The sequence below is a fragment of the Colias eurytheme genome, chromosome 23 (genome assembly GCF_061535395.1).
Source record: "Colias eurytheme isolate Ceu_HAF_F1 chromosome 23, ilColEury1 Martin Lab GWU primary, whole genome shotgun sequence".
Taxonomy (NCBI): Eukaryota; Metazoa; Arthropoda; class Insecta; order Lepidoptera; family Pieridae; genus Colias; species Colias eurytheme.
Window position 1 is genome coordinate 3366812 of NC_143002.1, and position 57300 is coordinate 3424111.

Below are 57300 nucleotides of genomic sequence, written 5' to 3' on the forward strand. Positions count from 1 at the left end.
GCCCCTCAATTGAATAAAACATTAATTATTTCTGTTTGAAAAATATACTTGGATAGGAACTTAATGGTGTTGTTTAAGAAATGTAATTAATTATTATCTATGTAAATGTTGCGAACTCAAAAAATTATATCATAAAATCATTACGATGCGAAAGAAAGACAAACCAACAAACACATTTTCGCATTTCATTATAAGTAAATATAGTAGGGATTCCTAAACAAAATAGTAGGTAGTAAAATAAAACAAAAAAATCGAACTCATACTTTAATTTAATTACATACATACCATATTTACATAAATAACTACAATAAAGGACTTCGGTTCCATACAGGTTGTATGAAGGTTTTAAGCTTTTAACTTTGCCGCTATTTAAATGCGTAATTTTACTATTTTTACACAAATCATATTATGAGAAATGTCGAAACACTTCCCGTAATTGAAACTAAGCCCATATCTACAAATTAAAAATCTACTAAAAATAAAATCTTCAATAAATTATTTTATTAACTTGGTGTTATGCTGTCTTGACAATAAGGTTGAATTTCGTTTGCTTAAATTTTATCAAAACAAAAAAAAGAATTATCAAAAAAAATGACAGCAATAATAATTATTGTTCTTCTTAAATCTTTAGTATCGATAGACCGCTAAGTTTTCAATACAATTTCAACATTTTAGTTAAATAAAACCTAAATGTTGCCAGTTACATAAGAAAATCTCCGTATCGAATTTACACATTTACACCTGGCAGCACTATATTATTATTGCCAATCAAAGGTAAATACAAAATAGTAATATACCAATTTAAAACATTGTCAATCGAAAAAACTATACTCAACTTGCACATGGCAAAATCACAAAAAAACTCCATTATTAAACGGCAACATTTATTTATAACAATATTCGTTACACATGGCAACCCTACAGATACAATAGACCGGATACAGAAGCGTGTGCCATCACAGCTTCCGCCGCTTGTCTGATCTCGAGATGAACTCGAGCTGAATCTAACCAACTCTTTGCAACTGCTCTGGGAGCGCCTTGTAAAAGGTTAATGTAGCGTAAAGCTGATGGTAAATCGCCATGGTCGATGTGGTATCTAAAAAAAACATTAGATAACATTTAGAAAAATATGTAAAACTTAGTATCGAACATACAAAAAAGGAGGAAGGAATGCAACAGTATTCAATGAAAGGGAAAAACAATATTACTAGCGGTCCGCCCCGGCTTCGCCCGTGGTACCTACATGTTTAATCCGTCAGTCCTCGGATCACAGACACAATAAAAAATCTATTGTGTCTCGGCCCGATCGGGCCGCTCGGTGGTCAACGGGTTAAACTATCCTATCTCTCAAGTTGGATCGAACTGCACATGGTGTGCGAATTTTATTATAATCGGTTCAGTGGTTTAGGAGTCCATTGAGGACAAACATTTAACGAGAATCACGAGATTTATATATATTAAAGATGATTATTATGACGTATAAAAATAAACAGTATGAAAAAAAAACACGATGGTTCGGGCGTATCCAAAAAAAGTAACATTATATAACTCAAAAGTTGTGATCGATATTTTTTCTGTTATTTAAATTTTGTATCTATTTTATGTCAAACAGCATAAAAAAAGACGTGTGTCACTCGGGGACTGCCGCGGTAAAGCTATTGCATGCTATGCACCTCCGAGCCCGTCGGAGTGGGGAGCGTGAAGTTTTTTCGTTACGGAATTTCTGGATTCGGTCCCCGCGCTCAAGGCCCGCGATAGAAGTTATGCAATAGCTTTAAATTCAAATTATTATTATTTCTTACAAAAAACAATAAAATTCTCACCTCGCCCTTTGAATGATGTCGAATGTGTCCAATTTCGAGAAGTCCATGGGAAGATTGTCCAACTCATCTTTGGGTATTTCGGCAAACTGTCAAATAACAAATTATATTACTTTTATTAGAAAAAAAAGACGGACTGCACTCCGGGAGTGTGAAAACTTGATTATTAACGTTGAGCATTTTTGATATTTTGGAATGGTATCCGTCTTACGCTTTTCGATCAGGTCACGTGTCCTGACGCGAGTTTAAGATTTTATACCCATTACAGAAAAAGTACTCAACGCCGCTAAAGAAGTTTTCACTTCAAAAATGGCAAAATTATTTTCTCGATAATGATAGATATTTTTTTACATCAAGAATGTTTTAAATTAATTGCAAGATTGCTTTAATTGATTTAATACGTGACAATATTGCTGATACATACAAATATGTAGTTGTTTCTATATATGATCTTGTTTTCTTGTTAAAATGTATGTGTGTGCGTGCGTGTATGTTTAAGTGTACGTACGTAATTAATATAACTATTTTGTAAGGGAACCTAAGTAATATGTACAGTTTAATTATATTATAACTAGCGGTCCGCCAGGCTTCGCCCGTGGTACCTTCATGTTTAAACTATCCTATCTCTCAAGTTGGATCGAACTGCACATGGTGCGCGAATTTTATTATAATCGGTTAAGTGGTTAAGGAGGCCATTGAGGACAAACATTGTGACACGAGATTTATATCTATTATATATTAAGATATACCTTCTGGAAGAGCAATTTCGACTGCAGCCATGAAAGGAAGTAGACCGGCAAACTCGCTCCTTCGCGACCCACTAAGGCCACTTGACAGGCTGTCTTTTCTAACTGTAGACAAAATTATTTATTAAATCTATATCTTCTATATATATAAAACTCAAAGGTGACTGATATAGTGATCTATCAACGCACAGCCCAAACCACTGGACGTATCGGGCTGAAATTTGGCATGCAGGTAGATGTTAGGACGTAGGCATCCGCTAAGAAAGGATTTCCCGAAATTCTTGCGGGAACGGGGAAAAACGGGGATGCACGTACAAAGTCGTGGGCGGAAGCTAGTTAGTTATAAATTAATTTACTATATAATATTAATAACATTTTAATACATACAGAATGGAATATCTTCCATTCTTGAATTTATTATTTAAGTTTAATGGAATAATAATGGAATCTTTGTTTCATTTGTCTTTATCCCGAATATAAATAACAATAACAAGATTAAACATTAAAATTAATATTAATTATAAATAAATACATACTGTATCGAATCTGTCCCTCAATGCCTTCTCTGTAACAATTCCCTTCTCCCGAACCTCCTTGGGGATTCCTTTTAGTATCGTTTGCACTAATTTATCGTCTTTACCTGGAAATATGTTATTTGATTAGATTTTTTTTATTATTAAACTAAGCACAAAATATATTTGATTGTGTAGATAAATTGCAAAATTATTTAAACGGTATTTTAGCTATAGTCAGGAGTTTTTATTAGGTTAAACCGCTTAAATGCGAATCAAATAAGACAGTCGTCACGTTTTAACGTCATTTATGGCAAATTGAAAAAATAGGTGAGATAAATTCATATAATAAATAATGGAAATATTTTTGTTGCTTTCCATCTAGCTTTCACAGAACAAGGTTTATAGCATTGAGATATACAGGTATATTAAGAAGAGCTGGAACGTCAACACATTTACACATTGCACATGTTAGGCCGGGAGATACTGACACAAAATTTCGGGCCATTTGTAACAGGATGGCGGTCTAGAGGGGTCTTAGTACGCAATGACAAAAAGAAAAATGATGGTCAGAACGCTGGTACCGGCGGACTAGTCGCGTGGGCGTTAGTCACACTCGTCGGATAAATAGCGAAAGTCCAACGATTTGTAACACAAAAATTTTAGAATTTACCGATAGCCCTTAAAAAAGATGTAGGCGGTAGTGTCATGCCATACAGTTACGATGTGACTTACAGTCCGCCATACCGACGTGAATGCGTTGATTTAAAAAAAAACAATTCAACCATTTGTACCGAGCTCACTTTTGCACAGGTAACCATCGTCGTGCAGCCATTTACTAAAATTGCCATGCCATACTTTTCGGACGATTCCAAATGGTCGCCATGCCGCGGAAAAGTCAAACGATTTGTAAATCGTTTGACTTTCGCTATTTATCCGACGAGTTCGACTAACGCCCACGCGACTAGTCCGCCGGTACCAGCGTTCTGAGTTCTGACCATCATTTTTCTTTGAGTCATTGCGTAATAAGACCTCTGTAGAACCGCCATTCTGTTACAAATGACCCGAAATTTTGTGTCAGTATCTCCCGGCCTATGTATGTATCATATTTTGCAATTGTTTATAAATACAGGGTGATGTAATTGGTGTAGTACGAATATCTAAAAATCTATGAAGAATTTTGTGATACAGTAAATGGAAGAATTATAGACTATTTTACAGTATTTAATAAAATCATTTAATTTTTTGTTCATTTTTATTAGAAATGTCAATTTTTCTCACCAAGGTGGAAATTTGGATGATAAGGATCTTGTTAGAAAAATATAAATTTTGACTAAAATCGGCATTTTTTTTTTTCAAAAATCAAATAACTAATTAATAATCAGAGTTATCACATTATTAAAAAAAATAAGCCAAACTATACACAATTTTTACCTACTTGATGCAATCCTCAAAGATCTCAACCCAATAGAGTTACTATGGGGCATAATTAAAGGGAAAGTAGCATCACAAAATGTGAACTTTAACTTGAAAACTGTGTAAGAATTATTTAGAAAGGAAGCAAATGCTATTAGTCTGGATATGTTTAGTGACGTTTGGAGAAAGACGCGAGAGCACGAGGAAAAAATATATATTCAATTAGAACCAAAAGTAGATAATTACACTGACTCATTTATAATAACATTAAGAAATTCCGACAACGAAACATCGAGTTCTTCGAGCGATGAAAGTTACAGTGAAGTAGAAGATTACGATTATGAAGATTCTTCTTCTTCTCTATAGATACTGCTATCTGAATTGGTGGTAAATGTTAAAACTGTTAAACTGTTATGACGATTCAAAAGTGCTTCTAGAAGAAGTCTAATTGTATAAATGTTTGAGTTTGAGTTTAAAACCAATAGTGTGAAAATTATACAATAAACATGTAACACATATTTGTTAGCGCGTATTGGTAGGTATTACGTACTTACTACAAATATAATATTTCTTAGATATCTTTACTCGACCAAAGTCAGGAATTTAATTATTATTTGATAATTGAATGATTATTAATACTTTTATCCAATTGATTATTATTAGAATAAATAATTAACTTCATAAATTGATTTACTTTTAAATTATAATTTTACAGGTAAATTATGAGAGCTTTCATAAGTAATTATATTTGCTTATACATATTTACAACGCACCCATTTTACAATTCAAGTCTGAAATGAAACTAGAGTCGCATTTATTTTTGAACATACTGTAAGTGAAATTGCATAAGTGTGAGTACTGTGAACATGCCAGCTTTCCCTAATTGACCGATACATATGGAGACGACACCGCCTACATCACTATGTTCCGCTCACCATAAGCCATATGGCTTAACTGCACGCTCATTTTTTATTTCTTTTAAAGTGAAACGCATCAAATATGCCTTCGTGTGTGTTACGATATTGCACAAATAATACGGAAAAGTGACTAACATAACTTTTCATCGGTAAGTACCTAACTAGATAATAATTTTTAAAACTTAGTTAGAGCAAAAAAATGGCCATACGTAGTAATATTATCTCAATGGTTTATAGTAAAAACATAAGAACATTAGATTTCCGCCCGCGGCTTCGCCCGCGTTTTCAAAGGAAAACCCGCATTGTTCCTGTTCCCGTGGGATTTCCGGGATAAAACCTATCCTATGTGTTAATTCAAGTTACCCTCTATATGTGTGCTAAATTTCATTGTAATCGGTTCAGTAGTTTTTACGTGAAAGAGTAACAAACATTCATACATCCATACTTACAAACTTTCGCCTTTATAATAGCGGTCCGCCCCGGCTTCGCCCGTGGTACATAATATTTACGTTTTCTCTACATAAGAACCATCCTCGTACTTCAAGGAATATAATAAAAAAAGAATTATCGAAATCGGTTCAGCCGTTCTCGAGTTATGCGCTTACCAACACATTTTGCGATTCATTTTTATATATAAGAAGATTAAGATAATAAATAAACTCACCAGCCCGCTCAAGCGCGGCAATTTCGTGCGACAGCACAGCATTCGGTTGCGGGCGGCGCGTGGCCGCGTGCAGCGCCTCCGCGGCCGCCCACAGCGACTGCGAGCGACGCGCCTCCGACTCCGCTTTGGCGCGCTCTAGTTCGATATTTGAATTTTAACTTTTTCTTGCTTTTGGTTTCTTTTTTTTTGTAAGGAGGTTGCAAGGATGAGGTTGTAATGTATTTTTTTTTTTATAAAAAAAGATGGTTCGTTCTACCGCCCACTCCGACACCGCTAACCGCTTATTTATAGTGTTAAAAGATACCAAATAAACTAAGAATAAATGCATATCGAATATTATGATATTTTTGGAAACTTATCATTGCTTTAACAAGATATTACTGACGCAATAACGTTTAAATACACATTAGAAATGTACACATTATTTCCAATAAACTTTAATTAATTATCAATCATCTGTAAAATTTAAGTATCTTTATACTTAAAAAAAGTTAACTCAATAATAATCTATCTTACGTTTAAGCGTCTGTTCAATGGCCATCAATTTCCCGGCCATAGCTGCCAATTCCTTCTTGAAAAGTACTCGCTCTTTCTCGACTTGTTCAGAAACTGAGCGACTGAATTTACCCATCACCTGTTGAAAATTATTTATTTTAACTATTAATTTTCACAGAAGATACTATAATAAATATGTATAAAATTAGGTAAAAATGCATATTTATAATTTACTAATAACGAATATTTATCTATGATATGTATAAAATACATTCTTACATTTACCAAATTTACTTTGTTGTTGTTGTTTTAACACGAATCACTACATAGTATAAAACAAAGTCGCTTTTTCCGTCCCTATGTCCCTTTGTATGCTTAAATCTTTAAAACTACGCAACGGATTTTGATGCGGTTTTTTGTAATAGATAGAGTGATTCAAGAGGAAGGTTTTAGTATATAATTTATTAGGTTTTAGACAAAGTGGGTGAAGCCGCGGGCGGAATGCTAGTTAAATAATAAACAAAAAAATATATATACCTCCTTCTCTTTCCTGTTCAATTGATCCTGCAAAACTTCTTGTTGGATTTCAAACTGTTTCTTTAGTTGTTCTTTCAATTTCCTGTTTGCCTCGGCTTGGATAGCTAAACTCTGTTTAGAAATAATGATGATATGATAAAGAATAAATAGATAAAAAAGGTTTGTTTTTCATTGAAATATATCCAAAAATGAAAAATTCAATGTATGATTTATTTGATTTTATAATCATATAAAGCAACAACATTTTCATGAGCTAAAAATTATTTTCTACCTATTCTCTTGAAGAGATCTGAAAGTTTCATTTCTTACTATTTTATATACTATATAATATAACAAAGGCACTGTATTTGAAAAATGAATATTTCTCTAAAAATATAACTTGTGCAACACACAGTGATCAGTAAAAAAAATAGCCACATACCTGTTTCTGGAACTGTTTTTCCTTCTCTAATCGTTCCCGTTTAATCATGTCTTCCACTTTCGCTTCTATAATAGCCTTTTCATCGTGACCTGAAAAAATTTAAATGTAAGACAATTTGTAAATTGTAATAGAAAAATGTAAAAACATGTAGTTCCCTTTTTTCTTTATTTTATAGATATTTTTTCATTTTTGTGCTATTGTGTAATTTTTAAAGTAAGATCAAGAAATACGTGTTAAACATAATATAACTCAGGCTTTAGAAATGAGTTTTATAATTGGATCTTTGAATTAATTAATAATTAATTAATAAATTTATTAAAAATTGAAATAAAGAAATTTGAATTTGAATTTTGAATTTGAAAGTAAGTATAAAAAATTGATATTGCACATACAGCTAAAAACAAATTCTGATTTGAATATCTAATTTAAAATCATTAAAATAAATATAAAAGGTAACTCACATTCAATAGCTCTGTTAATTTTAAGATCTCTCAAAGTTTGTAACTCGGCTATTTCGTTTTGTAGATATTGCACCTGAAATAGAAACACAATATAGTAAATGAAAAGAGGTTAGTATTCAAAAAAAGTATGTTAATCAATAACTATAACTATAAGGCTGTACATCCTACTACTATTATAAAGTTGTTACTCTTTCACGCGAATACTACTGAACCGATTACAATGAAATTAAGCATACATATAGAGGGTAGCTTGGATTAACACATAGGATAGGTTTTATCCCGGAAATCCCACGGGAACGGGTTTTTCTTTGAAAACGCGGGCGAAGCCGCGGGCGGAAAGCTAGTGTATGTATGAAACCCACTCCTTCATAATCAATTTTGACCCACTTCAAATGGATTAATTCAATCTTTGTCCTATCAAGGATCGGTGACAATAAAGTAATTTTATTTTTTAGTCTTTTAAACTACATTTATTTCACACTAGAGGACCGCCCCGGCTTCGCCCGTGGTACATATTTCGCAATAAAAGGTAGCCTATGTCCTTTCTCGGGTATCAAAATATCTCCATACCAAATTTCATGCAAATTGGTTCAGTAGTTTAGGCCTGATTGAGTAACAGACAGACAGACAGAGTTACTTTCGCATTTATTAACCGACTTCAAAAAAAAGGAGGAGGTTATCAATTCGGCCGGTATGTTTTTTTTTTTTTTTTTTTTTATGTATGTACACCGATTACTCCGTGGTTTCTGAACCGATTTACGTGATTCTTTTTTTGTTCGATGCGGGATGGTGTCGAATTGGTCCCATAAAAATTTTATTCGGATAGGCCCAGTAGTTTTTATTTTATGAGCATTTTTGTCTGTATTTGTAAATGTAGCAAGTGAAAGTTTGAAGTCGGTTGTTTTTAACGCAGTTATTGACTTGTAATATTAGTATGGATTTTACATAACTATTATAACGATACCTGTTTCAAAGTGTACATTAGAAGCAAGTCGGTATCACCCTTGACCTCCAACTTGCGGGCAGTGATGTCGATTCCCGGGAAGAGCATTTGCAATTCTTCCTTGTAAGCTTGGCGGGCTGCTTCTACCTGAAATATAACAGATTTAAATTATTTCATTCTACAAACTATCAATATATGTATTTATTTTTGTAGTGTCGTAATTTGTATATTATAATAAATGAAAAATAAAAATATTTAAACTACTTTGATTAATCGTTTTATCCTGTCCTTGTATCCTTTTATCAAATACTTTCTAAGAAATTTTTAAATAGATAAATTCCGATATCTAGGGTATAGATGGCGTGGGGGGCAAGATACATAATACCGAAAAAAGCCCAGGCGTCTCCGCGGATTGGCAAAGAGCGCGGGTTCGAATCCCGTGTTGTGATCGAATTTTTTTATTCTTTGTTACTTTATTTTTAATGTTTTATTGTTTTTTGCAAATAATAACACCATCGAGGAACTATATTTTATCACAACAAATAACAACATAAATCGCTTTGTTACGCTGTGAAAGAGTGCAAAACAAACAGACTTTCACATCAATAATATTGGTAACGATAATACATTCAATTTTTTTTTGTGGTATTTAAGTTACCTTATTCCAATACTTATCACCGAGCACAGCTTTTTCTACACACTCTTTATATTCAGCTTCCGCATTACCGAGGTCAGATCTAAACTGTTTGATATATCGCTGTGTTGCCGCTATGCTCTCGGGTGGAGCTTGTACACCAGCCTTTATCATGCGGTCTAGGGTTTCTGGAAAAGGTTAATTATTTTATTTTAGATATTTTTAGTTAATTTGGAAATGGTAAACTTTATTTATCGTGTCTTCAAAATCATTGATGTATGTGTAAGTAACTAAAGTAAGAAGTGTCTTCAAAAAAATGTTTGAGCAAAACTATTCATTGAACACCTTATTTCGTGGCAGTAATATTACAAGTCTATTATATACACTTAGAAAACTCTGCCCAATAAGTGCATAGGCATAGTTTTGCATCGGACAAATTTTGAAAATGATTAACAATTCAAACTCAAAGAAGTGTTTGAACGTTTGTTGTGAAGAAGTTGAAGTGAAGGTATGTATTTTTAAATTGAAATTCAAATCGTCCACCACTACTTATAAACAACTAGCGATCCGCCCCGGCTTCGCCCGTGGTACCTACATGTTTAAACTATCCTATCTCTCAAGTTGGATCGAACTGCACTTGGTGTGCGAATTTTATTATAATCGGTTAAGTGGTTTAGGAGTCCATTGAGGACAAACATTGTGACACGAGATTTATATATATTAAGATAAACATAACAAAACATTTATTTTCGAAATATCCGGAATACTGTTAAAATCAAATAGTTTCAACAATAAATTCAAATAATAATCATACCAATAGCGCATCTAGCCTTAGCAGAAGCCTCTTTAGCCTTCTCAATGGTAGCGTCCCTTTCATTTTGAGCACCCTGTAGTGCTGTGAAATGCTTCTTATCTAAATCATCTATGGGTGCTTCTACCACCTGAAAATGGTTTTAAATATTGTTTTAGCAAATGATTAATATTCAAGAAATTCAACATTATTATGTTAATTGAAATAATAATTTAATATGATTGTAATTCAAAAACAATCGAGGAATAAACATTGAAAGACATAGAGAAGGAATGCAATATCAGAAAATATGGATAACATAATGAATTTACATATTCTATAATAATAAGTGTTCACAAAAAGTAAACATTCTTATGATTAACAAACAGAGTTTCTTAACTTGCTATTTATTACATACAAAGGGATTTCTTTAAACAATTGATACATAGATAAATAGAGCTCCTAATAGTTTGGTCTTTTAATTGTTTTGCCAATAATTTTTAATTAACAACTGTGAATTTATAAAAAAAAAACAAAATTTATATCCTTACCTTATACAAAGCTTTATTATAATCAGCGCAGCACTGTGTAGCCTTCTTATAGTTATCGATGGCTATTTTGGTGTTTTCATGCATTTCGTGTTCAATCTCAACCATGTCCTTTGTGATCACGATCGGCGGAGGTTCGTGTGGTTCGCACTTGTCTGTTTGTACGAGAGTCGCTGCAATTGAATTGTTATAAGGTTAGTTTATTTTAAAATAGGATAGGAATACATTTTCTATAGATCGTTTGTTTTATTTTAATCATACAGTGGAATCCATTTATAATGACTGAAGGGAAATATCAAACACGTCTAAGCGGACGTCATACAAAGCATTTTGTAGAAAATAAACAATCTCCTGTTTTTGTTAATATGTATTTATTTCAATACAGAGAAAAATAATAGAGATAACTACACATTGAGACAGATAACAAAAAAAAGTGAACACCATACATGGTTGGATATCACATAATTCTCCCAAACACTGTCGTAAGTGTTAGAAATCATTTTAGTCACTATAACCGGACAATTTATTAAAAAAAAATTGGCCATAATAAACGACATGTCACTATAAACAAAGTCATTTTATCCGAATTTTTGTAGAGAATTTTATATGAAAACCAAAACTTGCTGTGTAATATGTCATAATAAGCGGTTGGTCAATATATGCGGAGTCATAATAAAAGGATTCTACTGTACTATGTTGTTGCACTTGCAGCCAACTAGCACCATTCAAAATAGATGTTCACATAAATGTTGAGAAAGAATCCATTAATGTATACTTACAAATCTTTACAATCTGCTAGTTACTTAATTTTTTCAAACTTTTAGTCGATATAGACAAGCAATATAGAAACATTATTTCACAAACAATAGCATACAAGAAAATTAATGATTAGATAACCTAACCATTGATTTGTTGTAAACTTTTTTATTATAGACATGATGTTCAGAAACTTTCTTTGGATGTATTAAATACATATTTTCCTTACATATAAGAAGAATATTTGATAACAAATTACCTGGTGTCTCAACCTCGGGAGTCTCCAATTTTTTCTCTTCCACATACAATGGTTCAAATTTCGTTGGCGGTACTGTTATATAACAATGAATGATATTAGCAATGATAGTTAGTTTTAATGATTTGGTTTTAATATTTAATTAACCTTTTATATGGAATAAGGAAAGATATGAAATACAGCTATATTTAGAACATGAAAGGTAGATTTTAAGGCATTAAAAGTTTATTATCTTGGCCAAACATAAAGCTGAAATATTTTATGTTAATCTACAAAATGAATATACGACAAAGTATTTCATATAATATGGCTTCACTGTTAATGTTCTAAGGTATAATCCATTGGGTCAATGTTTTAGAAAATATATTTCCAATACATTGTGCTTACGTTCATATGACTTCTTTGAAAAAGCCTTCTTTGCATCAGCTTCGAGGTCTTGTTGAGATCGCTGTTTGAAATCCATAGGCGATACTCCTTCCTGCAATTGTTTTAACAATAAATCAATATTATACCCTCTTTAAGTTCATAAAAAAGAACAAACATAAAATAAATGTCAGATTTCAGAGTTAAAACTTGGTTAAAAAGCAAAAGAATGAAATGAAATTTAAAAAAATTTGCAACAATCTACTGATGTTGGGATTCTATTTGCAAAGCAATAAAATATTTCATTGAAGCACAGCTTCCAATTAAGAAAGCACTCTCAAATATATCATATAAGTAGGTTGCTTTAACAATATAGAAAATATTAAAATATTTTTTAGTCTTTAAACATAAAAATTACAGTTTAACCACTCTATAGAGCGGCCATACACGGCTGCTTCAAGCAGTTGTGACTGACTTCTGACGCAACCGCGCGGTGAACTAAAGATATTCATTTACTGCTATACACATGACTGCTCGAGCAGTCAAGACAGCTTCAAGCCGTTAAACGCGCGGTTGGTAGCAATAGCTTGAGCAGTCAACCAACAATGACTCGAGCAGTCCGTGTATGTCACTCAGTCGTTAACTGCTCGAGCTGCCCGTGTACGGCCGCCCTTAAAGGCTTAAAAAACAAAAATAATATTTCACAAACCTTTCCAAACAAGAAGTTAGACACTGTAGTGGTGGCTTTATTGAACTGGTTAACTGTGGACTTCCAATATGTTGTGTTCTCCTGGTACACAAGTGCCACTAGATCGTTAGCCCAGGGGGCGTTTGATTCTAACCAGTTTCTCGCTTCTGGGCTGTTTCTGAAATTTAAAGTAAAAATATGGTTTAAATACAAGGCATTATTTTTAAAATAAACACAAGATTGTTGGAAACATGAAGAAATGATGATTTTAATTTTTTTCCGTTAACTCATCATTACAAGTAGGAAAAATTAATATACATTTTAATGCACATTTTTACTAAATTAAATAAATGTAAACATTAATACTAATTTCTAATCAGTTATTTGTTTCTTCAATGTTAACTTTCACTTATAGAACGTTCAATATGCACCATATACCTAAATCAACACATTATCTACCTAATCTTCTTATATATAAAAATGAATCGCAAAATGTGTTGGTAAGCGCATAACTCGAGAACGGCTGAACCGATTTCGATAGTTATTTTTTTATTATATGCCTTGAAGAACGAGGATGGTTCTTATGTAGAGAAAACGTAAATATGTACCACGGGCGAATCCGGGGCGGACCGCTAGTATAATATATAAATCTCGTGTCACAATGTTTGTCCTCAATGGAGTCCTAAACCACTTAACCGATTATAATAAAATTCGCACACCATGTGCAGTTCGATCCAACTTGAGAGATAGGATAGTTTAAACATGTAGGTACCACGGGCGAAGCCGGGGCGGACCACTAGTATTATTTATATAAATAAGTATAGCTTACTTGGCGTAAACCACAGCTGAACCAGTGAGGAGTGTAGCACCGAGGGTGCCCCATAGTAACTTTCGGGATTTTGGGGCCTGCTTGCCAGAATCTGACGCATGTCGCCGCTGGGGTGATCTCATTACTATAAGAGCTGAACATGATCCATCGCCAATTTGTTTTCTGACCTTAAAAAAAGGTGCAAAAAATTCAATGAACAAATTCAAATAAACCTAATTTCTTGATATAAAAGTTTTGTTAACATTTGTATTTTGAACATTGTTTTGTACAGACTTGTTTAGATAATTATTAATAATGCAGTAAAATTGCTTGTATTTTTTAACAGACTTTTATTAATTGATAGGTATAATAGATGAATGGGTAAGGTACATATTGCATGTATAAGTTTATGTTTACAGCTGATAATTTTGATGATTACGTTACCAAGTTTAAGGTTAGATTAGTTGAGTATAATCTATGGTTATGTTATGTTATGTAATACAACAATAACAAGACTAATTAACATAAAAATTTATTGGTGGATAGAAGGAGACTTTATTAACAAAATAGCCGTAGAACACATCTTCATCGTGTATTTATTTGTTGTTATTGGTATCTATTTGAAAAGCCACTTTCGCAAAAATTTAATAGAGTTTTGACGCATAAGGAGTAATAGCTTGGACATGAAAATTTTTATATTCAAAGTAATACCGTAATACATACCAAAACTAAGCTGGGATTTGCTATTTGATTTGTAAATCTATACATTTTCGGCAGTGAATATTTTCCACTCGGGCTGTCAAAACCTAGAGATCATCGTAGACAATAGAGTGAAGTGCCTAAAAGGGAGCTATAGACAAATCTTAATAATAGAGCTATGTTGTATACAGAATAAAATACAAGAAAGTTTATATTTTCCATTGTATTTTCTGGTATTTTCATGCTGCTTTACTTCATCATAATCTATCAGATTTTTCTAATTAAATATAATTATATTATATATCAGTATGGTATTTGTATTTTATGCTTAGTAAATTATTTATCTGTGGATTAATGACAATTGACATTTGACAATCGACGAATTTTACCTATACTTTTGATTGTTCAATCTTCATGTAATTAAAAGGATTATTTATTTCTACGTTTATTTCAAAATGTTTCGCCGCACATTCTCCGGTAATTTTTCATTACATTTGTAATATAATTATTCTTTAGTCAAGTGCTCACTTGAATTACATAATTAATTATTATTTTATGTATGTCTTGACAATTGAGGTTATCTTTATTTCCAGTTCTTCGCGGCCTGAGACCTTTAACAAATCCTTTATACAATACTACCAGAGTTATCCCAAATGAACATCGCTGTTTCTCCACATTATCTATGAAAACGAATCCTTCTTTAACCAATGTCAGCCTCCCAACTACCCATTTGTTGAACAACAAGCAAATTTTAGATGTATGCAGGAACATCGAAGCAGTCCCAGTAAGGACTGTAACCAAATTTAGCCTGAAGAAGGGTAAGCGGAAAACAGTAAAGCCAGCAATAAAAAGATTCTTCAGATTACATTGGGGCGGATGGATCAGAACAAAAGTTGGAAGAAATAAGAAAATGTGGAAGAAAAGTTTAGCACAAAGAAGGCGTTTGAGGCAACATGTATTCTGTAACTCTACACAATCTACTCTACTCGATAAAATGGTAACCAAGTTTTGGAAAAAACCCAAGTATTATGTTGAAGATCCTTATGCACCGTACCATACAAGGGAAGAGTTTCATATAACAAGAAAGAAGCCTGCTAATCATTAAGTGCTTAAGTTTTAAACAGTAGTTTTAATAAAATGTTACATAGGTAATGGATCTTCTTCTTATTTTAACCCTTGTTACAGTAGAATTAATTAATTATTCTAATATTATAATATGTACTTACAACCTACAACACAACAACTTAATACCTATGTGGATCAAATCTATAATTTTTCTTTCTCTGTTTTATTATTGTACTAATCATAAAATTAAAAGTATGAATATAATAATATTATGTAATAGTTTCTATTGGCATATTCTTCTGTGTATGTGTTTCGGATTTAATTGCAATTTTATTGCTTGTCTCCAAGTCTGTTGAAAATGCTTTAGATTGCAATTCAAACCAATACTCAAGATACATGCAACAGCCTAGTTTGGGTCTCCTGTAATGATGAAATGTTTAAATTTTTTTGGTAAATAAAGATTTTATTATTTATTATTAATTTAAATTTATACATATTATGTTGTTAATCTGTTTACAAAAATATTTTTATGCCATTATAAAGTTACATTTTAAATGTTTCATTTTAAATACTATAATTATTTTGTCTAACTTGTATTTCTACTTAAGTAAAAGTAAAAATAACATTTTATATGTATCTACATAGGTAATTATTTTGTGAAGAAATAATTTTACTCGCAGTTGCAAATATATAAAATGTGAAAATAATGAAATGGAATGTAAAATGTGCATAATGTCATCTGTCAACTGTCATGTATCAGATGGCAATTTGTCATTGTCATTCATGTCAGTGTCAAGACGTGTCAACTGTCTACCTAACCAAAATATTATTGACAAAGTTGCGTAATTTAACTTTTGGATATTTTTAAAAGTTTGTAGGACTATAAATAATTTTTTATGAAATAAAATTGTGTATCTTGAAGTGACGTTTAAATATATTCGAGTATGAACAGCGCGTGGTTTGTTCGGCGTTCGATAAGCTATATAAAACCTCAAACTTTGAGGAAAACTGTCAATAGCGCGACAGCGGCAACAGTGTTTGGATTTCGAAAATTTTCGGCGGGAACAGTTTCCAACATGAAATTTGTACAGTTTTCATACAAAAACAATCCAAGTGAAATACGTGTTGGGTATTTAGATAAAGATAATGTGGTTGACTTAAATAAAACAATCCCTGATTTGCCGACAACTTTATTGGAAATTTTGAAGAAAGGACAACTTGACAAGGTTTTAAGGTGCGTGTTTAAGACGTAATATAAATTAAAATATGAATGTGAATGCACGTGTGTACACTGAAAAAAATTTCAAATAGTTTTTCACAATAAAGGAATGTGTTGTGAAATTCTAAAAGCTTGTTATCTTAGAAATTATTTCACAATACATTAGGGATTTTGTTGTGATGTTCTTTTCTAAAAGTGTGCAATACCACTTAAAGATATGCCAGTACTAGAATGTTTCCCGTGCATTTTTTTAGTCTAGTCTAGCAAATAACATATAAGTGCAACATAAGTCCGGTTAACTTTTTATATTTACCTCTTACAATCTCACATAAAACCATAATATATATTTATGCATGGGGATTATTTACTGTTTTTTTACTGTTCAATAAACATTATTATTTTGTTTGTGCATCAATTTCCATCTTATCATCATATTATTCTTTAAAAATCTTTTTGTTGTTACTTATATAATTCTTATTTCATAAAGTTCCATATACATAGCTAGGTGTTAAGATAAAACAATATCTCTATGGGACAAAGGTACATCTTTTGAGAAGATGATAACATTATCATGCCAGTTATAATTTTAGATAAGGTTGAACATAACATTCAATGACAGTTTTGTTTTTCATAGTAATAAAAGTTAAGATAAATATTTTTATGAGCAAATCATGATAGTTATAGCATCCAAATATTCTGATTCTGATGAAAGTATGCTCCTTCAGTGCTTTGTTCCCATTAATATTCCCTGCATGCATGGGAATATGAATGGGACAGACTGACACACAGACAGAATGGGGAATTCAACAGACAAATAAATTAGTAGTAAAAACCATTGAGCCCCGAACGGCCAGATCCGACCGCGACACAATAGATTTTCTATTGTGTCTATGATTCCGGGGCCTGATGGATTAAGGGCCGATTTTTCAATGCTCGATTTAAACTTATCCGTCCAATAAAGTATTACACAATAATATTAAAATGTCACGTAAACTGTCAAAATATAGGGGCAATTAGAATACGTTTTTAAACTGGTAGTTTTATGTAGTATATTATTATTAGTCTGTGGTTTTATACATTATTCGACGAATAAGTTTTATTCAAGGATTGAAAAATCAGCCCTTAACTAAAAATATGTATTTCAAAGTATGTATTACACTATGTAGAAATTAACATGGTACATGAAGTTTATACTTGTATCATAAAATACACACTACAAGTTCAATTACCTATTATGTGCTTTTATAAAAATGTATATTTCATTTTTCTTACAATCTCTATTTAAATAAAGTTTGCCCTGTTACTTAGGTGTATTGATAGAACATATTATATTAACTACTTAAAATTCTAATTTAAAATATTATAAGCCACACTATCAAAACATAGATGTTTTAAACACCAGTTTGAAATAGACCAAAATATTTATTTACAGTACATACAAAAGTTCAAGCAAGCCAGTAAAGGAACCACTATCCAATGTTTTACTAAAAGCTCCCATAACTGGTATGGATAAAGTGCTATGCATCGGTTTGAATTACAAGGACCATTGCGAGGAACAAAACCTAAAACCGCCAGAAGTTCCGATGATATTCGGCAAGTTTGCCAGCACTGTGATTGGACAGTCGGATGCTGTGAAACTGAGAACTGATGTGACTGATGTAAGAGCATGTTTTATTTTTTATTTTTACTTGCTGTCCCTGCAAATGTTGTTCTGCCTTACTTTTATCACTTAGGCGGTTGAAAAATAGATGTCGTCCGATTCTCAAACCTACCTGATATGTATATTATATATGTCATGAGAATAGGTCGGGCCGTTTCGGTGTTTAACTACAAACGCAGTGACGCGAGAATTTTATATGTTAGATTTCTGCAGGTTGGGGAATAAGGTGAAGGACGTGGGTTTGAATCCCGCCTCATGATTCAATTTTTTCTATACATAAAAAAACCTAACATTCATTTTAGGTAATAGTAGTGTAAAATTAAAGTATAAAAATTATATCTATTTCTATTTTACTAATAACATTTTTTATAAAACGTGAGGAATCGCTATGAAGGTCGAGAATAAGCATATTCATTGTGAATTCAAATTTGTTGTTAACTAATTTAATACTATTTAATATTTATGTATCTGTCCACTTATACAAAAAATAATACATATATATTGAATGGTAACGTGGTAAGTTTAGTTTCCAACTGGGATTAAAACTAAGACCACATTTTGGTTTATCGTCGTCGATCTGAGACTATAGAATAGTATTCAAACTATAACATTTATTTATTAAAGAGACTTCTTCTAGAAGAACTTGAATCATCATCATATAACCATTTACCAATGGTTCCGAAAGAAGAGCCGGCAAGAAACTCTGTAGTTAAAAACGAGTTGATTAGGTTTACAGTTTTGTTTTTAAATTATTTTTAAATATGACGATCACATGATTTGCCACAAACAATCTTAAATTTACACACCTAATAGGTACAAGTTATCAGATATTTTAGTTACAATGTCTATAGATCTTGAATTGTGCATCAATATCACAAATCACTGATAAAATATGTATTTGATGTGAATTTTTTTCGTACATCGCACCATAGCGTGATTGATTATCTACGCAAATGTAATCATACGATGTTTCTGCCTACCATACCCATGTCGTGTTAGTTACACCACTAATTAGTAATTCAGAACAACTAAAATCCTATTTTTATTTGTTCAATTTGTTTCCGCTTCAATTACGATCAGCTCGTTGCGTACAAGCTTGCGTACGTACGTTGCGTTTGTATAACAGCACCTTAAATTTAATTTATCTATGATAAACTTGTATTTAGTTAAAATCCAAAATAACGTAAAAATTTACATTCAAATTAGTTCGCTGACCGTTTATAATACTCGGAAAAAGCATATTATTTATTATCACAAGCAAATTTTATAAAATTACAATTCTTTTTACCTAATAACTGCAGTAAAGCCTTTTAGTCAATTTTATCTCCATACATTTCGATCATATCCTACCGTAAGATAAACTTACACAACTTTTCCTAATGTATGTACGGAACCACAACAAAAATCCAAAAATGTATTAATGAATCAGATCTCTTGTGACCTGCAGGTCTACAAATTGGGGTCAATCATTGAGGCAAATTGAGCCGGTAATTCATCGAGTGTAGGTGGGCACGGGATGAAATAATTGTGCTTATGCGGGCTGACGTCACTGTGTTTCATAAGACGCTGCTCTTTAACTGACCTTCTGAACATATCTGCTGATTCTGTTATTTATTTCTTTAATCAAGTACATTTAGAATATTTGCAAAAAACAATAATATTTCAAAAAATATCCCCTTTTTAAATCCTGAACGTACGAGGGCATTAAACATTATTTAATTTAATTGAACGCTTAGTAATTTTGTTTCTTTTTGTTGTGATGTGCTGCTTAACTAATTTCCTATTTTCGGGGTGGTGATTACTTATTATACATTCTAAAATATCAAAAAAAAATCTTCATTATAATTTTGAGTGAATATACGAAGTTCTTCCTCTTGTTCTTCTTCTTTTTGTATATGGCCTTCGATGAACACATTAATTGTTAAACCAAGGTAAGTAAAATTAATATTTTAAGAAGCATATGCTATCATATTTGTAGTGTATGTGAGTGAAAGAGAGTAATATGTCATCTCTTGCGCACGTGCAACGGTGACACCGCTCACACAGCTGCAGTTGCAGTTGCAGTAGCTAACCATAATGCATTTGCATGTATTGCCTCAGATTTAGATGTTTTTTTTTCAAACATTTACAAAACATCATTTTTTCATCTATTTATATTACTTACTATAAAAAATTACCCTGGGATTAATTATAATAATCTCATGCCTCGCATATACTTAATTTAGATTTTATTTTTAGAATGTAGATTGGGAAATAGAATTTGTAGTGGTCATAGGCAAGACAGCATCAAATGTGAAGGCAGAAAATGCCTATGACTACGTATTAGGCTTTACTATAGCTCAAGACATCACTGCAAGGGACTGGCTAACTAAGAATGGTGGACAGGTTCTGCTTGCGAAGGTAAGAGAAATATAATTTTGGGAGTAAATTTATTATTCTCGATTCTGTATTAAGATTGCTATGCTATCAGTTTTTTTTTATCAAATATACATGATACCATATATATATATTATACCTCAGAATTCTAATGTTAATCCAATATTCTTTGTTTATCCATAAAACAGCTTAGTAGATTTGATATAGGCCTGAGTTTTGGCTTTAAGTAGGGTATGAGTATTGACGACATATCTATAAAGAATATAATAATTTCACAGACGATGGACACATTCTGTCCCATCGGGCCATGTATCACAACGGTCGATGAAATAGGCGATCCCCAGAATTTAGCAGTTAAATGTTCAGTCAATGGAGTATTAAAGCAATCGAGTAATACTAACCAACTTGTACATAGGATACCTGAAGTTATTGAGAGATTGACTTCGTAAGTACTTAATATTCTGGCCCTGGACGTTAGAAACTGTTCGTTTTATCTATTGAATTTTCAAAATGTTATGCGGGTAGATGTGAATAAATTGAACCTAGTTCAAACTCAAACTCAAACTCAAACATTCATTTATTCAATTAGACTACTATTTAGTAGCACTTTCGAATCGTCATTACATAGTATTTTTAACATTTACCACCGATTCGGAAAGCAGTATCTATGGAGAAGAATCGGCAAGAAACTCCATAGTTGCTCTTTTAAAATAATGTCAATAAATTTACATAATATGTAACTTATAACTAACTACATAATATGCCAAAGAACTGTCCTGTGGTTTTTACGCGACAACCCTCCATGGGTCTTTATCATCCATATATTCCTGAATACTGTAGTACGCTCTCTGAACTAGTACATTTTTTATGTAAGTTTTAAATTTAGAACTACTAAACTCTTTAATATTGTGAGGAATTCTATTGTATAAGCGTATACCTTGACCCATAAATGAATTTTTAACTTTAGCTAATCGGAAAAATGGCATTTCAATTCTATTCCTGTTCCTTGTGCCATAATCGTGTCTATCTCCTACTCTTGTGTGTAAGTCAGAGCTTTTGTGTATATGCAAAATATTATTAAATATATACTGTGATGGTACAGTAAGGATACCAGTATTCTTAAAATGATCTCTTAGTGAGTCCCGAGCACGTAAATTATATATAGAGCGAATGGCTCTTTTCTGTAAGATAAATATAGTTTCTATATCTGCAGCCCTGCCCCACAGTAGAATTCCATAGGACATAATGCTATGAAAGTAGCTGAAATAAACCAATCTAGCCGTATCTTCATCGGTGAGATGCCTTATTTTTCGGACTGCATATGCAGCAGAACTGAGCTTACCTGCAGCGGTGTTGACATGGGCTCCCCACTGTAGTTTCTCGTCCAATGTTAACCCTAGAAATACAGTAGACTCAGTAGGATGCAATACCTCCCCGTTCAAGGTAATACCTCTGTTCAACTTTTTTACATTAGGAAGTAAAAATTCAACACAAGTGGTTTTTTTGGCATTTAATAATAAATTATTGGCAGTAAACCATTCAGATATGTGTAAAAGAGCACTGTTCACTTCGTCAACATTTGGTTCATGCCTATCCACATTAAAAATTAATGAGGTATCATCTGCAAACAGAACTATTTCACACCTATCCTGCAAATATTAGGGAAGATCATTGATATATACCAAGAACAGGAAGGGACCTAAAATTGACCCCTGTGGAACACCAATGTTAATTGACGCACCGCTAGAACGTTCTCCATTAACAACTACAGTCTGTATCCTATCATGCAGGTATGACGCTATGAGGTTCTGGGCTTTTCCTTTAATTCCATAGTGATTAAGTTTACGTAACAAAGTACAATGTTCAACGCAGTCAAATGCCTTGGAGAGGTCACAAAATATCCCTAGAGCATTTTTTGAGTTTTCCCATGCCTTATATATATGTGTTAGAAGTGCAACTCCAGCATCTGTGGTTGAGCGTCCCTTTGTGAAACCAAACTGTTTGGTGTGCAGTAAATTATTAGATGCAAAATGACTACTCAATTGGTTTAATATTAACTTCTCGAATACCTTACTTAATGTTGGTAAAATAGAGATAGGTCTATAATTGTTACAGTCTTCTTGATCGCCCTTCTTAAATAGAGGTATAACTTTACTAAGCTTTAGTAAATTAGGAAATGTACCATAGTCACAACACTTATTAAATATGAAAGCTAAATTTTTCGCAATATTTTCTATTATATTATTAACTAAATTTACGGACATTCCCCAAAGATCACAAGTATTTTTTAAATTTAGTGTCTTAAAGGCTGTAACAATATCATTAGCAGTTACGTGTCGCAATTCAAATAATGTGCTGCACCCCGCAACATGGTCCCTCAAAAAGGTCTCTGCAAGTGCTGAAGACGAATTTAAATTATTAGTAATGCTAGCAGGGACACTACTAAAGAAATCTTCAAATGCAAGCGCAACATCAACATTTTTGTCAATAACCATGCCATTATTAACAAGTTTTATGGTATTACTTGATTTGATTTTACCCATTTCACCATTAATAATAGACCAAACTGTTTTAACTTTATTATCCGAGTCGCGTATTTTATCTCTGATATATAAACGCTTCGCAGTAAAACAAACAATTTTAAAAGTTTTTGAGTAATTTCAAACATAATTAAGAAAAGATGGGTCTTTATTATATTGCTTCATACCATATAACTCATAAAGAACGATCCTACACCTATGTATGCTAGGTGTCGCCCATTTACTAAATGGTAAATCCTTGGTAATATTTAAAGATTTAACTTTAAATATTTTTTCAAATTCATTATGCACTAAATTAAAAAGATTTTTAAACATTTCACAAGGATTATTATGACAGGATTGATCATTCAGTACGGGCAGGTTTTTATTAATATTATCTCTAAATTTATTAATGCCTTTTTTAGTTATAGGCCTAACATTAATCCTTTTAAATGTAGGTATGCAATCCCATTCAAAAACTACCCTCTGGCCACAGTGATCCGAAGTCAATGTATTGAGAATATTTTTCTCTAAACAGATGCAGTCACAGTATATATTATCAATACAGGTTGCAGAAGTAGGTGTAATTCGTGTGGGTTCGTTAAAAAGTTTATATAGATTAAATGACTGAAATAAATTAACAATTCGTGTAGCCGTTTGTGTTTGTAAAAGTAAATCAATATTAAAATCACCACATACTATAACTTTTTTTTTACTCCTGCTTAGACGCTTTAATATTTCTTCCATGACTGTCTCAAACATATTATAGTCACTGGAAGGGGGTCTATAAATGCAAACAATAATATAACGCTCCAGCTGCACACAGGACAGTTCAATGGTCCGTTCTACAGAAAGACTAACAATGTCAGTTCGTTCTTTACATTTTACACTATCATGTACAAAAATAACAGAACCTCCGTGAATAGCCTGTGTCCTAAAGTATATACTTTTTAATTTGTAATTTTCAATATTTACTAACGACTGACATTGTTTAAGCCAATGTTCTGTTACACAAAATATTTTAATATTGTTATCATTCAGAAACAATTCAGAAACAAACAGTTAATTATTCCGTTATACCTACTTTACTTTTTTAAGAATCAAATGGTGTTAACCTTAACCATGAGGAAGATTAGAACGTTCTTCTGTTTTGTCCATCCACTTCCTGATCCTAAGAGACCATAATTTTATAATATACCATTATACTATTCTTAGAGAATAACTACCTGTGCAAGATGCAAGGGTATATATAATTTTTAATTTGTATTTAATTCCTAATTTCCAGCGTAATGACGCTATATCCAGGTGACATTTTGCTAACGGGCACTCCAGGAGGCGTGGGTACATACCGCTCCCCGCCCGAGTACTTGAAGCCCGGTGACGTCATACACAGCGAGATCGAAAACATTGGAATACTCGAGACACGCGTAGAAAAGTTCTAGAACGTTCCAGAATAAATTGCATCGTTAGGATGCGACAAGCGGCGATGTCAATATGATATTAGATGTGTAAATTGTAAATATTTAGATTTAGTATTTATTGTAATCGTAATAGATAATATTGTTTTGAAAGTATTAAACTGGTTTGAAATATTTATAAATGTGTTATTATTACACCTATTAAGAGAATAGATAGAATAGTTATAGAATTAATAATGTACATGTGTAGGTACTTAAATAAATATAAAACATATGATTTTGTTTAATAAATGGAATTTATTGTTCATAGTTTTATTTAACCTTTATTCATACATAACACTGCAACTGGTTTAAAGCTAAAAGTAGGCAAATAAAAAACAATATTTTAGAAGCATTTTTTAATATAATAATAATAATTATTTATTTATTAATTCAAGCATCAGGACTGTTAGTAACAATTGATCACTTAAAAATTATGTTAGTAAGAATAATACAATTTAATACAAATCATCATGACTACTAGGAATGCACTCCACTGCTACAGTACTATCAATGAAGCAGACAGTTTGCAGCAGTGGTTTACATACCAGCAGTCGAACCGACTCGCTATACAGCGCATGATTATAATAAAAGTATCAAGATACTTCAATCCATTTAATTAGTAGATACACAATAAAATGAATGTGTACGAAATTACCTCAAGTACAGTTCGATTCAAACTTAATGGCGGTTCTCAAGTTAGCTGCGAGTACAGGTGCGCACAACACAATACAGTCAAGTTGACTATGCTACTGAGTACTGATACCCAAAATTGCGTATTGCGCATCGGAACGTACGATGTTCCGAGCTGCCATTAAGTTTGAATCCAGTACGATTACTTTATACGGTCACTTTATTTTAATTTACATCAAAATGTACATATTATGTCTCGGTATAATATGAACATAACAAATTTTCGATATTGCTTAGTCTTATAGCTGTCCTAGTCTATCCGTCGAACTATTGATCTGAATATTCTTCAGACGGATTGTAAACAATTTTCAAAATAAATAGGTAATTACTTCGTCTCGATAACATTTTAAATTAATGGAAACAATATTATGCACAAACTGTGACTCTGTGAACCTCATTAATATTTAAAATACGTTTTTGATACTACATGCAATAAAACAACAAAATTATAATTACCTACTAGTAGATATTAAATTTTAATCTGGGATAACGTTCTTCCAACATTTTAGTTACCTTGATTATCAAAATTTTATGCAAAACGAAGATTTTATGAAAAACTTACCTTATCAGAATTTCAGTATATATGAGGATTTATCTATATGAAAACCTTATTTTTCATCACATTTCAATCTCTATTATAAAACTATAGTAGGCTTAGATCATTACTTAATGATCGAAGATAGTAGGTATTGATATTTGATGCTCGTTATTTGCCTTGTTTTTTTTTTTTATTGTGCCAATTTACATTTAGTTTATAAGTTATTCTTTGCTTACTACTTTTTAAATGACGGGGATGCTCTGTTCTGTTTGAGATGATTAATTATCTATACATCAAAAATCTTTCTAAATGGTTCAATCAATATCAGTGTTGTGAGGGAAGAAGTATGCAAGCTTGCATGCAACACAACTCACTTAAATCTTATCCAAGTTTTGATGGAAATGGTAAAATATAATTATCATAATATTTCCCCTTTTATCTCCAGGATTTCACATTATTTTTCAAAACAGACTTTTCTAAACTGGTGCTGAAGTTGATAGTTCTGTAATTTGCAAGGAATTTCATCATTACGTTATATTATCCGCTCAAAATCTTGTAAGATTCAATTCTTTTCTAACATCACGAAATATTAAAAGACACTATTTTGTTTCAGAAAGTAGACTGGGAGGTAGAACTAGCATTGGTGATAGGTAAGACAGCGAGTAGGGTAAAGGCAGCGAATGCGTTCGATTATATTCTGGGCTATACAGTCGCTCAAGATATCAGCGGTCGGGACTGGCAGAAGGCGAAAAATGGAGGACAATTCTTACTTGGGAAGGTAAGAAATACACACAAGATAAATTGTAATATTGACACCGATCCTTTATATATTTGTACAAAGTTTTAATTAAATCTGTCCGTTGACAGTGAGTAAAAATCGACTTTAAGTTATAGAATAATCAAATATGAAATAAGGTTGTGAAATGTGTAAAATTTACTCCTGTATTAAAAAATATTGGTGATCTACATTAAACATTATGGATAATTTTCAACAAAGATACATATATACGTACAAAAACAATTCTATTCTATAAAACATAATATTTAGTGTAATGTGAACATGCTTTTGTATTAAGATTAAGAAGGCATATTTTCATTCAGTCAATGGACACCTTTTGTCCCATCGGGCCATGTATCGCGACAGCTGATGAAGTGAAAGACCCACAGAACTTAGCCATCAAATGTTCTATTAATGGCGTGCTCAAACAATCCAGTAGGACTGACCAACTGGTTCATAAGATACCAGATGTCATTGAGAGGCTAACATCGTAAGTGTTTGTGTGTAGAATATGTTTTTTGCCAAATTAAATTGCATAAATATTGTTTTCTTTGTATTGTCATATTAATTTTAAATCGTTCAAATAATAATTTGGGTTTAATTCTGAACAGGGATATTTATTTTTATTAATTTTGTGACTGTTTGAAAATGCTGATAGTTAATGTTATAAAAGTTAACCAATTTTTACGGAAAAATATTTTACAATAGGTTGCAGTATCATTTGCATTTGTAAATCTAATCTGTTTACAAGCGGCACCACCTGCAGACAAAATAAATCAAGTTACTTTGTCATTTATAAAACAATAAGTACAACTTACACAAAGATATTTTTTACAAGATTTTTTTAAACCTAAAAAGATTATATTAACACTAAACTATCCTTGAATTTCAGCGTAATGACATTATATCCCGGTGACATTTTGCTAACGGGTACACCAGGAGGTGTGGGTATGTACCGCTCCCCGCCCGAGTACTTGAAGCCCGGTGACGTCATACACAGCGAGATCGAAAACATTGGAACACTCGAGACTCGCGTAGAAAAGTTCTAGAACGTTCTCGAACGTTCTAGAAATCTTGTGACGTCATTGTCGTGAGGTAAACTTGTGTGAAATATTGTATGTTGTACTTATGTTAAAGTTTAAAAGAATGTTTTTTTATAGACTGTTTAATTGGATATTTATTAATACTTTTGTTACGATGGTGGTGGTTATACCCGAATGATTCAACATTATTTAGTTTATATTACCTGCAGTCTGATATGTATTTTATATGCTTAAGTAATACAAAATGTAGTCATCAATATATAAAATGTAAGTGAAGATATTTTTATTTTTATAAAGCTGTTATAAATATAATGTTTATCATAATTTATTATTTTATTGATCCCAGCAGTTATCGTCGTGTAAAAATAAATAACAATTATACCGCATTAAGAACTATTGACATCAAATTCTAAATTTAAAATTTAAATTACGAAGCAAACTATCATAGCTACAGCTTATCACTGATTGGTGAATAGAGCTCTCAATTGAGCCAATCGGCGTCTTCCGTTTGCACAGGAAGAGCCGTTTGAGGCCCTTTCATACACTATTAAATTTAATAGCAAGGGGAGTTTTATTAACTTAAGTGATCTATACGGGTCGAATAACCATCATAATTTGATCTATCACACTTTAAAGTGATAGGATGCAGTGGGTCACAATATAGTGGTAATTGACCCGCAGACGATTAATCTATGCACAGGATATATGTTGTTATGAATAGAATTTGAGCAATTTTATCATTGAATCTATTGGTGGGTGCAATTTGTTTAAGTGCACGGATTTGCAGTGCTATATGGGACACGGCAGGAATGGATAAATTGGTATTGCAATAGGTCTTTGTATTGGTGTTATCTTCTTATTGAGAGTTACTTTTATTATGAGTGAATAATGGTTCAATGCTTACGTAATACGGAGGAAAATTATATTTGTAGATTTATAATAAAATCCGAAATATACCATTCATTTTTTCTTTAAAGGTAGTAGTTTTAACGACAGGAAAATTCGTTTCAGCTATTTTCAGTGAATCGTAAGATGACCCCAAAGTGAATCGAATAGAATGCAGATAAAACATACCTAACCTGTCCTGCAAATAATAACGAAGATTATTTATATAAGTATACTATTTACCAAGAACAAAAATGGACCAAACATAGATCCCTGCGGAACACTAATGTGAATCGCTTTAACATCTTTCTACATTAGCAACCTCAGTCTGAAAGTTCCATAGTTATGGAGTTGATTCAAAAATGCTATGTTCTACGGCTCTACGCAGTCAAATGCTTTGGAATCAACAACAACGTAATCCCAAATCATTTTTAGAGTTGGCCCATGCTTTATGTTGTAGGTACTACTACTATACTAGCTTTTAGCCCGCGGCTACGCCCGCTTTGTCTAAAACATAATAATTTAAAAACCTTCCTCTAGAATCATTCTATCTAAAAAAAATATCAAAATCTGTTGCATAATTTTAAAGATCTAAGCATACACACACACAGACTGCAGCAATGACTCTATTATACTAGTAGACGCGGCATACGCCAACATCATTGCACTAAAAAACAGCGTAATTAATACATACCTACTTACTAACGCATTATCACCAATACAGTTGTTCTCTCTTTCACTCTCACGCACGACACATAATACATGTCTTACTCAAGTACTTCTTAATAATAACTGCCGATTAAAATATAAAAAGAACGTCCAGCCACGACGCTGAATGGTGCGTGACTAAGTGAAACTCGGGCACTTAGCTGAGTTTTTTCTTGCCAAAATAGAGAGCGGGTAACGTATCTAGCTTTTTTATATATCATAGGACTGCAGTGACTTTGTTTCATATCTACTACTAGTAGCATACAGGGTGTGTGCACAGGCGATTATTCCGTAACTATTGCAGATATAAAAAAAACTTTAAAAAAATAAAACGGGAAATATCCTCTAAACAATACAAACATAAACTCCCGTACATTGAATTTTCTATCTATTTATTTTGTGTTCAAAGCAAATGTTCGAAGTGACGTCCTCGTTTTGGAAAACCATTGTATTCCACATCGAGCTCTATATACAGTTTCTAAATGAATTTTTATTAAAATTTGCTTAGTAATTTAAGCACAAATTCAAAATAAGAACCAAAATTTTGGTCATATCTCATACTAAATGTATGGGAGTGTTTGGTGTAAAATTTTTGGATATTTCCCGATTTATTTTTAAAAAGTTATTATTGTCATATTTTTACTCATTAATATCAGTTTAAAGTTTTTTTTTTATATCTGCAATAGTTACGGAATAATCGATTTTTTTTTAATTTTCACCTATTGCTGAGTACGATGAGATTTTTAACTATGGTGACGTGATTTATTGCGGTAGATGAAATTGATATTTTTGGTTTGATGGCATTCAAATGCTTTATAAATATAAATTTATAAAGAATAGAAAAAATTCGATCACGAGGCGGGACTCGAACCCGCATCCTTTCGCGCCATTCCGGGGCGGATGCTTGACCAATTCAGCCACTCGTGACCCGCCAGAGCAATCGAATTTATTCTATTCTTTCAGTTTTATGTGTCTTAGGGACACACCGCGCGCCATCTATTGAGATGATTAACAACCATCTCAACCAATATGAAACACTTTTCAGTGAATACAATATTGTGACGATGGAACACGACCTTTTTTGTTGAAATTGATATTTTTGGTTTGATGGCATTCAAATGCTTTATAAATATGTATAAATTTATAAAGAATAGAAAAAATTCGATCACGAGGCGGGACTCGAACCCGCATCCTTTCGCGCCATTCCGGGGCGGATGCTTGACCAATTCAGCCACACGATTTTCACAAAAAGCTTTCATCGCACGGAGAGCTTAATTTTCACAAAAAACTAATCGCACGGAAAGCTTAATTTTCATAAAAAGCTCTTATCGCATGGAGAGCTTAATTTTCACAAAAAGCTCTAATCGCACGGAGAGCTTAATTTTCACAAAAAGCTATAATCGCATGGAGAGCTTAATTTTCACAAAAAGATCTAATCGCACGGAGAGCTTAATTTTCACAAAAAGCTCTATTCGCACGGAAAGCTAAATTTTCACAAAAAAGCTCTAATCGCACGGAGAGCTTAATTTTCACAAAAAACTCATCGCACGGAGAGCTTAATTTTCACAAAAAGCTCTAATCGCATGGAGAGTTTAAATTTCACAAAAAGCTCTAATCGCACAGGGAGCTTAATTTTCACAAAAAGCTCTATTCGCACGGAAAGCTAAATTTTCACAAAAAAGCTCTAATCGCACGGAGAGCTTATTTTTCACAAAAAGCTCTAATCGCATGGAGAGCTTAATTTTCACAAAAAGCTCTATTCACACGGAAAGCTAAATTTTCACAAAAAAGCTCTTAATCGCACGGAGAGCTTAATTTTCACTAAAAGCTCTAATCGAACCGAGAGTTTAATTTTCACAAAAGCTCTAATCGCACGGAGAGCTTAATTTTCACAAAAAGCTCTAGTCGCATGGAGAGCTTAATTTTCACAAAAATCTCTAATCGCACGGAGGCTTAATTTTCAAAAAAGCTATAATCGCACGGAGAGCTTAATTTTCATTAAAAGCTCTAATCGAACGGAAAGCTTAATTTTCACAAAAAGCTCTAATCGCACGGAGAGCTTAATTTTCACAAAAATCTCTTATCGCACGCAGAGCTTAATTTTCATTAAAGGCTCTTATCGCACGGAGAGCTTAATTTTCACAAGAAGCTCTAATCACACGGAGAGCTTAATTTTCATAAAAAGTTCTAATCGCACTAATAAAAATAACTGCGTTAAAAACAACCGACTTTAAAAACGGAAAAGTAAGAAATCTGTTACTCAATCACGCCTTAACTACTGAACCAATTTGCATGAAATTTGGTATAGAGATATTTTGATACCCGAGAAAGGACATAGGCCACTTTTTATTGCGAAATATGTACCACGGGCGAAGCCGGGGCGGACCGCTAGTTTAATATACTTTTAGAAATTGTACACGGGGCCGGGTTCCATACTGCCTAATTTATGTAGTCAGTTTATCAACTGACTTATTTATTTATTTATTTATTTATTTATTATAAGGTACCTTACAGCTAGTGATACAATTTTTGAGATGAATAAATACTAAGCTACGCCAATTAAAAGGTACACCAATAGGTAGTAAAAATAATCACTTGACTGACTTTGTTATCACAAATCACAGCAAGTCAACGACTATTAACAAGGTGAGGGTAGTTGGGTCAAACGTCGTATATAAACAACATCTGAGCCCGCACAGCCCTTCACAGCACGATTCGTACGAATGTGCCACGATTCGAAAGAAAGCATTTTTAAGTATTCGACAGCTAAGCATGTTCTGACAGGAAATAGTGACAACTATATCACAGACTATATTGACAACAGCTATTCATCCCTATTCATCCACAATAATATTAAATCTTAAGTTACGTTTAACAATACCTACAAAGTGTGGTTTATGTAATACCTAAGCACAGTGTTGTGGTGATTCAGAACATATTTATGTTTAATATTTTGTAAAAGTCATCAGTCAAGTGGTATGTTCTAAAAATTTAAAAAAATTACACCATTCGCCTTTCTGGTGGTAGGTAAAACTCTAAGTTAAGGCTTTTTTTTAATATATTTGGCAAAGTATCCCTAAATCTATGGAATATATGTAACAATAATTAATAACTTTAACTATTATAACTATAACTAATATAACAATTACTCGGCATCTATGTCGTACTATTTCTATACTGCTTTTAATATATTATTCCGCAACGCCGTACAAAAATCATGGAGACAAGGGGAAAAATCTCTACCTGTACTTTCGAATTCTCATCTGCACTCAGTTGGACAGCTTACAAGTGACGTCATAGTGCTGAATCTTATTATTTTATGCTCATATATCGTTCTTGATAGGTCATCTGGTGGTTCAAATGATCCATAAATTTTTCAACATGGTCTATTATATTATTGGTTTATAATCAAAGTACCTGGACAATTCCATGTATAATTTTCATTTTATTTTGTCTTATGAAGATAAATACAATATTTTTATACTTTTTAGACTTTATATCCGTTTCAAAAGTTATCTTATAGTAGATTAAAGAATATAGAGACAAAAAGACAGCCGAAGATATGCTAGATTTTGGCCGTCGCCTTCGCCCGCATAGTCCCTGTGGTATTTCCGGGATAAAAAGTAGCCTATGTCTTTATTCTGGGTCTTTAGCTACATAATTATGTACCAAATTTCATTGTTATCGGTTGGGTAGTATTTTCATGAAAGAGTAACAAACATCCATCGATCCATACTCACAAAATTTCGCATTTATAATATTAGTTGGATAAAACTCAAACGTGACTGACACTAGATCGTTTTCGAGAGTGTTTTTAAACTTCAATAATATCACTAGTGAATACAGCGGGTGGGGTAGAACTTCCCGATAGTAAAATTAAAAGAAAATCCTGGAACCGCAACGTGCGTTTTACACGCACCAAATACGCAGCATGAGTTTTTTTGATAATATTGACGCGTGGCTAGTTGATTTATTATTTTTGGATTATACATATCAACTTTTCATCAACAATTACCATTCGATGGAAAAACCCTTTAAAAAAACGGAATAATAAAAACGTGACCAAAAACCGCAGCGCAAATAACGAGTTATAACAATAATTTATGACAAGAATAAACTAATAACTAATAAACTAAGAATAAGGAAAAATTATCCGAATAAACACGTAATAAATTAAACCTAGTATAACGTCGTAATAAGTATTCCATTAATACATTGCTATTCCATGGTTATTCCGGGTGCCATCCTAGTATAAGTCTGACATAAACCTACCTTACATCTTTTGTGTACATTATGCAAGTTGTAGAAGCAATTTTCAATCTATATTTGAGATAATGGCAATGAGAGTAATAAGAGAAGTAGAATAAGATGAGTAAATTAATAATTTAAGTATTGAAATGGAAAATTCTGTAAAGCTGGGTATCGACTTCGCGCTCCTGGCGCGCGCGCCATGAATGACCGCGCCGAGAGTGCGTTCCGCGGAGCGCGTTCCAAATAATTGAAGTATATCAACGAAGCGCGCCTGGCGCGCGTGGCAACTGTTCCAGTGTTTGACCGTTCATCATGGAAGCTAGTCGTGTACGAGCAGCAGCACCATTTTTTTCTTTAAATCCGGCACAGGGACTCCCATTTCACTACTGATTTCTCTCCAACCAATAAATCGCTCAGAGAAGATCTCTAAGCGATTTATTATGATACGAAGAAATTTTACTGTTCCACAAAACTTCTTTCGTACCATATAGCTGAATTAATTTACGGCAACTTTGGTTATCCATAATAATTATTACTCGGAGCGCAACAAACACAAAAAATACGACAAACCCGTCTCCATTGGCGCGCGCGCCACGTTTGATGCGCGGTAAAAAACCGACACCCGACGGAACGGACCGCTCCGCGTTCGACCGCTCCAACGAACATTTTGGCGCGCGTTCCAAACTGGTATCCATTTCACGCGGCTGGAGCGCGCGCCAATGTTCGACCTCTTGGAGCGCGAAGTCGATACCCACCTTAAGAAATATCAAAACATACGAAATTAGGAAAAACCCTTTTGATATTTATAATGATTTATTTACGGAACTTACTTACTCATGAAACTTAATTTTCAAACTTATCACTATGATATAAATGGTCCGGGAGCCAGCAGCAGATTTTATGACCAAGTTCCTCTCAAGCGGTAATTAGTAAAATGCATCAAAGTATAGTATGTATTATGAAGCCTCGTGAACGTCAGCTGGAGCTCGGTTGGGGGGAAGAGCGGTTGTAGCCTCCCGTATCAGCTGACGGTTTTTCCACCAAGATACAGCCAGCTGACATATATATTTATCCACAGTTACATATAAGCTATAATCAGGTAGGTTTTGTTTGAGAGGAAATAACGGAAAATAAATTTTTCTTTAAATTTAACTTTCATGTTCGAGACACCAGCTGACGTATAATACACCATGTTGTAACCATCTGACTATTTTTTTTCGTTGAGATATTGGGTTAGCTACAATTTGACAAATTTTTAGCTGAGAGGAAATGAATGAATGAATGTATTTTTTTTCCTATGTGCGTGGGAGGCTACAACCGCTCACCCCCCCAACCGAGCGCCAGCTGACGTTCACGAGGCTTTATAATACTATACTCTCATGCGTCTGACGAATTATCTCTTGAGAGGAAATAATGAACCAAATTTGCACCTGGCTCCCTAACCAAAACTTTCGTAGAAAATATAGATCTTTCTAAGCATGTAATTATATATTTTAGTGCCAGTTATTTGGCAACTCTATCTCAAGGCAGATGCGGTGGTGGTTTGTCTTCTGTTATCAAGATAACTTACTTTGAAATAGCGTTCTCTTTCATTTACTTGCACATGATATATTTAAATTATTTCCAATAATACCTATTTAAAAATAAATAAATAAAACATATGACGAAACTTCGACAACAAATTCGAGGGAAGTCAAAATGTGACCAAGGCTTATCCATTCAGAAATTCAATGTTTTCCATAACTTTTTTGAATGAATTGCTTCGAGTACGTTGCCGCTTCGCACCTATTGCATAGCGGGAGAAAAGTTACATCGACATTATTTCAAGTTAATTAGTAAGAAATTATGACATCCTTATTGATTATTCTTTATATTCTAATCATAACTATTCATAGAATAAGGATAAGAGCTGTCCGAACCATATTCTACTTATTCTTAACCTTATTCTGCTTTTACGGATGTCATCGTAATTTAAGTTTATGTAAACTTTGAATTTTGAATTGAATTGAATGAGCAAGTTTTTATTTGTACGGCTGATAGGCTATAAAGGACCAAATTTGATTTGTAGAAACTTTAGATTATTATAACTTATTCGCTATTTATATCTGAGTATTGATAGGAGCTAGAAGATAATCATGTATTTTTATTTTTTAATTAATTCTAATTTGAAAATTCGTAAAACACGTAAGCGTATCCCCTGTGCGTATCCCTATAAATCAGGGCTGAAAACTGAAATATATTTGATATTTAGTTTTATAGCATTTAAATGCTTTATAAATAAGATGTTTTTTAAGATTAGAAATCCCGCCTATTGATTGAATGTTTTTTTCTATATTTATCTTCTTCTTATATATAAAAATGAATCGCAAAATGTGTTGGTAAGCGCATAACTCGAGAACGGCTGAACCGATTTCGATAATTCTTTTTTTATTATATTCCTTGAAGTACGAGGATGGTTCTTATGTAGAGAAAACGTAAACATGTACCACGGGCGAAGCCGGGGCGGACCGCTAGTTTAAAATAAATATCTTAGACAGTTACGATTTCAGAATACATTTCAATATTTTTCATGAAAAATTCACCTAAAGTTTGCCATTTTATTAAAAAAAAAGTATAAGAAATTGACACGTGGGTGTACTCTTACATTGTAAATACATCCCTTGATCGATAAATACAATAAACAGCACAGGGAAATTTTTTTGATCTAATGAAACACAGTGCTTCGTCTTCATATCTTCGTTAGATGAATCACTAAATCTATTGATAAGCACTTAAGCAGCAGGAGATACAAGAATCACTCCTGCGGCACTAGTACTTAGGAACCAGATTTAGTTTTATCTTCTTTCTTCTCTTCTTCTCTTGATGTTGTATTCTGCTTGTTCTTGTTCTTCTTTATTCGTTTGCAGTTCTTCGTTTCTTCATTTCTTGCATTCGTTTCATATGCAGCTTAAAATTCTAATTTTGAAATCGTTTTTCTTACAAGAATTTTTAACAAATTGTTGACACATAATATGTATTTAGGTAACTACAAACTTAATATCACATGGAATCAGGACAAACATGAAATTAGAGAAATATGGCTGTGAAAGATGAAAAGTAGTTCCTATAGAGTATGCTACGTTAGTTGCTATAGTTCTTGCATGACGATCTTAATATGTATGTATAGGTATATAAATCTCGTATCACAATGTTTGTCCTGATTCCTAAACCACTTAACGATTATAATAAAATTCGCACACCATATGCAGTTCGATCCAACTTGAGAGATAGGATAGTTGAAACATGTAGGTACCACGTGCGTAGCCGGGGCGGACCACTAGTATTATCTAAGAATTAAGTAAAAAAGACCTTTTGCTGATAGAAATGCATACTTTTAGGATTTAGTATTTATACGTTTATTGTCTTAATGTCTTATAATATCGGCGGAGAATCATTTCTAATTTATTTAATAGAGTGACGTAACTTACACCGTAGTGAAATCAATAAAAATAAACTCATAACAATTTAACTCGAATACAAAATTATATGAATCAAGGCCATAGATATATAAATTTGAACGAAACAAAATAGGATTGTACTGTTCATAAGCTTGTTGCTAAGCTTATCAGTTTTCACTATAGGTACCTACTACAAACAACGAAGTCGTTTCTGACTTTCAGTCACTTCATATATTATGCTCTTTAAAAGTACCTAACGAATTTGATGCGGTTTTAATAAATAGAGTGGTTTTTGAGGAAGCTTTTGTTAATTTTAAGTTTTTAAATAACGTGGGTGGAGCGTCTGCAGCAATATAGTAACTCAATTTAGAGAGCTTTATAGAGCTTTATGATTCTGAATGTAATCTATACTAATATTATAAAGCTGAAGAGTTTGTTTGTTTGTTTGTTTGAACGCGCTAATCTCGGGAACTACTGGTCCGATTTGAAAAATTCTTTCGGTGTTAGATAGCCCATTTATCGAGGAAGGTTATAGGCTATATATCATCACGCTACGACCAACAGGGGTGGAGCCACGGGGATGAAACCGCGCGGAGCAGCTAGTGGATAAATGATAATATTTTAAAGTATTGTGTACACAGCATAATATAATGAATATTCTGTAATCGATTTAATCTGCTGTTTTAAAAATAGTTTTGTTCTTAGTGAACTTTAACTTTAGTTTTAGGTTTGTCTCCACGTAAATACTATTAACATTGTAATTTCTTATTTAAGATTTTGATAAACATAATTTTAATGCATACCACGAACGAAACCGCGAGGCGCCACTAGTATAATAAAAACATTCTTATTTAAGATTTTGATAAACATAATTTTAGTGCTTACTAGGGACAAAACCGCGAGGCGCCACTAGTACAATAAAAACATTGTGCACAGTTTATACGAACACGACGAAATACGAGGAACATCAATTAACTGCGTCTGGATTGACAATTATATTCACATCGTATGCGCCTACGCATGGTTGGATTAAATATGATCCCTTCGTTTTACTGTATCTTGCATTGTTCACTCATCAGTTTATACCTTGTAACAATATTTGTGTACGTACTTACAATTATTTACTTATTATTAAATTATAATCTAAATGTTTTTTAAAGTGAAACTTTTATTACATCGTCTCAAACTTTTTGGTCTGTGTAGCGCATGTCGCGTGTATCGCGGCTGCCGAGTAGGTATAGGTACCTACTCGGCAGCCGACCGTCACGCGACATGCGCTACACAAAGCAGTGTTCGGAACCGTTCGAACAGTTTCACTTTTACCGTGGTTTCATAAAACCACACAACATTTTTTATTTCTATATCTAAATAATATGCCTAAATTATAGTAAAAGTAATGAGAGAGAGCATTGATATTTGATATAGCTTTAGATTATACCTACTAATTCTGTACGATTTTAACCGATTTTGCAGAAGGGACAGCGATTAATTACTAAATCAAAACTTTAACTAACGTGAACATAACTAGTTAGGGCGCGTTCCCACCGTGTCGTGACGAGAGATAATCGTGTAGTTTTAAGTGTCGTGGCTTATATGTTTGAATGGAGGTGTTCACATTTAGAACGACACAATTTACTGTCGTCTACGACAGTTTTTGCAGTGACGACACTTTGTCGTGACAGTGGGAACGGCAAAAAAATCGTGGACGGCAACTCTATGACGTCCATTGAACTCAGGAGAGTAAACGCACTAGTAATCACCAAGCGAACGCAGAGGCGACTAGATTTGTAGCTTGCTGATGATGTGTAAACGACAAAGCGACTGCCAGGAAACGATAAAATGTCGTCGCGATCCAATGGGAACAGCTAGATACGACAGTCGCTAAACGATAAAAAATGTTGACGACAAACAATCGTTATAATGGGAACAGGTAGAGACGACAGTCGTCGAACGATAAATTAGTCGTTACGACATAGTGGGAACGCGCCCTTATATAAATAAAAAGTTAGTGCTTTTCCAACATTTTATTATGATTTAAAATATGAAGATAGCACTGATGATTGATTTTTTTAATAATTATGCAAATTGACACAAGTATAAAAAATATGTTAGCAATTTAATATTAGAATAAGCTTTATTACAATTGCGAGTGTTAAGTTCTATCATTTATCTATATAGAGATGAATGACGATAGAGTCGTAATTAATCACAGAACATTCTTAAATACCGCGGAAACCCTTATAATCCTACGTTTGGATAACATATTATATTGAATCTTTCAAGCTGATGATATTTTTATAAGGAAATATTTATGCAATGTCAAGATTGGCAGTGCGAAGAGTAGATAACATCTTAGCGCCCTAATGCAAATAGAGCGCCTACGTCCTACACATAAAAAAGTTTAATGTTTTTTAGTTACTTAACGCTTCTGAAAGGTTTTTATCTTAGTTTACAACCATAACAATATGTTTATAAAATGAATATTAACAAAATCCATGACTCTATTTTGCTCTACCTATACTGTTAACGAAGATTTAGATATTAAATTATACAATCTGGTTACTTAAAAAAAAAAACAGAGCTATTAGTAAAATAAATACTAACAACGATAAACATTATTTAGAATTATCATTTTTTTTTTATTTCTAACAACTTAAACTGTAACATGTTCATGTGTTTTGCAACAACTTCATTCACAAATATAACAACCAAAACCCACCTGTATGTAATAAATAATAAGCCTATAAAATGACACACGCATCATACCATCACATACCATCGCTATCTTAACTCATAAGGAACAATTCAACAATTCAAACTCCAGTAAATTGCTCAATTGGTAGCATCCGCGGGCAAAGAGCAAGTAACTCGCAGAACTAGCAGTATCCGGTATACTGTACAAGTGACTGCACTAATTCGATAAATGCTACCAGATTTATGTTGATTGATTGGAATTTTTAATCTATTGTTAACTGGCTTTCCGCTCTGGCTTCGTTCGCTGTGTTAAAAACTTAACCAATTATGTACTAAAGCTTCCTTGAGAATCACTCTATGTAGTCAAAAACATACACTATGTAGTGATTGTTCGAGAGACCGTAAGTGGCTGCAATGCTACAAGATTTAAATGGTTAATTGATTGAAATTTGCTATAATGTGGTAACAATCTATAAATGTGGCTTTTGTTCTTTGATTTTTACTAGCCACCCGCCCCGGCCGCGGCATCACAAGGATCTAATTTGCATCAGATACAATAATTATAAACCTTGCTCAATCCTCTTTATTACACCGCATCAAAATCCGTTGTTTTAAAGATCTACATAAGCAATAAGCATACATACAGCGGATATCAACTTTTATACTATGTAGTGATTGTTCGATTGACCGTACGTGATTGCACTAATTCGATAAATGTTACCAGATTTAAATGGTTGATTGTTTGGAATTGTTAATCTATTGTAAATGGTCCAGCTTTTGTACTTTGATTTCTATTTTGTGTGGAAAGGGACGTGTTCATTCATAAACTTTTAGACTTCATTATTTTTGTTTAGATTTTTTTTCTTTTGTTTGTTTATATCTGTCTTAAACTTATTTAACCTGAAATTAAGAGATTCGCTATACATTTAATTATTTAATGGTAACTACCTAACAGCACAGCTCTACAATAAAGCTTTTTTATCAAAAATATATAGATTAGATACAATATATCGTAAAGAGCATAGGTTATTACTTATTACAATAAAATTGTATAAAGTATTTCTGGACATTCGATAATACCACCGCCAAATAGTCTACGATCACTGTATTTATAACTGCGATAAAATAAAACTAGTTAAGTATGATTTTTAATAACAATTCTACTAATAGACTAATATTTTGGGAAATATTTGGATAATAGAAAAGTTTTCCTTGTGAAGAGTACATGTAGCTGTAACATGAAGCGTTTCTAACGTTTTATTTTTCTACTAAAACAGATCTATAGGCGACAATCGTTGCAATACGTGAAAAATATGACTTTTTTTTAAATATATTTCTTTGCAACTAAAAAGCAACGCTTCCAATTTTGAAGGCCATCTTTAAATGACCTAATATTTTTTATCACCAAGTCCCATTAAAATTAAACACAATAATGTATGCAGGCGTAACAATTTTACTTAATTTCCCCTATTCATAAAACACGTGGCGGTTCTAATTAATGCGTAGTCTTGATCCTCAGCCCATATGGCATGGGATGAATGACCAATGATTCGGGAGCACAAATTCTTTTTAATTGCCACGCTGTTCGAAATTACTCATCACGCGAAAAGAGGTCATATACAATTTTATAGTGTGGCAACACTGACGCTTTGTGGCGGTAAAGTTACGATGTAAAATTAATTTCGTTGAGTGGTTTAATGTGGTACAGTTTGGATGCTTGGTTACTGTATATGTTAACATTTTTGATAGTGAATTAATAAGCTGGGAAATAGTTTAAATCTATTTAGAAATATTATACTCAAGTATACAATCAAAATAAATTTATAAAGTTTATTTTTATGGTTCCATCATCTAAACACGTGCTATAATTATTACTAGGTTGAAGCTTTGATAATGTAGATTACCTAAATAAGTTAAATTTTAACTGGCACCAAGATACATAATTTTTATATATTATAAGATGATGAAGACAGGATAATAAAATTGGGATGTTTGTTTATTTTTTGAAAGAAAAATAAATAAGGACAATTTGTAAGATCAAAATATGTAGTACAGTTAGGTATTTATATCCATAATCATGTTTATTTAACTACATTACATAATATGAATTAGTCATAAAATAAGAAAACAACGCAAATAAAGAAGAGAGCTGTATTCAAGGCAATATTCCAATTTGTTATTTTACACGTCCTCGTTTGTTAAATAAAAACGAACTGCCTACCGTAAATCAACTTCTATAGTACTGAATTATTATTATAAAATGATCGAAAACAATACACAATAACACGAACAATTACAAAAGGCCCTAATTGTCTATTTAAGGCGAAGTCTAGACTTTTCATGAAGTTCATCACACTGAATTATGCTTATTATTAATGCTATCAGTGAGTCTTTATAATACACATCTTAAACTATTGACCCCGCTATCTAACGTCGGGTTGCCACCCTGCATTATCTCATAACGTGTAAACAGAGCGCCATTTCTTGAAAGTTATTTGTTCATTGACAGTTTATAGACACAACGAACGAATTGAATTTCGAATTTCATTCGCCATTTTGTGTGAAATTAGGGCGTAATTTATAAATGGCTTTTATTTTATATCGTGTTTTGATATTTTTAATTTTTAAAGTATTTAATTATTATTTTATATTTGTTTTAACGAATAAGTTTTAGAGAATCCTTTTTATGACAGTGCCTTGATCTTTTATTTGCTTAACTTTTAAGTAAAAGTGTATTTGGATAAACCTTAAAACTAATTTTAATTAAAAAGGAGAGTATCTACAGTTTATTGGGCGGCCTTATCACTCGTAATCACTTCCAGGCAACCGGCAATTTTATCTTAATTTGAATAAAATATCGCATAAGTTAAAACCTTATAAACTTATAAATGTATTCGGTAAATAAATTAAGTTACACTACACATATAACTTTTTTTTATAATGTTTGATTTAACAAAACAAATTTTATAAATCCAGGTACCGTCATTTATTTAAGCAGGTACTTTTCAAAATTTTATGCAACAGATAATACAAAAGCGGAAGCGATTATTCCAGAGTCCCAATTAGTTTCCAATAATTCATCAAATTAACAAATATACGAGAATTCGTTGGAATGCATGATATGGGCACTTAGTAGAATTGATTAGTGCTTCATATGATGTGGCCGAAACGTCATGATATTAGTAATAGGTGGTAATAGGCTTGAATGAACGCGCCTTTAATTATCCTCATAACATTTTCCTGATTCTATTATTTCGGTATAAAATAGTTTAATAAACAAGATGCAGATGTTACTGAGAATTGCAATAACATGATAAAGTATCACGACTATAAATAATGAAATGATTAATTATTTTTATTTACATTGACATCTTGTATCTCCAATATTTTTAAGTATACAATCTCAATCACTATGATGATGTATTTTGTTAAAACTCACCACGAAAATAAATCTATATCCATACAAAATCACTGTTAACATCACTAAAACGACCGCTGCGTTCGATTTTTGAATTGAAACTGAATAAAATGGCGGACATAACGCGTCGCTTGCGCACGAGAGACTACTCCTTAACTAAGTTTGATTACCTTTAAATAGCTATGCCCACATTATCTAGTTATTTCATTGAATCCTCCTGGGGTTGCGAAGCTCTTTGTTGGGAAATGTTGGACGGTTTCAAAATTAAATTTTGTATTGTGATAACTTTTCAGCGGTTTTCAGCTATACCATTTTTAGTAGTTTGGTTACTTTACTGGTGCTTTCTAATTTCTATGCATATTATGAAGGAGAGATTTGATTGTTTTTGTTGGAGATAAACTTAAAAGTTACATAGATATATTCAATAGTAGAAATCAATCTATTTCTGAATTATATAGCCAACTCTACATTTTTCTTATAATATAGTGAGATATATTATGTCAACTGGTGGGTTGAATAAATAAGAAAAGTTTGGAGTAAGTATATAATTACATTATACAGTAGTAAGTTATGCTGCTATTGAAGGAGATGGACACATAATATGAAGACAAACATATAGTTACCACAGTCATATACCTTATTTTAAAGCACTTTAATCCCGATACATAAATTCGAAATTACGTAAGCTTCAATCAGCTGTTCTCAGTTGCATCATTGTTTGCAGGATCAGATGCGGGATGGTAAATTAATAATCTATTAACAAAGTTTTAGTTACGATGTTATAATATTATGTTGATATTTTTTCTCAGTTTCTATTTCACCAGTTATCAATCTTACTCAACTCTCGTCACATATGTTTATTTATATGTCATAACATGTTTATTTGTATTGTTGTATTTATTTTATAGGACATGAAAAAGAGGAATTGCATATTACCTCATGCTTGAAAAATGTAGAAGCATAAGTAGTTACACAGCAGCAAGAAAAGGGATCTCTACAATTGTAATGCATTTTCACAATATATATGTATATTTATAGTTATAACTATATGTATATGTATGTATTTCATAAGAATCGATTCTCAGGAGTGAAGCAAAAGATTCTTTTAATCAAAGTTTTTTATACGTACAAAATATGTTTATGGGTTTAAGTGATGTTCACATATCCTAATTAGAAAACTTTCCTTTTATGTTACAATTTATGTTGTCTCTATACTAAATAAACTATTAATAATATTCACTAGTTATTATAAAATGATCTCAAAGGCGAATATTTTCTTCCTACTTAATTTTCAGAACTCCATAATAAGTTGGTGTTTAATTCTTATTTGGAAGGACAAAATAAATTGTACTTATTAAAGCGGAACTATCTCATTACAAAGTACTTTCCTGCGGAAGTCGTTCTAACATTTTCTTAGGTTCAATTTAATTCAATTAACCTAACTTCACCCCAGTGACATTATTAGACTACAAACCCGCATATGAAAAAAATATGGGTCAAATGAACCACCACGGGACATATCTAGTACGAAAGAAGAGCAAAAAATAATAAGATTCATCACTATGCCGTCACTTGTAAGCTGTCCAACTGAGTGCAGATGAGAATTAAAAAGTACAGGTAGACTCGGTAAATTTTGGTCATATATTTTTGTACGGCATTCTTAACCATCGATAGATCCATTAAAAATAATAAGAAACCGCTCAGTGCCGTACAAAAATGTGGGTCCACCAAGTCGGAATTTTTATTTAATTTCCGAGAGTTACCGGGGGTAAATTTGGTCATTTGACCATGTACGGCATCTGTGTCATACGATTGCTATACTGCTTTTAATCCATTATTCCGCAACGCCGTACAAAAATCATGGGGACAAGGGGAAAAAATCGAGAGTTGTAAACCCCTCTCTTTCCCCACTCCAGGGGGTCATTTGACACAACACGAAATAAATTTATTTTTAAAGTATTTTATGCATAGATAATATTTTTTCATGTGCCGTACATTTTCGTTGGTTCAAAGGGGAAAAATCTGAAAAAGAAAAAATCCATATAACGAAATGTTTGCTTTATATTTTTCTAATAAAATATAAATATACATTAATATTAAGAAGCTCGAGGTGGTTAATGATCACCTTGGAAAGTCGGAGTCAAGTGGAATGGACTCCGTTAAATTGATGAACTAATAAAAAAGCTATGAACGAAAAGATGTGAATTATATTCAATCAGCCCATGAATACAGGTAAAGTCACAAGCAAATGCTAGTAATATATACATATTCAAAATGTACAAGTAAAGCGCTTTCAAATGATACCAAACACGGCATATTTATCTTAACTTAATTTTTTTACTCTGTATGTTTTGTCCGCTAGAGGGCGCCACATTAGATTTTGTGAAACCCCATATAGCCTTTAGCTAGCTGGTCACTGATTATCCAGTGAACAATTCAGACGCTTCTAATGATATGTCATTTGTCGAATTCTGATAAGTAGTTTAGAAGTTACGAGGGAATAGATGAACATACATACATGACCTGTCAAAACCATAACCCTCCTTTTGCTTTGCCGTAGTTGGGTAAAAATATGTTAATGCCGTACTGTATCAAATGGCCATAAAGCACCCTTAAAATTGTAGCTTTCGTCGCTTTCATCAGCCTAAAAGATGTGGTCTGCACAAAAATGTACGGCATCGTTTTTTCCTAATTTATCTATGTTAATACTATTTAAAACAACGAATAAAGTGTAGAAAACTATTATATATTTCATTAATCTACGATGTTTAAACTTTAACAAAATTTCTGGGTTTGCATTTCTCTATAACTTTTTTTAGAACGGTTTCTTTTGAACGGCAATACTATACAACAATTGAATTTTACAATATCATGTTAAAAAAAAAGTTCCCGTACAGGGTCAAATGACCTTACAGCTCTTTATATCAAGAATTCGATGAAATTAAGATGATTATTGGTATACATTTAAAAGAACAATTATTTTTTGACGGCATTGCTTTTAATAGTACTTTTGAGTGCTAGATAATGTTTTGGAACCGAAGCCGTACTTAGTCAAATGACCCCCTGGAGTGGGGAAAGAGAGGGGATTACAACTCTCGATTTTTTCCCCTTGTCCCCATGATTTTTGTACGGCGTTGCGGAATAATGGATTAAAAGCAGTATAGCAATCGTATGACACAGATGCCGTACATGGTCAAATGACCAAATTTACCCCCGGTAACTCTCGGAAATTAAATAACAATTCCGACTTGGTGGACCCACATTTTTGTACGGCACTGAGCGGTTTCTTATTATTTTTAATGGATCTATCGATGGTTAAGAATGCCGTACAAAAATATATGACCAAAATTTACCGAGTCTACCTGTACTTTTCAATTCTCATCTGCACTCAGTTGGACAGCTTACAAGTGACGGCATAGTGATGAATCTTATTATTTTTTGCTCTTCTTTCGTACTAGATATGTCCCGTGGTGGTTCATTTGACCCATATTTTTTTCATATGCGGGCTTGTAGTCTATATTTGAAATAACAGTTGCATAAATGATTGAAATATTGTGATTCATTGGAGAATTCATTTATTCGATCATTTGATTCTAATCTGTAATAATTTTAATAAAATTATTTGCTAAATACTTACAGATTTCGTAGTAGTAGTAGCTGCAGGTGCCTACTAGCCAATTAATTATTTGCTAAACCTTTTATTTCCCATCATATTACAAGTATTATAATACCTAACATAATTTAACACTTATAAACCATACATTTTGATTTTTGATGTTTTTATAAAACTAAGTATAGTTTCTTATATTCTCTTAAAATTTTTCAATTTCTTAAATACTATCTACAAGCCAATAATTACCATAATTTATTTTTTCAAATTTTAGTGTAGTCCATTCAAAAAGATCAATTACTGGTTACAAAACGATAAATAAAGGTAAAAATACGAAAAAGAGCCTTAGATTTTATAAGGATGACTGGATTATAAGTAGAATAAAAATACATCATAAACTTCAATATTTATTTTTAAATTATAGATAAAATGCGATGATCCACGGACATGTATCAAGATAGACTAAGCGAGTGTATGTACTTCCCGTGTCCAAACTAAGATTATGAAACTTACTTGACGCTGGCCTACACTCAGTCCGCGCTTGCAGTTCGCCAAGGAAAGACGTGAAGCTGAATAAAGTAAAATGCCGAATTACGCCGTTATAAACTGTAGAAACTCCACAGCTGTGAGTGGCCGAGATAGCAGAGATGTTTCCTTCCACCGGTAAGTAATTTTCTAATCAGAATATGCACTATTTATTTTAAAATCAAATAAAGAATATCTGTGGAAAACGATCGTGACAAACACGGATACCAAATCATACGAAATGATTCGGAATACATTGCGGCTTTTACTTGGCACGGTAAAGATCGAGTCGTATGATAACAAGCAATGTATAGCGTCTTCTCATTTTTCTGTTCTCATTTTTCTGTCCAATTTTGTGGTTAGTGATGTTCATTTGATGCAACAGTTCTCGATTCTAATCGATTTTATAATCGAACAGAAAAATGATAATTTGAAGGAGCAATTTTTCAGAAAAAAAGGCATAGATTTTTTTTGTCAAAACTCCTTATTGCTTAGACTATGTTTGTTTTTTCAGTTTTCCAAGTAACCCGAACATAAAAGAAAAATGGATTGATGCAACGGGACATAAAGATTGATTGATTGACAGTTTCATTACTTTCTTTCGATGGCCTCTCTAGTACGTAGTACACGGTAACTCAATGGGCATATGTAAGAAAAAGCTAAAACACATTAGTTTACTTGTTTATTTATTTATTTATTTATTTATTAGACACACCAATAATGACTCAATTAATACAATATACAGAAATACATTAATAATTATTTCATAAACTGAATTGGCCATAAAGCAGGCGTATACAACAATTATAAAAAAAAAATGTCTTAAAATTTTTCAGTTTTAAAAGTCTAAAAATACATAATCAAGTTTATCATCCATTGACGAAAAAACATAAAATTCATCACATAATTAAAAATTTATTAGAAGTTAGAATATTAAAAGGTTTATAAATTTATTTTATCATTCCTATGTCTATGGTAATTATAATTTTTCTGTCTTGAATCGATTTAGTAATCGATTACGATTCATTTATTTAATTACCTCTTAGACATAGATCTAGTTTGATCTGATTTCTTTCGATTTACTTCGATGGGATAGGACGATACTAGAATCGCCGCGCGAGTGGCGTCCTAATCGATTTAGCGTAAAATGAAATTACCATCACTAAAAAGCGCTCGTGACGTCATAACGCGTCAAGGTCAGTACAAAAAATATGACACGCTTGGTTTTCATACAGATCGCGGTACTTGCGTAGTCTATCTATGTCTGTGCGATGATCCAAACCATTAGGTTCGTCGCACACTAAGTGACGACTTCCTTATTCTGTCTCGTCAGCTTTGTGATTTTATACGCCTTTAAATGGGTAGATTGCTTTGACCTACAGTATTTAAAATACATAAATAATACTTGAAATATATAATTATGTCGGATGCTAAACTAGGAACTGATTTAGGACATTATTAAAGTAAATAAAAGTTTATTTTTTCTTTAGGTAAGTAAATTAGTTATAAATTTCTAATAGTTTATTAATTATTACTTGTATGTAAAGTATCTATCTCTATCAAATTAAACCTTTAAAAACGTTAAAAACTCCCTGAACTCCCAAATCTAAAATAAACAATGTAAATAGGGACAAAATTCATCCCATAAAAAAAAGGTTCGACATTGCTGCCCCAACGAAGTAGACCAGCAGCTGTCCACATTTTCGCGTTGAATATTAAATGCACAGATAAAAAAACCTTGACAAATTTTCCGAGCCATCAATATAAGTACAAAACGACATGCTATACATAAACTAGCCAATCGAAATGTACTTAAAAAGATGGCTACTGATCTTCTTCTATAGTCTATACCCAGCTGATATTATTGCAACTCATGAGAGTAGACAATGTACCACTTTAATAAAAAAAGTGAAACAATATCTACTTACAAAAGTAACAAATTATTCTTCATTTCTGCTTCATTTTGTCGAAGATTATTCGTTTTAAGCGTAAGTAAACGTTGATCGACTTTAATGCTAAAAAGCCAATCAATGTCTACTTAGGCTTATAACAAAATTAGAGGTAATTGTAGAAATATTTTCACACATTTTCAAGTAGATTGTGTTCAGGTTGATTGCTATTACAAACTGAACAGGGTCTACTTAAAGACGTGTGAAACAAATATAGTTAAACTAGTTGTGCTGCGCGGTTTCACTCGTGATTCAGTGTTTTTAGCATGAAAGTGTCTTACAAACTTTAAAATGCATAAAAATAATTGAAGAGTTTGTATGAGTATCCTACATTTTTTTCAGCCCAGCTTTTAAGCTTTACAACAAATATTTGAAATTGAAAACGTATTGAGCTTTCACAGAATAATCAATAATTAATTCATACTTGCTTTGAGCTGCGTTCGAAAGCTTTTTTTTTATGAAAAATAGAACCTAAACGGAACTTCTACAATTTTACATGGTTGAAAGACAAAGAAAAGATAGTCTACTTATAAACTTATGCGAATATTTAAAATATATTTCATCACAAAAAAAAACTTACGACAAACCGCAACCTTACCATATTTCTGACTTTCTTTTATGAAGTTTGTATTAAAAATATAACTAGATGATTTTTCACAACTTGGATTCAAGTAGACTTCAAACGGCTTAATAAATAACAAGTCGGACGAAATCTACTTAAAACCACGGTGGATTTAATATATTCTTGTCTTGCTAAAACACACTGTTCACTACACATCTTTGCCATAAATTTAAATAGGAAATTCACGGTTTATTATAAAAAAAACCGAACAAAGACCTACTTAAAATCATAGCAATTACGTTTAAACAATCACCAACTAAAATCAACTTAAAATAATTTCACTAAAGCTAATTTATTATCTTGATGAACCAACTTCAAACTGAGATACTATTATGATAACTGATAAGTAATGATCGAATCTTAACAGTTTTATACAAATGTTTAACTCATTAAGAGTGCGATTAGGACAAACAAACAAAACTAAATTCGATTGTTTATGTTTTGCAGTGTTTTGTTTACGAATGGAGAGGAACGTGATTAGCTTTAGTATATTCCTAATTGTTTTGTTTAATGATTTAATTATTTTATTTGTCTTTGCAAAAATTGTTGAAGTAAATAAATATGTATAGTGAAAGCTTTTATTGTGTGAACATACACAGGCGATAAAAAATAATTTAAAAACCCGCGATAGAAGCTATGAAATTGTACATCTATGAAATGTAGAGAAAACTTGGACTAATCGATTAAGATGTAAGTAATCTAATTTAAGGAAGCATATAGTAATCTGGATGTTTGAGCATTACCTATAAACTTACTATGTTATACCTATATAGTATTTGTATTCGAACATCCAACAATTCCACATTTCAGTAATTTTATAACTTTGAGCTTCAAATAAAAAAAATATATTCAATACAAATTTGAGTTATCATCATAATTATCATGTAGGTGCGGCATAAATTGAAATCGTATTTTTTTAAATGCATGATATGGCTATTTACTTAGCAGGCAATTTTGTAATTTTGACAGATTTTGATTTCTTAGTACCTAGTACCTACTAGTGTATTTGGGATATTACTACATAATATAATACTATACTGTATGACAGTGTTTCATCAAAATAAAAATACCAAAATTATTTTAATTTCCCATCATATTAGAACATGAAGAGCTAACTGAAAGAAGTAAAACTGAAAAATATGTATTTCGATGCACTTAAACCACTTTAGTTATATTTCTACTTCAAATAATAGGATATTAGTTACCTACAGTAATTATTTTCTAAGAGTTTATACGCTAAAAAAGATTACCGACCTAAGAAAGCTTTGACGAGGCTTGAAGATAACGAATTTTATGTAGTAAGTAGAGCAGGCATGTAGAGCTTACTAAATTGTAGAAAGATCGTCCTTTTTAAAGCCATAAAACTTAATTCATATAAGCGAGAAAATATGCATATAAAATAAATACTTAAAACATGTATCTAAAATATATCAAGGAAGGTATCTCTCCTAGCATCAATTCATATATTGAAGCCATAAAAAAGACAAATTAAACTCAAACTCAAACATTTATTTATTCAATTAGACTTATTTCGACGATTCGAAAGTGCTAGAAGCATACATTTTTAACATTTACATACCATTGTTCATTTTCTTTGTCCTTATTATTTACAATATTGTAACCATGTAAGCTTATTTTTCAAAAACTTGAAAAAATATAGTCGGGAAAGTTGCTACGAAAACAGATTAACATTTTTGCTAATGTAACGAAAATAAAAGCTCTAATCTTGGGAGCGCATACTAACTGATGATTTTTCCCTTCTTTTACTCAGATATGATTATTATTCTATAAATTAATATTAGTTGTAATCATAAATGATTGTTGAACCAATGTTTTTCACTACCAGAAGTAGTAACTTAGGTATCGTATAAAAATAAAACACAGTCTATTAGTTTTATAAAATTTTTAATCAAATAAAATAATTTACAACATTATCATCATACAATAATTTACAATCAATCCTTGTGTCTTAATACTTCCTGAAATTAATAAATTATTTCAATGTAAATACATAATACACACAATTTGGCATAATTAAGTTTATAGTATTTATTGCGAAATCCTATATTATGTAATATGTACTAGATTTCCGCCCGCGGCTTCGCTAGCGTTTTCAAAGGAAAACCCGCATAGTTCCCGTTCCCGTGGGATTTCCGGGATAAAACCTATCCTATGTGTTAATCCAAGTTACCCTCTATATGTGTGCTAAATTTCATTGTAATCGGTTCAGTAGTTTTTACGTGAAAGAGTAACAAACATCCATACAAACTTTCGCCTTTATAATAGTATTAAGATTTTATAAAAAATACCTCCTTAACACTGAAATCATCTATCCATTGCGTGAACACTGAACATTATCATTTACTTACAAGTAAGTAAAACAATGTTAAATAGATAGGCAAGTCTTAAAATAATGTTATTATTCGTGGCTCTACATACTTCTTATTTAAGTATCTACGTATCTAAGCTCTATATTTCGTAATAAAATTGAGTCAATTAATTAAACAATTTACGAATCTTTACTAATATATTAATATAATATTATTAAACTATTCACATTATTATTGAAAATAACAAGTCACTTCCTACTTCTTCTACCAGAGATAAAAAATACCTTACTTTACTCGGTAGAGACAAAGCTTTCTTATGGTAAAGACATGGTAAAATCGATAGAGCACTTTATGAGTTAAGTAACACACATAATATGTATTCTCTTTATAATTGCAGTGTCGATAAAAACCAATCGTATAAATACAACAAAACAAAAACAGTTAATACAATTCTTATCCATAAATTCTACGTAGCTGTCTGCGAAATCTATATAAGGCTTCGTGGAAAGCTTGAATCTTCATAATCTTCACAGTTGTAGGTATATAGTCAAACGAGTTCATTTTGCGATCGTCAAAACGAGCAAACAGACACACTGCCCGTTAGTGACGGTCACAAACCAACTTCGCTAACTAAATTGTGTCTTCTGTGTCCAATAGTAGTCACCTTGAAAAAAAAGAGCGTTAGTGCCGAGCATACGTGTCGGAAATGAAACTTCTTTGGCAAGATTCAAAGATTCTAAAATCGTCGCTTTACTCCATGACGTGACGGTATTGCCATGACGCGACCTTGAAATTTTACTCTCAACGCGCATAAAGAAGTTTCACTTCAAAATTATAAATGGTCATTCCTGAAATATTGAGTTTATAATTAGCTTTCTCTACAGACAGCTCTAGTTCTTGAGTCTTGACTCCAAATTCATGTCCAATTTTCATACAAAACTTCTGAAATGAAATGTAAAATATGAGCTATTACAAACAATTATCATTTTCAATTTATCAGAACCTAGAATGGGATAGAGTCACATATTTTAATCTAAAAAAAATTATACATATCATAATCATCACATTCTCAAATATTAAATGCTATAGAACTTCAAATTTTAGTAAAATACTAATTGTCGTAGCCTCTTGTTAAGTAATGGATATAAACAGTATAATTAATGCATTGTAATAATGTAGTATTGTAAACAAGATTAATCTGCAAATGAAAGTCATTAGGCTCAATTGTTTTGTTGGAGGTCATAAAATTTTATATGAATAAACAGACTCTCAGAAGAATGACGACCTTAGTGATGCACATGCATTTTTAATAAATAGGTAGTAGAATCGATATCTGACGAGAAAATTAAAAAACCCAATCTTCGATTTGACAGTTCACAGTTCCCGACTTTTTTTTCGTAAACTTCGATTAAGAAACCACGAAGTTGCAGTTGGAGTCAATACATAACACTAGATAAACAGAAACAGATCTTATCCACATGGACAAAAAAAAATTACAAATTCGATGCTTTTGTAGAGCGATACCTTTGCGGTTATAGTTTTACCGATACAACCTTCAGACAATCATTGAGAAGAATGAAAATCCGTACTTCAAACTGATCATCTATGTATCCAAGACACTCCAGTATAAATCAAGTTTGGCTGTAGTTACTGAGATAATAGGGTATTCATCAATTCTTCGTCTTATCTACAGCCGAACGGTTCGGCCCGAACCAGGTTCTGTAAAATAAAATGTTTTACTTTCACAATAAAGTACGAACGCCTTTTTAATCGAAATTGCTCCGATTTTTTATAAAATTAAATACAGGCTGTTCTAATCATGCAACAGAGAACTAGAGAAGACTTGAAACAAGATATGACATAAGATTAGTTTGAATAATAAAAGGATTCAGTATTCATTGAATTTAACGTTTCTATATAACAGGATAAGTATTAACAATATTAAAATGTTTCTTTTCTGTAACGAATGTACCTATACGATACGAATAACGAAGGTCGGTTAAAATATAGACAAATATTAAATGAATAATAAGATGCATTCCGTATAATTGTTTGAACAAGTGTTTCACGTTGGCTACATTGAAACAAATTTCGAAATTGTTAAAAGTTTTAATTTATTGTAAGAAAGTTTAACATTTATTGCTTACTAATATTTCCATTTAATGCTTATACGAATTTGCATTATGCACTAATATATTATCTAGGTACCGATGCAAAATAATTTTTACTCTTGTAAAAAATTTACCTTAAACTTGAACAATCAGATAGGAAATTTATAATTAATTTAACTCCTGGGACCTTTCCTGTTAAACACAAAAAGAATCACGTAATCAGATGAAGACTCACGGAGATATCAAAAATACAGTCAAATTGGTATTAGGAACCTGGTATTAGGAACTTTAAAAATGACTTGCAATGAAAAACATTAGATGTATCTATTTTAAGCTATTCAAAAACTGTTAATTGCTCAAACATACTGCTGAATTAAAAAAAAATCCTTAACCGTCGCAAATCAAAAAAAGCAAATCAAATTACCGCCTACATCTCTACCATAGCCTACAAAGGGCAGGTAGTAGCTACTAACAAGGCTTTTAACAGACACTTCAAATAAAGACCTAAGACCCTAACAGACATAAAAAAACAATTCTTACCATCATTGAAGCACAAATAAAATAATAGATCTGATTCTGTAGAAGACTGAGGCTGCACTGAGCTGGATATCGCCTGCGGTTCGGCAATGTAGGTCTTGAGTACAGCCTTCGGTTACAGGGATGTAACTTGTTGAAAAAAAACGTTATTGATTTATTATATCGATTTTACAAAATATAGATCAACAGGGAATATTTACGGATATAAAATATATTAATAGATTTTAGAAAATATAAATAAATATTGTATTCTTCCAGCCTCTACAATAAGTACATCATTTTGTACATATTTATTTCTCAAACTCAAAATCTTAATTTCACATTATTATTTATTTAGCATTATTTATTAACGAATCTATTCTAGAAGCACTTTTGAGTTGTCCTAATGTAGTTTTTCCAGTTACCACCACACCGGTCGGGTAAGCAGTTACTACGGAGAAGAGCCAACAAGAAAATCTGTTGTTTTTGTTTTTATTATCAATTATTTTTTCAAGGGGTTGATACGTATCGACTTATACTAATTATTGTAACTTTGTAAGACGATAAGTAGCATATCTGCATCGTTGTCTTTAAAGTTAGCAGAATAGAGTCAACGCTAGGTCGCTGATAAATCTATTTATGAGTAAGCTTTGGTTTAGTTGTCAAATAGTTAATCTAGCCAAGATTAATACATAATAACCACCCAACTCCTCCACTTAACAAGCTGTAAATGATATCTATCTATTCAAGTAAAATCAAATACTTAACTATTCCAATTAAATCAGCGACACTTTAAATTTCATAAGAATGAAGAACTTTTACATATTTCAATTTATAAGATGTCTTCGAATATACATTTATTTTTTACAAAATTATTAATCGTATTTTATGGTAAGACTGGGTAGGTACTTGGTACATTTATCTAAACAATCAAGAACGAGGCATGAACACCTTATTATATTTCTAGCAGCTTTACCGTCCTTACTATTTATTAAAACTATTGAAAGTATAGGTAGAGCAGATAATAAATCCTTACTAATATTATAAATGCGAAAGTAACTCTGTCTGTCTGTCTGTTACTCAATCGCGCCTAAACTACCAATAACGCCTAACCAATTTGCATGAAACTTGGTATGGATATATTTTGATACCCGAGAAAGGACATAGGCTACCTTTTATTGCGAAATATGTACCACGGGCGAAGCCGGGGCGGACCACTAGTATAAAATATTTTTAAATTCGATCATTTGTATTTTGTACCCAAAAATAAAATAGAAAACTCTGCATTCATTTATAAGTACAGCCCTGTTCTTGTGTGGTTTTGTGTGTGTTCAAGTGTCTTCTATATTTGTTCTAATTCCTGCGTAAGTGTAACTCGAAGGTACCGCTCATTAAGATGTATTTCATTGTAATTACTTTTTGGATGTTAATCGTATCATTCGATATCAATATGAGCAAAAATACAACTGCAAAAGGGTGTAGAGAAAATCCTATACTTACTTCCTCTTGTTAGTGTGTAATAACATTGAGGAATCATGTCAATCATACCAATATCAAAGTTTATATTATAGGATTTTCTTTCTTTCGGATATTATATTATGTCATTTAGCTGTAATAGGCATGGTGCAAATAAATTAAAATAATTTTTACTTATTAAAAAGTCCGATAATTTTCATCAGCTCTATAATATTTACTAGATTTTTTTATGTATAGGTAATGTTTATAGTTCTACAAATTACAATCTGATCAACACCATAACATATTATGTATCCACTTATGTTTCCTTCTATATGTAAAATACTTTTCTATGTTTCCTCTTTCCTCTTCTTACACTACTCTTTAATTCTTGCTCACTATATCTGTCTACATAGAGTTGCTTGGAAGAAATCGCTCACGAGCGATAAAGCCGCTCTTTGTACACATATATATATATATTTTAAGTTTGTTTATAAATAATAAGTTAATTTAGTCATAAGTTATCTCAACCATGTAACAAACTGTATTTCTGTGTATGTACAATAAAGAGTATTCATTCATTCATTCATTCATTCATAACATAAATAAAACTATATAATTACAAATATTCGAACATTGACCGTATTTTACCATTTACCTACATCATCATCATCACTACATAGTATAAAACAAAGTCGCTTTCCCTGTCCCTATGTCCCTATGTCCCTATGTCCCTTTGTACGCTTAAATCTTTGAAACTACGCAACGGATTTTGATGCGGTTTTTTTTAATAGATAGAGTGATTCAAGAGGAAGGTTTATATGTATAATAACATCCATTAAATAGTGGAGAAGTACTGTTATTTTTGAGGTTTCTAATGTGATGTCGTAAAAAATTACATTTTTTCCGCTTATATTGCAAACGCAGGCTAAACCCTACGAGTTTTATCAAAATAATGTACTAAGTA

At 32.1% G+C, this 57300-nt stretch overlaps 4 protein-coding genes across 5 annotated transcripts; 3 read left to right on the forward strand and 1 right to left on the reverse strand.

Annotated features, from left to right (window-relative positions):
- Positions 1–251: 251 nt before the first annotated feature.
- Positions 252–14611, reverse strand: LOC149898211 (MICOS complex subunit Mic60-like). Of its 2 annotated transcripts, XM_090115444.1 has the most exons (18): positions 14499–14611; positions 13797–13963; positions 12989–13145; positions 12304–12394; positions 11920–11991; positions 10908–11077; positions 10381–10507; positions 9591–9754; positions 8954–9079; positions 7990–8062; positions 7529–7617; positions 7108–7218; positions 6592–6709; positions 6076–6210; positions 3103–3206; positions 2570–2671; positions 1824–1909; positions 252–1096 (listed from the first exon to the last, which is right to left on the reverse strand). In XM_090115444.1, the coding sequence occupies exons 1-18, from the start codon at positions 14541–14543 to the stop codon at positions 919–921; spliced, it is 2115 nt and encodes a 704-aa protein (XP_089971570.1). In that variant the 5' UTR covers positions 14544–14611; the 3' UTR covers positions 252–918. The 2 variants fall into 2 exon arrangements, with proteins under 2 accessions (XP_089971570.1, XP_089971571.1); XM_090115445.1 differs by lacking the exon at positions 11920–11991.
- Positions 14612–14924: 313 nt separating this feature from the next.
- mRpL35 (mitochondrial ribosomal protein L35) lies at positions 14925–15626 on the forward strand. Its single transcript, XM_090115533.1, has 2 exons — positions 14925–14951; positions 15068–15626. The coding sequence occupies exons 1-2, from the start codon at positions 14930–14932 to the stop codon at positions 15577–15579; spliced, it is 534 nt and encodes a 177-aa protein (XP_089971659.1). The 5' UTR covers positions 14925–14929; the 3' UTR covers positions 15580–15626.
- Positions 15627–16376: 750 nt separating this feature from the next.
- Positions 16377–27916, forward strand: LOC149898213 (oxaloacetate tautomerase fahd2, mitochondrial-like). The gene is made up of 5 exons (XM_090115574.1): positions 16377–16773; positions 18191–18416; positions 26615–26779; positions 27103–27269; positions 27672–27916. Exons 1-5 carry the CDS (start codon positions 16484–16486, stop codon positions 27826–27828), a joined length of 1005 nt encoding a protein of 334 aa, XP_089971700.1. The 5' UTR covers positions 16377–16483; the 3' UTR covers positions 27829–27916.
- LOC149898214 (oxaloacetate tautomerase FAHD2B, mitochondrial-like) lies at positions 20624–24834 on the forward strand. The gene is made up of 3 exons (XM_090115575.1): positions 20624–20818; positions 21073–21239; positions 24599–24834. The coding sequence occupies exons 2-3, from the start codon at positions 21076–21078 to the stop codon at positions 24753–24755; spliced, it is 321 nt and encodes a 106-aa protein (XP_089971701.1). The 5' UTR covers positions 20624–20818; positions 21073–21075; the 3' UTR covers positions 24756–24834.
- Positions 27917–57300: the final 29384 nt, after the last annotated feature.

What these genes read in the sequence shown, in the direction of transcription:
- LOC149898211 (XM_090115444.1), bottom strand. Translation starts at nt 14,543, where the DNA reads ATGTATAGATTTACAAATCAAATAGCAAATCCCAGCTTAGTTTTG. An exon ending in GTGATAAGTATTGGAATAAG is followed by an intron (nt 9,080 to 9,590) that starts GTAACTTAAATA and finishes GTTATATTTCAG; the next exon opens with GTAGAAGCAGCCCGCCAAGC. An exon ending in TGCCGCGCTTGAGCGGGCTG is followed by an intron (nt 3,207 to 6,075) that starts GTGAGTTTATTT and finishes ACATATTTCCAG; the next exon opens with GTAAAGACGATAAATTAGTG.
- mRpL35 (XM_090115533.1), top strand. Translation starts at nt 14,930, where the DNA reads ATGTTTCGCCGCACATTCTCCG. An exon ending in GTTTCGCCGCACATTCTCCG is followed by an intron (nt 14,952 to 15,067) that starts GTAATTTTTCAT and finishes CTTTATTTCCAG; the next exon opens with TTCTTCGCGGCCTGAGACCT.
- LOC149898213 (XM_090115574.1), top strand. Translation starts at nt 16,484, where the DNA reads ATGAACAGCGCGTGGTTTGTTCGGCGTTCGATAAGCTATATAAAACCT. An exon ending in GACAATTCTTACTTGGGAAG is followed by an intron (nt 26,780 to 27,102) that starts GTAAGAAATACA and finishes ATTTTCATTCAG; the next exon opens with TCAATGGACACCTTTTGTCC. An exon ending in GTCATTGAGAGGCTAACATC is followed by an intron (nt 27,270 to 27,671) that starts GTAAGTGTTTGT and finishes CTTGAATTTCAG; the next exon opens with CGTAATGACATTATATCCCG.
- LOC149898214 (XM_090115575.1), top strand. Translation starts at nt 21,076, where the DNA reads ATGGACACATTCTGTCCCATCGGGCCATGTATCACAACGGTCGATGAA. An exon ending in GTTATTGAGAGATTGACTTC is followed by an intron (nt 21,240 to 24,598) that starts GTAAGTACTTAA and finishes CCTAATTTCCAG; the next exon opens with CGTAATGACGCTATATCCAG.